The sequence below is a fragment of the Trachemys scripta genome, chromosome 11, assembly GCF_013100865.1.
Source record: "Trachemys scripta elegans isolate TJP31775 chromosome 11, CAS_Tse_1.0, whole genome shotgun sequence".
Classification (NCBI taxonomy): Eukaryota; Metazoa; Chordata; order Testudines; family Emydidae; genus Trachemys; species Trachemys scripta.
This window is the reverse complement of record NC_048308.1, coordinates 70,248,075-70,319,342: the sequence shown is the minus strand read 5'-3', so window position 1 is coordinate 70,319,342 and position 71,268 is coordinate 70,248,075. Positions and strand designations below refer to the sequence as shown.

Below are 71,268 nucleotides of genomic sequence, written 5' to 3'. Positions count from 1 at the left end.
GTGGTGTGGGATCTTACTGAATAGCCTCCTTTTTCTTTTAACATGTGTTTACGTGTTTCTCTTTGCTTTACTTTTAGCGACACTGCAGGGTGAACTCAGTAAGTTGTCTTTTATTCCTAATATAAACCTTGCTGCAAAATTGTCTCCTGTTCGGAGTGTCTGTGTGCAGGGGAGGTCTCATCTCTCTGTCTGTGTTTGGTTGCAGAGTGGAGTACCTACTAAACGCAGGTAAATAAATGCGCATTTCCCTAATTGACAGTTACCGTATAGATAATATATTTTTCTCTTATCATAAACGTTGTTAGAGATTGTTTTCTATTCAGCAAGTCTGTGTTCAGGGGAGTTCTCATTTCTCTTTATTGGCTTGATTTCAGGTTGGGAGAAAGCCCGACAATATGCAGGTAACTGTGCTGTGAAATGTGATCTGTCCCGGGAGCCCCCTGCTCCTTTTCTTTGGAGAAGTGCTGAATAACGAGAGATTATTTCCCCTGGGCTTCACCTTCCCAGGGTGGTACCTGGGTCGTGCCTCACAGACATTATCTCATCTAACCTTAATAGGCATTAAACTGCTCAGATCTCCCCTCCCAACAGCAGGGGTTGCATGTCATAAGGTCTGAAAGCTGCAATTGCCATCTGTAATAACAGGAAGGGCTAAGAGCTGTTCGGTGTCTCCATGGCTCTGGGGTGAGGCAGGCCCTGGCCCCACTGCAGGGGCAGGTGTTTTTAGAACCAGATTGTGACGCTCACGGACAAGTAAATCTGCCTCCGTGGCAGCATTTCTGCCTCTCAGCGGTGGCTGCACTCTGCTCGTCATTTGCACCCAGCCTTCTGCCTGGCCCTGTGTGCCCTGGTGCAGGCGGGGAGAAGGGGCAGCTCCATCGGGGGTCAGTGAGCCCAGGGGACCTGCACATACCTTGCGGCACCAGTAGCCCGGGGGTCAATGAGCGCTGTGGTATCCTACCGCACAGAGTGGGCAGGGAGGGGGCGCCCAGGCCCGTTACATGGGAACTGTTAGGGGGTCCTGTCCACAGAGCTCAGTAACAGTGGGGAGGCTGAGGGCCATGGTCACTGCGGGAGCAGGGGACCAGCTGGCTCAGGGGGGCAGTGAGGGGAGCTGGGGCCGTTCACTCCCCAGTCACTGATCCCAGCCCAGGCTCACAGGAGGTCACATCATCACTCACATTAACGGCAGCTTCCCTGGCCATCTCCGCAGGGAGGCCCAGGCCTGACCAGGCCGCAGGGACGGTTCCTCCCCAGGGAGAGGTTCCAGCAGGGGTCAGGGCTGAGCCATGTCGGCAGGACAGTGGGGGGCTCACACGGTCGCTGTGATGTCCTCGTACCCTCGCCCCCCTGTGCCCATCCCTCCTCTAGCCCCACTTTGCCCCCCGGCTCGCTTCTTATTTACAATGTCACCTGAAAGTGAGAACAAGTATTTTCATGGCACTGTTGTAGTCAGCATTGCAAGGTATTTACGTGCCTGATATGCTAAACATTCATATGTCCCTTCATCCTTCAACCTGTAGATTTTTTTTAGCTTTTTTACAGTGCAAATATTTATAATTAATATCAAGTGAGCATTGTACACTTTGTATTCTGTGTTGTAATTGAAAACAATATGTTTGAAAATGTAGAAAAACATCCAAAATATTGATAAGAAATATAAAAAATAATAAATTTAAATTGGTATTCTATTATTGGATTGTGATTAAAACTGCAATTAATCATACCTATTTTTTTAATCTCATGATTAATTGCAATTTTTTTAATCGTTTGACAGCCCTAGTAGCTAATGATCTGAACTAATTGTTCCTGATCATCATGTGGTTTGAGATTTTAGATCTAATAGATCTCATCCTCTCACAGCTAGTTTTTATTCATTCATAGGAAGAGGAAAACAAGCTTTCCTGCTTTTTCATCGCCCAGCTAGGTTTTTATTTGAATGACCAGTCATTGAACTGAACTAGCTGAATAAACCAAAATAAAGAAAATATTCTCTCTGTGCCTGTAGAAGAGAACTGCTGTCAAAAAACTGTTTTAGCACTTCAAAAACTCTGATCCAGGTGCTTAGCCAATGATTTCCACCAGTTCAGTGGTTTGTCTTTGAAATTTTGCAACAAAGTACCACATTACTGTGTAATTTTTTGTAATTAATTTAAATGATTTTAATGGAATTAGACTTTAACATAGGTTATCATAATTTCAGATATAAATATGATCTTTGACACTCCCCAGGGTCCTGACCCCAGGTGTAGGCAGTGCTGGCTCCAACAGGCTACGGGATCTGGGGCTGTGGGCTGGGTCGGGCCCTGTGGGGATGCAGTCAGAGCTGGGAATCAGATACACTTAAGGCAAGCTCCTCTTCTCCTGGCTAAGTGGTGCCCCCTGGGTCTGTAGAGGACTGTGCTCCACAGCCACTCCAGCCTGCTTGTGCCTGGCCTTGGGCTCTTCTTGTAATCCTGGAGCAGCTGGGAGAATGAGTCCTCGTGCAGAGCCCTGCCCTAGTGCCTGCTCCAGGCTCCCTTTGAAGGCAGAGGGAATTAGGGCTCTAGCTCCTCTCCCATGTGTCCCTACACAGGGCATGGGAGGAGAGAGACTCCTGGCCCAGAAGAGACTGGGAGCTGAAGGTAAAATGCACATGGATTCCCCTCTCCTATTCCTTCCACTAGAACTGGTCCGAGTTCCCCCGGATGTGGCACCTCGTGGCACAGCTGGGTCTCTACATCACGGACCCAGGAAAGGACATCAGCTGGCAGGCCAGGGAGGAGATCTACCAGCTGCTGCTGCACTGGAGCAGCAAGCAATCCCAGCTGTGCATTGGGACCCTATAGACACGAGCCCCCTCATCTGAGACTGACTCCAGCTAGATGATGAGTTCATCTCTTCCCTCTGCATTAGGGGCGAATGTGAGGAAAAGTGCTAATGAAACTGGTCTCTTACCCTAGAGCCCAGCTCTGTCCCCCCACCCTGGGGAAATGACCTCCCCCCATGGGTCTACCAGCTGGGCAGGGAGCAAGAGAGGAGCTGCTGGGAGACATGGAGGGAAAGGAGTCAAAGTAAAGGGAGGGGACAGTAGCATGGACCACAGGGTAGGGATGCCAGGCTGGGGGTGGTGCCAGTTGGGTACCGAGGGCCAGAGCCTGATCCCAGTGGGAGCAGGAGGGCTCAGCATTTGGCCCCATCATTATAGGGAGCCAATCCCAGAGCCTAAAGACTCTAGGGGCCACATGATTCCTGTGATGGACAGACTAGACCCCCTGGATACTCCATCCCTGGAAGGAGCCTTGTTCTTCCATTGGGCCATGGATGCAGCAAAGGACCCGATCACTGCGCAGCCACCAATGGGAATGGAAGGAAACAGGCACCAAAACTGGAACGACAAATCAGATCCATGTCTCTCTGTCCCCCAGGGCTGAGCATCCAAGAGGCCAGAGAGCTATGAAGTCAGGACGGGCCCCAGGAGAGCCAGCTCCTGGCCTACGTGAACACAGCCAGGGTGGGGCAGGTGAGGGCACTTAGTCAGGGAATTGCATGAGCTCAGCTCAGGAGCTCCCTGCAGCAGCTGCATCCTGGATCCAGGACAAGAGTCTGCTACTTATTCCCAGCTTGTGGAGTTCCTCCTTCAGCTCTGGAGGGAGGCTGGTACTGAGGGGCCGGGTTGGAGTCTTGCTAATGGCTGAGGTTTGTGTGGTACATGGGCTCACTGCTACAAGGCATAAAGAGAATCCCTGGGAGGGTGAGTTAATGCAGGATTGTATCTCTAGGGACTTGGGTCCCTGTGCAGTATCCGTGACAGACATGTGAATGTCTGAGAAGGATGCCATTACTGCCCCATAGCAGGGCCGGCCTTAGGGGTGGGCAACGTGGGCAACTGCCCAGGGAACCTGGTTCGGGGGGGCAGCGCCATGTGCAGCACAGAGGTGTGCACTGCTGGCAGGTGGGGAGAGGCTGGCACAGTGAGTGACAGCAGTGAGTACTGCATATAGGTAGAGTTGGGGGACATGGGGACATTCCCCCCTAAACTCGCAGGAAAAAGGTAACCCTTAAAATAAATCAGGTGTGGTAGAGGGAAAGAAAATGGATACCCCTTTTATTCAGAAGTGCAGATACGACCCACTCTGGTATCTGATCACCCAGTGGACCAATACCCCAGGTGTGGTGTGGTATAAAATGAAGAGGAAACAGGTAAGTAAGGTAAAAACAAAGAAATATCTATTAGGGATAAAAATACAATAGGGAAGGGGAAGAAAACCACAAATGCAAACAGCACTAGAACCAACGACAATAACAATAGTGACAGTGACTTCAGTGGGGCATGAAGCCCGGACCCAGATAAATCCCTCCCTTGGCCAAATACCCTATAACAAAATAGATGCCTTCCTACTCCGTCTAGGTGTTGGGCTGTGTGCGGTGGCGGTGCTCAGGACCTCTACTCTCAGGCTAGTGGGAAGCCGTCAAGGAGGAACTCTGAGGAGTCCAGTGGATGAATAGCGATCTCCGTGGAAGAGAAGCCCTCTGGAGATGGAACTGCAGGACAGGATACGTGTTAGGATCTTCTCCGATGCCTTCGGGACAGATGTTACTCTCGTCGATCTGGTCGGAACCACGATGAGACCCGCACCGCGCACAGGCCGCCGCTCAGATGGAGAAAAGCCTCATTCGCACAGGAGTCAGTCCTTTTCGATGTCAAGGCGGGGGAAAGTGAACTGTTCCAAATGGCCATGCCAAACAAGTCTGAGGTAATAGAACCTTCAGGGATTTGGGCGGGAAAACAGATGGAATGTCCGGAGCCCGAAGGTGGGAAAATCCAGTTCTAACCAGTTGGGGCGAGTTGAGGTAAACAAGGATTGAATCCTAAAGTCACATGTCACAAACTCCATTTTGTATTTCTTACTTTTAATTATCCCAACAACATGGGGGGACACCCAGTTTTCTCCCTGCTTCCTGCCCATGGAGGAATGTTTGAGGGGGAGGTGAGGGTTAAAAACACAAAGAACCAGGTGCTCTGGGTGTCCAGTCACTTTCCCCACCTGGGCTGTGCTGCCCTCCTGCTCTCCCCTTATGCAGCCCACCTGGAGAAACTGACCTGGATGTATGGGAGCGCCTGGCATTGCAGCTGGCTCCTCCCCTCCCAGCCCCCTCAAGGGGCACGAAGGAATGTTCGAGGGGAGCTGAGCAGCAACGCCAGGTCGGGTGCTCAGAGTGTCCAGTTCAGTTTCCCCACGTGGGCGCAGAATGGGGTGCAGAAGGGATTGGTGGAGAAGGGGCACCAGGAAGGGTTTGGGAGAAGGGACGCAGTGATTCAGAGCATTTTTCAGCTGCTCTCTGTGCTGAAATCGCTGTTTAGCACTAGGTGCTGTCCAGTATCAATGGTGCTGAGCTGTCACCATTAGCTGAAGCAGGGAGAGATGGAGATTTGGGCTTATGTAAATTAGTGAAATTGGAGTGGTGACAGTGAAACATCATGATAAGGTGCATATAAATATGTAATATGTTTGGTAATTATAAAGATTTTAATAGTTAATAAAGATAGCTTTACGTGGTCACAGTTAGGGAAAATAAAATGACGCTGCAAGGAATCAGAGCTGTGAAAACCAAAATGGAGGCCTTAGAATGGTTTGACCAATGGCAAACAGGTAGACTGGGGTGAAATAAAGGTCACTTCAACACCTGAAGGGAGGGGTCAGTCAGGTGGAACACAGGTCTTCAAATAGGTCTGGCTTTAAAGGCGCAGGTTTTCAGTCAGGTCCAGATTATAAAAGGCTTGAAGCTGATTGGTGGGTTAACTGTATATAAGGCAGAGCTGACAGGCTTCAGTCAGTCTGTGTCACACAAGTGGAAGGCTCTGGAGTGAGTGAGAAGAACAGTAGAGGAGTCGTTGGAGGAGAAGATTAAGAAGAATATCTAAAAGAACTAAAACACTTGAAGAAGCAAAGCTGATACCAGCTGCAGGAGACCGAACAGAAAGACCTAGACAGAGCAAAGGAAAAGAAGACATCAGAGAAAGTAAGCATGATGATTTTAGTAGAAGACTGTAATTGAAGCGTGTATTTGTATGAGAGTTCATAAAGCTGGATGTTTGTGTATGTGTGTGTTCATTGTTTATTATGTTTGAAAGCACTGCAGTCAGCATTCTGCATGTGACTGGCCATTGCATACAGAGTGTAATAACTTAAAACTGTGTTTAATTGTATAGTAGCATAATATTGGGTATTTGGATATGCATATAGGCTATTAGAATTTGTTTGTATTCTAATATATGCTTGTTATGTTAAAAGGTTTATGGTTTATTCTTTTAGTATTAGGGAATATTTATATATTTAATATATATTTTATATTTATTGTATTATGGAATATTTTGTGTTAAATAAGTTATTTTGTTTTCAAAGAAATTACTGTCTGTGTGTTAATTCTTTTGAATGGAAGGCTGTATCCGTGTTCTCCTAAGGGTTAACAAAGCTAGTCTGTTCTAGGGAGTCCTCTGCAGGTCAGAGACAAACTCCCTGGTATAAGTCAGGCAATTCCTCTAGGGCAGGCCACCTCCTGTTACATACCAAAATGAACAAAACTGTGTACAACTAGGTTATTAGGGTAGGAAGGCCATTGTGGGATGCCTTATGGCTGAATTTTGGGGTAACAGCAGGAGGGGTTGTGGAGAAGAGCTGCAGCAGGGGTTATTCATTATTCTTCTTGTATATTTTACAAATAATTTCACATACATCTCAGATTAGATGCCTGAAATCATGCTCAACAGTGCCTACCATCTCTCAGCTTCTCTACACTATCTTAATATGGGTCTCTCTCCCCCTCCATCTGCCTGGGTTCTCGCCTTCCTTTACTTTATTCTTGGGAGCATGCAGAAACCTATCAGCAGGAGCCAAAGGTTTGATCCTGAAAACTTTTCTCACCAAGGAGTACTTAATCAGACACTTAATCCTATTGAACTCATGAAGGTTGAAGGATCTGTCCCCAGGTCCTGCTGTAGCTTAGCAATTCAAAGTTTTGGAGCAGCACTATATTTGCGTTGATTTGTTTGCAAACATTTTAATGTTTTGCTGCTGTCATGAGGAATAAAGAATTATTCCATGTTCTACTGTACAGTCTTTGTATCCTGAAGTAAAATCACATATGGCAGACTCCTGTTGGCAATATATAGCACATGTTGTGAGAGAGAGCATATTTTCTTGCTGATTCTGAGACAGACATTGCAGAAGTGTAATGTTGTTAAAGCTAGAATGTATGGGGTTTGCACAGGAGGAATTTCCCTACAAATTAATTCCTAACAGAGATAATTTCTTCAGCATAAGTACTGGAATCAACTTTTGCAATATTGATTAGCCTAAACAAATTATTAGTTTTTGTAAAGACTGTTTAATAGCAGATAATGTTTGTGCAACTCCAAAATGTATACTGTGACCGTGCACCCCATAAGACTTTATGGAAATATGCTTATGAATGTATATATGACATAACTGGAATATGTTTTATGCTACATATGCCATATCTATGTAAAGGTTATGATCTACTGAATCCATTCCTCCTATTTGCATGCATACATCATTTTTGTGTTCAAAGTTATGAATATTGGCTGTTTACTTGCTTGATTTCTAAGTAGCCTTAGTAAAGCATTTGGTCAGCTTCTTGAGAAAGGAATGTGCAAGTTAAGTGCCAAATCAAGAAGCACTTAACGGATAATGGATCTTGGAAGGCTCCACTCCACATAAAAAGTCTACTTGAGGACGTTCAAGGCAGCATGTGAACCATGGCTGCTACCTGTAAGTTCTGAGTCATTCATGGACATGTGACTTGCCCATGTGACTCCAAAACTCCATCTTGGAACTGAACTTTGCAAAGGAGAGGGGAGGGAGTCTCCACCAACAAGAAAATCTATTTAACCCCCTGGAAGACCCCTCCATTTTATCTTCAGCTCGCTAAAGAGATCGCCTCTTCCTCCCCCTACCCCCCCCCCAAGGATACCTGAAAGAAACTGTAACAAAGGACAGTAAGTACAGGTGGTGTGAGTGATTGCTGGACCAAGACTAGAAGGAGACTAGTCTGTAAAAGGAAGCTTACTGGAATTCCTCTGACGGTGAGGTTTTCATCTGCATTCAGTTTTCTTACTGTATTCGACATAGACTTGCGTGCTCTATTTTATTTTGCTTGGCAATGTACTTTGTTCTGTCTGCTATTACTTGGAACCACTTAAATCCTACTTTCTGTATTTAATAAAATCACTTTTTACTTATTAATTAACCCAGAGTATGTATTAATACCTGGGGGGGGGGGGCAAACAGCTGTGATATGCTTTATACAGGGTAAAACGGATTTATTTGGGGTTTGGACCCCCCTGGGAATTGTGCATTTGAGTATTAAAGACAGGAACACTTCTTAAGCTGCTTTCAGTTTAAGCCCGCAGCTGTTAGGGGACGTGGTTCAGACCTGGGTCTGGGTTGCAGCAGGCTAGCGGGTCTGGCTGAAACCGGGCAGGGCACTGAAGTCCCAAGCTGCGAGGCCAAGAAAGCAGGGGCAGAAGTAGTCTTGGCACATCAGTTGGCAGCCCCCAGGAGGCTTCTGTGATCCAACCTGTCACATATAACCTTTATGCCACAGTTTTGCACTTGTTTATATATTATTGCTTTTTATTTTTAGTGAACATAGAAGTTGCTAACAGGGCCAGCCCTAGACCAAATGGCAAGCCACGTGAGGACTGTTTTCACCACCGCCCCCTCCATTTCTTAAAACTTTTGAATACCTTATTTTTATTACATTTGTAGCCCATTTCACAACTTTGATGAACAATTTAGATGCATGATTTATTCCTGTCATATAAGACAATAAATTTGCATGTTAGGATCCATTAATCTGTATTTATTCATGCCATATATAAGCAAATAAAAAAATCATTTCCTCTGAGCTTATAGAAACTTTTTAATTTTAAGAATAACTGAAATGTACTAACATGAAGAAATTGAACTGTGCACCAACATTGGGTGGACCAGTATTAAACAGTGTTACAGTAGGTGCAGCCTTAGAATGTTAATGCTCATCCTTTAGTTCAAAAGGTCGCTTTTCTTGCCTTTGCCCTCGCAAACTGAAGCACAGCATCAGAGAGATCCAAAGACTGGCCAATGGCATTTTCAAGCGATAAAACAGCAAGTGATGTCATCTCTCGCTGGCCATGTCGATCGAAGATATGTTTTGATGAGCCTGAGCTCCGAAAAGCTGCACTCGCCACTTGCGACTGTGACTGGCAATGTGAGCAGAACGGTCAAAGTTATCCACACATTGGAAAAGCGTCCTTCAGCTCTGCATCATGAATTAATTGGAGATCTTGGAGTGGAGAATGCTTCCTGTGTTGCAAAATGTGACGGATGTTGTCCAGTTTGACATTGAGGTCTTTATCATTGATGTCCGAACATTCCCCATGTGTCAGCGTCCCGTGAAGGTCCATACTATTGTTCAAGAGTGTTTTCCTGTCTGCTGGAAGCTTACTAAGGTAATACAAAAACAGTATTTCTTTCATATTGTTGCATAAATAGAGGTTCGATAGATATCTCTGGCGTCTCATTAAATATGTCCTTTATTAGTTGATACTTACAGTCTTCAAGTCTTAGAGCACAAGTACACTTTCAGAATTACACAATCAAACAAGGTTCACAATATCGCAGCTGGGCTCACTTCACTTCGTTCTTCTTTCTCACTGACTGGTGACATCTCACCCCTTATATACCTGCGATGGCATAGCTGACAACATTCTAGGAGGTTCAAGGAAAATGTAGTTCTCAGAAAGTCTGCAAGTTTTCATGAGATTCTACAAAGGTCCAGAAAATTCTAGGCTAATGAAAAATGAATCCATATATGGAATACCTGAAACATTTTACTTCAAACATTCTATTTTCCCTTTTGTGGCAACAAAAATAGCACCCCGAGCCTGGCATCCCAGTCGCCTGGCCCTAAATCCAACCCTGGTTGCTAAATTATGCAATTATAACAACAGAATCCTGGCGAAGCAAGTGCTGTGTGTTCTGTATTCTAGTTGACTGGCTATTGCAAATGTTTTTTAAGCCTTAATCTCTTGAGCCTCTATTTCCATAGCTATGCATTATGGAAATTCCTGTACTAGATGATGCAGTGTCCATCCTATTTTACTGTAATGTGTGAAAGAGATTACTTACCCCTTACTTTAAAAAAAAAATTACAAAAACAAAACCGGTACACTAAGTCTTTATCCGGTTTGTTTGAAAATATTAATTTGGCAATAACAAACTAGCACGAAGGAAAGCCGATCTATAAATGATCCTTTCCCATGGCATTGTATTAAACCAGCCAGACCGAGCAGATATGAGACAAGCTCTAGCTCTTTTATGATGTACAGACAGATCTGTTGTTCAGTATAGCAGTTGGGAGTGTATTTGGGGGGGGGGGGGGCTCACCTCGCATATTGTGACAAATTTCTTGTAACTTAATGGTTCTCTGTACTTTTATTTTATTTTTTATTTTGCCTTCAGGGCTGGGTGGCTGGAAGTCAGTGGCACAGTATATGGTGTATTGCCACTCTTCTGCTGCTAGGAGTGCTGCCTTCACAGTGGGGCACCCCCCAGCCAGCACTCAACTGGTGGTGGGGCTGAGCCCCAGCATCTCTTTCAATACACTGGGGGGAGGCAGGGTGGCCCTTGGAGGCCAGGAGAATGGGGGGAGAGGCATGGAGGCCGTTTCCCCAAGGCTGGCCCTGACTGCACTAGCCTGTGCAGTACCGAGCAGCCGCCTCGCCCCATGAGACCCCCCCCCCCCCCGAAGCCACAGCGCAGCTCCACCCCGGCACTGGCCACCTCAGCCAGGACAAGCACGGCCCACGGGCCAACGGCGAGCTTCCCTACTGGGAGGCCATACCCCAGGGAATGCACAGGCAGAACTGCGCATGCCCAGTTGAACAGGAAGCGAGGTGTGCATTTTCTCGTCCCCGCGCGGCTGTTTCCGGCGCTCGCCTTCCGCGCATGCTCAGTAGGAGACAGGCGCCGGCTGTGGGTAAGCGCGTTTCCGGTCAGTGCCGGGAATGTCCGACCAGGGCCTGGCCGGTGGCGGGGCGGACTCGGGGCTGGATGCGGCCCTGGGCAAAGTGGGGGCCTCGGTGCGGTCCCGGCGGAAGCTGCCGACGGCGGAGGAGGCGGAGCTGTTCGAGCTGGCGCAGGCGGCGGGGATCGGTCTCGACCCGGAAGTGTTCAGGTGAGGGGGGCGATGGCGGGCGAGGGGGGGCCGCGCGCGCGGCCCGAGCTGCTGACCCCGCGCCCTCTCCCCGCAGGCTGCTGCTGGACCTGCTGCGGATGAACGTGGCGCCCCTGGCTGTGTTCCAGATGCTGAAGTCCTTGTGCGCCGGGCAGAGACCGGCTCCCAGCGGCCCCGCCGAGACCGCCCCCGAGACGAGAGGTCAGGAGCTGCGGGTTATTAGGGGCCCCCCCTCCCGTCGGGCTGGTCCTGGGGGAGCCCGGGCCCGGCTCATGTCCCCCTCCCTGCAGGGAGGTGCCCGGGCTCGGGCCCGTGGCTGCTGCTGCTGTCTGCCGGGGGGTGATAAAGGGCGGTATGGAATTAAGCAGGCAAATCCCTCCCGCGTAACAGTCTCTGGGCTGCCACGGCTGGTTTTGCTGCAGGACGGAGGCGATCTCTGTTGCCTCAATTAAAGGGCTGGGAGCCTTCATTTATGCAAGATGCCAATTAGACATTCATGTATGTTAGCTAAAACTAAGGGGTTTTAAACAAAGTGTATAAAAATCTTGCCCTCTTCCTAGCTCATCTCGCACTCTCTTGTTGCTTCTTATGTCATCACTTAAGCCTGAATTTAAGCCTCTTTAGCCATATTGAAAATATCAAAAACAAATAACCTAAACCGTAGCATGGTCTCATCTACTCTCATAACTGTAGCTACGCTATGGCTTTAACTAGTATAGTTTTGTTGGCCAAACAAAAAATCACAAAACTGAGAACGCAATGCCAGTAAAACATTTAAGTGTAGACCAGGCCTTACTCCAACTCCCCAGTTCTCACCACCTCCATTCTAGACAGAGTCTAATTTCTAACACTGTAAGAAGTAGGAAGAGACCTTTTTTGATAAAAACATCAGGCTCTAGTTTTTCACAATAAAGAAGCAAAAGGCACAAGACCTATTTTTCTTTTAAAAATATGTACATTCTGTTGCTGCTCTTTCCCCCTTTCCATTCTTTTTTGGAAATATAGTATATTATTGTATCACAGTTTCCGCTGTCTCAGGTGGAGGCGACATTCTTTCCTGCTGAGGAGGGCTGGGTGCATCTTCCTCTGTATCTAGTGAATGTTCTTTCCATTAGTCCTACCAGGCTTTCAGCAGGCATTCATGTTAAGTGATAAGTGTGTTATAGTATCAGAGGGGTAGCCGTGTTAGTCTGAATCTGTAAAAAGCAACAGAGGGTCCTGTGGCACCTTTAAGACTAACAGAAGTATTGGGAGCATAAGCTTTCGTGGGTAAGAACCTCACTTCTTCAGATGCAAGAGAGTGTTATAGATACTGTGACAAGCAGAAGAAGCATGTTAGAGAGGAGTTCCCCACCAGAAGCCTGGGACTAAAAGTTCAAAGCTGTAGTTGGCCAGCAAGGGGTCTGTACCAAACCATTATGTACTGTCACAGCACTGGTTCATCTGGGCCCCTTAGCTTTAGTCTGTTCTCTGACATATTCTTGCCATGGTCCTGTCTAGACAAGAGGTTTTTGACATGTTGTAATTTGGGTTAATCAGTTTCCAGTTAATATTAGTTGATTAACTCCACTGTAAATGCAAGCAAATGTTCGTACCTGTTTATCTGGAACCAAAAACTGTACTCTAGGTGCAGGGCCTTATGGTGTGCAGTTTTCATCCTCTGCTTTTTAGTGTTTCTCCCCTTCTTTCCTTGGTTTTCCTTCTGTCCTATCCCTCTTGATCATACCCGCAGACTCACTAGCAAAGCAGTCTGTTGCTTCTATTGGCCTTGCTAGGGAAGACCAGCTGAGCCTCCCTTGCATTGCTTCTGAAGGATTATAAAAACTGAGCATGCCAAATTTAAACTGGTTTGGAAGTAGCTGTCTGGGAGCCTTCAATATTGGAAACAAATTATATTAAATCATAAGAAAACAAAATTGCAGTTGATGCTGAAAGTCAAAATGAGAGCTGTTTATCATGTGAATGATACAGACTTGTATGTTTCTGGCAATGCCTTTATTCTTAGTCTGAATTGTTAGTAGTTAAAAAGTGCTGTGTAAGTGGCATACTTAGCTTGGGATGGGTTGTGACACCTGATCAAAACTAAAAGATGCCAAAATACAATTCCAGTTGGCTACAGTGAGCGGCTGTGGGTGATTGTATAAAGGAGACACAATTGTGGTATGGCTCCGCAGGACTCCACATGGCTTGGCTTTGGCCAGAATGGAAATGAATATGAAGAGATCTCAGTACCAGAATAAAGGATCACATTTTAGGTATTTAAAACAATAGTAAAACAGTCTTTTAGGTATTTAGATGAAAAAAAGTTACTTTATGAGGGGATAGCCGTGTTAGTCTGTATCCACAAAACCAAGGAGTCCAGTGGCACCTTAAAGACTAAGGGATTTATTTGAGCATAAGCTTTCGTGGGTAAAAAACCCACTTCTTCAGATGCATGGAGTGAAAATTACAGATGCAGGTATTATATACTGACACATGAAGAGAAGGGAGTTACCTCACAAGTGGAGAACCAGTGCTGACAGGGCCAATTCAGTCAGGGTGGATGTAGTCCACTCCCAATAATAGATGAGGAGGTGTCAATTCCAGGTGTCATTCTTTTACGTAAACACTGTCCGGTTTGGCCAATGTACATGGCAGAGGGACGTTGCTGGCACATGATGGCATATATAACATTAGTAGGTGTGCAGGTGAATGAGCCCTTGATGATGTGGCTGATGTGGTTGGGTCCTCTGATGGTGTCGCTAGAGTGATTTCTTTATTTTCCTTGTTGGGCCTGTCCTGTAGTAGGTGATTTCTGGGTACCTGTCTCGCTCTGTCAATCTGTTTCCTATACTGACCGCTATACTTACCTACATGCCTCCAGCTTCCATCACATGATCCATTGTCTACAGCCAAGCCCTAAGATACAACCGAATTTGCTCCAATCCCCCTGACAATCACCTACAAGCTCTTTATCAAGCATTCTTAAAACTACAATACCCACCTGGGGAAGTGAGGAAACAGATTGACAGAGCGAAATGGGTACCCAGAAATCACCTACTACAGGATAGGCCCAACAAGGAAAATAACAGAACACCACTGGCCATCACATACAGCTCCCAGCTAAAACCTCTCCAGCACATCATCAGCGATCTACAACCTATCCTGGAAAATGATCCCTCACTCTCACAGACCTTGGGAGACAGACCAGTCCTTGCTTACAGACAACCCCCCAACCCGAAGCAAATACTTACCAGCAACTACACACCACACCACAGAAACACCAACCCAGGAACCAATCCCTATAGCAAACCTCATTGCCTACTCTGTCCCCATATCTACTCTAGCGACACCATCAGAGGACCCAACCCAATGCCCCTTTGCGGTGTACATTGACCAAACCGGACAGTCCCTACGTAAAAGAATAAATGGACACAAATCGGACATCAGGAATGGTAACATACAAAAGCCAGTAGGTGAACACTTCAATCTCCCTGGACATTCTAGAACAGATTTAAAAGTAACTATTCTTGAACAAAAAAACTTCAGAAACAGATGTCAAAGAAAAACAGCAGAACTAAAATTCATTTGCAAATTTAACACCATTAATTTGGGCTTGAATAGGGACTGGGAGTGGCTGGCTCATGACAGAAGCAGCTTTTCCTCTCCTGGAATTGACACCTCCTCATCTATTATTGGGAGTGGACTACATCCACCCTGATTGAATTGGCCCTGTCAACACTGGTTCTCCACTTGCAAATTAACTCCCTTCTCTTCATGTGTCATTATATAATACCTGCATCTGTAACTTTCACTCCATGCATCTGAAGAAGTGAGGTTTTTACCCATGAAAGCTTATGCCCAAATGAATCCTAGTCTTTAAGGTGCCACCAGACTCCTTGGTTTTTTTTTTTTTTTTCATCTTTGATGCGTACTTCCTTCAAAGAAAAGAAAAGCATCACAGTTAATTTTAGCAACTACCTAGGAAATGGTGTACACTTGTGCATTTACTTACAACATTTATTTAATGTTGGGGTTTATTAACTCAAAATATCAATTAAGTACTTCAGGAAAATGCACTGTGGGCTTAAAAGGCTTGTTTTACTGTATTAATGGCTGGCAAGCAATGTGGAAAGTGCAATTATGAAATTATATTTGAAACATTTGAGAAAAATATTGGTACATTTATTACTATGAAATGGTTTTTGTTTAACAGCATTTTAATGTAAGAACTATTCAAGTCTAAGTGTTCATCTGGGGACTTCAAAATTTTAGAGGGGCAACATAAAAGTAGACTGTTAAGATGACAAGATTATGAAATTGATGTATTTAACAAAGCACGTGAGCTATGTTACCATTGTCAAGAGACAACTTTTCTTTTTCTTTAAGGGTATTGAGAATTCATTTACATTCACGACTCTGTTCTTTTTTCAATAGACATATGGTGTTTTTAATGTGTTTCTGTGTCTCTCTTTGAATTAGAGGTCTCATTTCTCTCTGCCAAGAACAGTAAAATCCCTGCACCACTCTCCTTTTCCTCTGCCCTTCGATCTCCAAGACTAACAGCCCCTAAGATTGTGGTCTACAGTCCTGCTGATGCTTGCTCGCCTCTCTCTCAAGGTCCCCCTCGTTCCTTCCAGTTTTCTTGCTGCCTGTTCTCTCCTTTTACAGGTTGTGTTTATTAGTTTATCTACTGGGGTTGGTGCAGTCTGTTAGGACGTTAAGAGTCGCACTTGCATTGTGAGTCCTTTAAGTTTAGACTAAAAGAACTAAAAGGTGTATCCTCTAAACAATACATTCTAATGTTAATAAACTGTCAGGAATGGGTAATTTTAAAAATAATTAAAATGTACAGGTTAAAAATAAAATGTAAATCTTATTTTAAAAATGAAAACTGATTCACTTTGCTGTTGAATTAAGAGACTGAAATCTATTGTGAAAAATTCTTTCTCTGTCTTAGACTAGAAAGTGCCATACGCATAGACAAGCAAGAGAAGTAAGTTTAGGAATTACATATTGTGGCCCAGAATCTGCAGACAGTTGCGTTAGGGTGGGCTGCTTTGCCCATTCAGAGCTTCCCTGAAGGCTGTTCATTCTTAACGAATTGCAGGATTGGAATCTAAGAACTTCCTGTGCATGGTGGATATTTTTGTCAAGTTTTTTATCAGTGGCTTTTTATAAACGCAAACTGGTGCATGCACTCTACAGGAGAGCTTGTGTGGCGATGACTCGCTATAAAGACAAATAATGCTCGAATTTATATCGGTCATATGCATTGGCCATTAGGTTTAAGGCTTGCAAACCTGTTTCCATTTAAGGCCTGTGTTTTCTGATTTCATGTGTGTTTCAGAAAGTTATCTTTTTGGGTTGAAGTCTTCCATTCTTCTGTCTCTGGCGGATTGTCTTTGGAAGCTTGAGTAAAATCCCTTTAGCTCTTTTTGAGTGGGGATGGGGTGAGTTCTGTCACTCTGTCTTAAAAACTAAACTTTAAAGATTGTGGCTGAAGTAAGGAAACCAACACACACAAATATGGCATGTGCACACACCTCTATGGCCATCGTGTGATTTTGTATGTTTAAAATCCATTTCCAAACAAGTTGTAGTGTAGCCATTTCAGTATATGCTGCTGTGCATACATAGGTGAGAAATGCCTGCTTGCTTTTGAGCTGGGATATCTTGGAGGAAGAACATGACCACTCTAAACCTTTAGAGCTTAAAACTCTCACAGACCAATTTTGTTTTAAACATGCACATCTTGAGAATTGCTACAGAACAGTATAGGGTTGAGATTTGTCTTCCATAGTTCTTGAAAGTATGCAAGCAGAAAATTCCTGAATGAAGCACTAGTGCTACAGGTCCCAGAGATACTGTCCAATTCCACTTTTTAAAAGTACAATACAAGAGTGTTAACTTTTAAAAAATGCACTTAAGTCAGGACTGCCAGAGTGAAGATATCCCATTCAACCTTAATTCTGCCCATCTGTGTATGTGTTACAGTAGTCTCCAATTTCATGCTGTCATACCTTTTTCCCCACATGACCCCTGCCTCTATCAGTGCACAAGATGGATGGCATTATAGTGAATGGGGCAATTCAATACTCCTTTTATCCTCCTCATTCTGTGTCTGGCCCCAAAGTATTTGGGGTGACGGGGGAGATGGTTGATGGATTCTCATCTTGCCCATATCTCAGATGCATTTATAGCTCTGTGTGGACCCAACAGAATACTGCAGGAGGCTCACTGAGGCCCAGTGCAAGCAACTGAAAACCATGTTATAATGGAAAGTGATTGGCAACCTTAATGCAATGGACACTTCCAGCTATAATACACCAAATAACTGTGTACTATCTTAGATACACGGGTAATGTGTTGTTGTACTGTGGCAAAGTTATAAATAGTATACAACTTGAGTGATACAAGCAGTATTCAATCAATTTAAACAATAAAGCACAGAAGCAGTATAGTAAAATGGAGTAATAGTAGGAAGCAACGACAGGTTTCATATGCAATGTTTAGTTACACCAGTGGTTCTCAAACTTTTGTGCTGGTGACCCCTTTCAAATAGCAAGCCTCTGAGCTCTCCCCCCCTTATAAATTAAAAACACTTTTTAATATATTTAACATTATATTATAAATGCTGGATTCAAAGCAGGGTTTGGGGTAGAGGCTAACAGCTCGCAACCCCCCATGTAATAACTTTGTGACCCCCCCCGAGGGGTCCCGACCCCCAGTTTGAGAACCCCTGAGTTACACAGAACAAAACTGCATGACTATCAGATTTGTCTGAGTACATCTTACTGTTCCCCCTACTGGTGTGTCACGTATATACTACAGCTATTTGCCAAATGGGAGTGGGGGCAAGTCACTTGGAGTTAAACTTGTGCAGTTAAAAACATAAGGCATGATAAACCAGTTGCATCAAGTACTTCATGAAAATATTTGAACTCAAAATAGCTTGAGAATAGCTGAGTTGCAGATGAACAGTACAAATAAAATCTGAAACATTAGAGTGTCCAATCTATTATAGAAGTATTTCTGGGGAAAGTTTGTGAACTAAAACAGTAACATGAATACACATGCACCTTAAAGGTGCATTTTTCTTTTAAAAAACCCCCCAAAGACTTAGGAAACAAATGCAAGACATAGAGCACTGAAAAGTCATGTGGTTTTCGGCATTACGGTGGTAGAGATGGGAGTGTTGAAAAAGCCGCCAAACCGGGTAGCAAAGTCAGGCATCCTTGTCGGGAAGCAGGGGACACATGATGACCTGCATCTGAGATGGAGACCTGGGGCAGTGTTGCAGGGCTTTGAAGCTGAAACTTGATGGGATGGACAGGACAAGTGGGGGAGCCAGTTGAAGGATTCAAGGCAAAGAATGACATGGTCAGATTGGTTAAGGAAGGTGGTTTTAGACAAACTGGAAGATGAACAATGTGAGGGTCTGGAAGGTCAGAGGTGATGCTTGGGGCATGGATGTTTTTGTTAACTGATGAGACAAACTGGGTTGGATTTTTCAAGAAATTGTGGAGGATTAAACTGCAGGTTTTGATCAGCGTATGACTATTGTAGCATTTCAGAAAGCTTTGTAAATATGGAAAGGGGATAGTCACACCCTAGCTAAGATTGCAGCCAGGATTGCATTATAAAGACAAATTGAAATTTGTAATTTACCAAAAAAAAGTAACTCAGAGTGAAATAGAGAATTGCATGGAATTGAGCAGTGCTTCTCCATTTGAAAGATCACAAAAATTATTCTTGAAACTTTTGTGAGGTCTCTGTTTCTCTTTGAGTTTTTAAAAAATGAAATTATACTGCAGGAGTCAGTTAATAAATAGTATCAGAGGGGTAGCTGTGTTAATCTGGATCTGTAAAAAGCGACAGAGTCCTGTGACACCTTATAGACTAACAGACGTATTGGAGCATAAGCTTTCATGTGCGCAGCATCTCTGCTTGAGAGAAGCACATCTGCTGGATACATGCAATGTGTGTTGGGGCTTTCGCTCCTAGAGCCTGCAAGGATCAAGTGGCCTCTTGCTATGGTCGTTCCTGGAGGCAAGTTCAGCCAGACTACAGTTCTACTGGCGCAATCTCTCTCAGTTTAAGCTGATCCTGCCGTTCCTGGTTCTGCTGGTGCAGTCTCTCCATCTGAAGCCGCTCCTGACACTCCTTGACCTTCTCTCTTGTACTGATGCTGTTGGTCTGCTCTCTTTTGCTCCTGGTCTCCAAGGTGTTGGGTTTCCAGATTCACTCTGTGCCTTTCCTGTTTGGCTGTCTGCCACTCCTGTTTCAGTGGTGTGCTGGTCAGGACAGAACATAGTTGCTTCCTCTGTCAGTCTGTTTGTTCCCTGTTTCTCTCTGGTGGACCTTTTGCCAGCAAGCTGGAGGTTCTCTGCAAACCTGAACCATCATTCCTTGACTGGTCATTTAGAATATTGCAGATCTACTAGTGTCATTTTGTCTGTTCTTCAGTGTTAAGCTGCCTTTCTCTGCATACCTCAACCAGCTGATTTTTCTTCAGCTGTTCATAATTCCTTTTTCTCTGTCTCTCTCGTCACGCTGTAGCTCTTGTCATTCCTTTCCCAAAAAGACTATTGAGACTTTTTGCTCTGTGGTTTTCCCTTCCAGGTAACTTGCTTTCACTGCTGTTGACACTTATGCAGTTCACACTGCTGCAGATCCCACCAATGCCACCATAAATGTCACGGGTCAGGGCAACTGCCCCTGTATTTCCTCTCAGTGGTCTAGCAAAAACACCTATTCTCAGGCTTGCAGCTCCCTGGCCATCGCCTTTTGGGGTTGCAGACCTGCATTTCTCTGCTTTCTGACAGGTATTTCCAAGCTGCACAGTTCCCTGCCTTCCCTGTGTTATTCCCAGAAGAGACAGGCTGCCCAAGTGCACCTGCTTGCTTTCTCTTCAGCAACTGATGAGTGATTGTCAACAGAAGTAAACTACCAAACAGTTCTTTCTATGCAAGCCAATTTTATTCTTTAGGTTAAGACACTACAGAAAAAAAAAACACATTTAAAGCAATAAAAGAACCTATATGCATGCTAATAAGCTTACCAGGGTTCACCTCAACCCCAACATGGATTCTGCAGGAACAGTCCTTCAGATTCTCACCCATGAGGGTTCCTTGAGGTTACAAGTTAATAACAGCTTCAGTTCAGAAGAAAAATGTCTTGTGGGGCTTCAGCAGGTCCAGTCCTTCCAACGCTACTCTAAAGATTGGAGCCTTCTAAAGACCATGGCTCCTGTCTGTTTACTGAGGGGGGTTGCAAGCACTTTGGAGGACAAGATTAAAATTCAAAATGATTTTGACAAAGTCGATAAATGGTCTGAATTATTAAATGGTTCTTAACTTCAGTAAGAACAAATGCAAAGTACTGTGCTTCAGAAGGAATAATCAGTTGCACAGATACAAAATGGGAAATGACTGGAAGGAGTACTGCAGAAAAGGGTCTGGGGGTTATAGTGGATCACAAACTCAGTATGAGTCAACAATATAGTGCTGTTGCAAAAAAAGGAAACCTCATTCTGGGATGTATTAGTAGAGGTGTTGAAAGCAAGACAAGAATAATTCCACTCTACTCAGCACTGATAAGGCCTCTACCAGAGTTCTGTGTCCAGTTCTGGGCCCCCACTTTGTTACAGATGTGGACAAATTGGAGAAAATCCAGAGAAGAGCATTAAAAATGATTGAAGGTCTAGAAAACATGACCTATGATGAAAGACTGAAAAAATTGGGTTTGTTTAGTCTGGAGGAGAGAAGACTAGGGTCACATAACTGCCTTCAAGTATGTAAAAGGTACAAGAAGAGAACGGTGATAAATCGTTCTGCTTATCCACTGAGGGCAGGACAAGAAGTAATGGGCTTAAATTACACCATGGGCGATTTAGATTGGGACATGAGGAAAAAATTCCTAATGGTAATGGCAGTTAAGCACTGGACCAAATTACCTGGGGAGGTTGTGTAATTTCCATCACTGGAGATCAGTGATGTTCTGGGTAATATTTAGTTCTGCCATGAGTGGAGGGGACTGGACTAGATGACCCATTGAGGTCCCTTCCAGTCCTACGATTCTATGATTCTTTCCATGCTGCTGTTAAGCATTCCTGTCCGAACACCCTGTGTCAGCTGACAGGGTGGTTTGTTGGAGTGCTCTGACCTCTTATGAGTCATTGAGTTAAGGAAAGGAGGTAAGGGAGAGCTGGATCCTTCCCACTCCCTCCCTCTCCGCTACCTCTGTTACCCAGCCCCTTCCCTTTCAGGGCTTCTCTGCATAGGCACAAGCACTCTCCCAGGGATTGCACTGCACAAGGGTCAAGGTGTTCCCAGTTAAGGAGCCTAGGATGAGTTTTGTTACAGATGTGGGTGGAATGGGCTGTAAAGCATCTGCTGGAAGAGAAAGCCAGGGGAGCAGAGCAGCATAGCCTTAGTAGTCTGCTTGGGGGCCAGGGACAGGAGAGGAACTCAGCCCTAGGTGCTTTTCAGCCAGGCCACAGGAATTAAACTCTCTGCTTAGGACACATTTGATTTTTTTTTTTCAAAACCTGCGAATGATTCAAGTAAGGCTTGTGCTAATTTCCTTTCTATGCATGAATTATAAGAAGCCTCTAACTGGAGTACACCTTTTTACATTAACATGTAGATTGCATAAAAGGCACACCATCCCTTTGAAATCATCCCACTGCCTCTTATTGTTACCAGGAACAACTAATATAACTGAAAGAAAGGACTGAAAAAAATAGCTTCTGTGTCTCTTCTAGGCCTGTGTGTAGAGGCAGTGTTACTGTTCTCCCACTAAAGCCAGTTTGTCTTTTTCCCCGGTTATTTGTCTGGGTCTCACACAACAAGGGGGGGAGAATTTTTTTTTTTTTTTAAATAGAGGTGTGTGTGTAATTGTGAACCCCCCTGATCCTTGCAGGGGCTCAGGACTGGGCAGCAGCAGTGAGCTTTTAACTCTGGTTTTCAAATTGACTAGTGTCTCCCAGTCCTCATGTCCACTTCCTATCTGGATCCTGGTTGGAAGCACTGCCCTCACTGTGTCACAAACAGGAGTAGTAAGAAGTAGTAAGTAGTAAGAAGAAGCAGTTGGAGCCTTAATGGCAGAGTCTGAGCCTTGGGTCACTCCCTGTGGGAAGAAGATACTGCTCTAGTGGGGATAGGGAACCTCCACAGTCCTTTCTGCTACTGAGGAATGAAGGGGGCAGCAACATCAGTCTGGGCAGAGAGCAAAGAGAATGATGCTGTAGGTGGCTACTTCTAAAAACACCTGAGGACTACAGGAAGCTTTCCCTGGGGCCTGATTGACCTTTGTGACACTGCTTCTATGCCACTGCAGTGTCCTGTCTGCTGCCAGTGTGCACTCCATAGTGCCACCGTGCAGCCATGCCTGCCTCCTGAATACATCTATCTATTGAACCAACTAGGTTTTAAACCCATCTCAGTATTGTTTGGACGGAAGAATGAACCATCGCAAGCTGGTGTATGTATCCTTGCATGTAGTTGTATGCACCTGGTCTTATGAACCTACATCAGCCCATTTGTAGGACACACACTTGACTGCTCCTATTACAGTCATCTTCTCTGAGCTTTTGAAGTACTCAAATGAAGTCTTTCATGTGGAGTATCACTTGTATTTGTATCATGCTGCATATTTACAGAACACTGGGTCTCTGAAAAACAACCAAGTATGCACCTCAAAGTAGCAGGACATCATGTGTCAATTCAATTAAGTGGGGGAGCCTTTTGTTAGCATCAGTATTAGTTTCTTAACTGTAGGGGGAAGTCTCTTGAAATCCTTTCCGTTCATGGGTTGCACTAATGTGCGTTGATTTCCCTAATGTTCAATATTGTTTAATACAACTGTTGAGGCAGAAGTGCACACAGCACACCAACTCTGATTGTTGGGCCTTGTGGTGTGGCTTCCATGCACATGGTCTGACCCTCCCCTATTGAAATCAGTGGGAGCTTTGCCATTGATCAAAATGGGAAGACTGACGTCATACCTATATTTATATATACATAAAATGGTCATTCTTTTTTTCCGAGGAGTTTATATCATTTGAGGATAAAGGGCCAGATTTCCGGGAGCCAGATAGTTGGGCATTTGTGTGCCTATCCTGTGGGCCCATATCCCCTTTTTGTGAGAGAGATGTACGTTACTTTGTGCCCACACAAATGAAGGATTTGCACTGTAACTGGACATGTGCATTCAAGGGAGGAAGGTATTTACATGCACAAATGTGCACCTACTTGCTAAAAAAATCAGATAATCTTTGGGGATGATTTTGTTGCCGTCTTTGATGAAGTAAAGTGAAATTTCTCCTCTCTGCAATTTGTGCACTTTCGTTGACAGCACTTGCATTAATAAAGTTGCTTGAGTGCTTCTGAGCTTCAGCAAAGGAGAATTGCAAAACTGGCTGGCTGGCTTTGGGCTGACAGATGAGAAGTCTACAGTAGTAGATTTTTCTTAAAGAACAGTTGACATGTCTGAAGCAAATGAATGCATTTGCTGTTTATTGTGTTAGTTTGTCAAACTATTTACAGATGCAAATGGGCCACTTACATTTTTATTCCTTGGAAGCAATTTAAATGTTTCTCTAGTGCACTATGCTGTAAATCTGTGCTGTTGGCAGTAGTGGCTTTCAGGGGGCAGGAATGGTGCTCCATAGGAATGACTTTTTGGTAAGTAATGCAGTAATGGAATAAAGTTTCTACAGTTCACTCTTCTATTGGCCACGCAAATTGCAGAGATGATGGATTCTAAACAACATAAGTGGGTTGCTACTATATATTGTATAGCAGGGGTAGGCAACCTATGGCACACGTGCCAAAGGTGGCACGTGAGCTGATTTTCAGTGGCACTCACTGCCCGGGTCCTAGCCACCGATCTAGAGGGCTCTGCATTTTAATTTAATTTTAAATAAAGCCGCTTAAACATTTTAAAAACCTTATTTACTTTACATATAACAATAGTTTAGTTCTATATTATAGACTTATAGAAAGAGACTTTCTAAAAACGTTAAAATGTAGTATTGGCACACGAAACCTTAAATTAGACTGAATAAATGAAGACTCAGCCCACCACTTCTGAAAGGTTGCCAACCCCTGTTGTATAGCCATCAGTCAGTTGTCTTACAAAACATCTCAACATCCTAATCAGGTAATTAATGTAACTAATTTGTGCAGAGAAAATATTTAAATTAGCTTACCAAATGCCTGCCTTTTGCTCTGATCTCTTTACTGGTATGTGTTTTTTCTAAAACTCTTTAAAGCATTGGAGCCTGTTGTTTGTTTATTTGGCTAGCTCCGTCCTTCTCATCCCTTCCTAGGATAGATTGTTCTCCCACGTTTCTTTTTGACCTTTCACTTGTGTAATTTTCTCCTTACCCTTTTTCATTACCCTACATGATGTGCCTCCTCTAAGACGGCCCTCTCCCGATGCAGGGAGGTGCGTCAGGCCCTGTCTCCCCACACCTCACTTTGGTCTCTTTCTTCCCCTCACCTGTCCTGCTTGCAGCAAGTCTCAGTTTGTCCCCTTTCTCCTCCTGCTGACCGTGGAAGGGGTCCCCTCCAGGTCTCTTGCTAGCTGTGTGCACCACACTTCCTGCCCTCTCCCCTTCCAGCTTGCACAGTGCTACGCAGTGGTTTGCCCTGCGGCTGTGTTGCATCATAGACACAGCTAGTAGTGGTAGGATAAGAGCAAGATGGCTCAGGAGTATTCTATCTCCCTTCTGAACCCAACAAGACAATCTGTGAATGGCAGCTCCTGTGTGGAATCCAAATGCTGTCAGAGAACCCCAAAGCATGACCAGAATACCCAGGAGAGTTGAGGTCTGTTAGTCTGACAAAGTGACAAACAGGAGAGGCTCTGCAGGGTTGGACCCTGTCACTGTTGCTTGTGAGAGGAATCAACTCTTGAACATGGGTTCACTTGTCCTAGCCATGACATGTTAGATGCTCTTTAAATTCTTCCCTAGTTGCAATTTGCAGTGCTGGTGTTCCTATGCTAAATGAAAGTAATCACATAATGTGTTCACACATTTAAAAAACAAAGTGATTTATGCTATTTGATTTATCTGAGGAACAAATTGTGATGAATATGATTAGTCCTACTACTGCAGTTTGTTTAGGATTTATGCTACCTGACATCTGTTATATTACAGTTCATGAATTTTGTATCTATATTGGATGCTGGTAAAATTTCATCATCTAATAAAACCCTACCTATAACATGAATTCTCGAGGAACACTAGCAGCTTGGGTGCAGTTATGATAAATTAGAACTTTAGAGTTAACACATTTATTTGTCCATCCAGGGAGAAATAAAACCAATTCTTCAGTCAGCGGGACCCAAGGCCTTGCAGAACGTTGCAGCCGGGAAGGATCTGTCCAAAGAATGCCCCGGCAGCCAAGCACTAGCAGGCTCCAGAAGACTGGAACTTCTGGAAAGAGCAGTGGAGGCAGCAGTACATAGAGACTCAAAATAGAGCACTGAGGACCTTTGTAAATTCTCCATTAAAATAAGTGCAATGCAGCACAACATGTAAAAATGTTCAAGATTGTGAACCTGCTCCAGTATTTTGTATTTATGAATGCTATAGAATATCACAGGTGATGTATGCAAAGTGTCAGTTACTGTTTTCCTTTCCTAAATTTCTTTTGGATACATCTGTTAATAAAGAACATGAATTCTTCGGGAATTGCTTTTAATTAGAATTCTGTTTAAAGCATTGCACTAAATTAGTGAGATGTTATTCTTCATTCTTATTCATAGTGTCTGGCCTGCTCCATGCCTTATGAGTAGTCTAGCTCGTGCAAAAGTGTAATCTCTCATAACTCACCAGCTAGAGATGCCTCTATCAAGCTGTCCTGCAATGGCTCAAGAACATGAGTACCAACCTCGGGGCAGACTTTTATGAGCCAGGGCACAAACCATAAATTGGGAGTTTTATATATACATTGGTGATTGAAATTATCATGTGTAAACTCCTCAGGTCTATAACAGCCTTAACTTGGAGTCATTAGACCCTCCCCTTTGGTACAGCGATCTGTCTTGCCACCCAGGTGGGCTTACCTTTGTGATGGATGGTGCCTTACGCTAAGGATCATGGCAATATTCTGTTTACTCCCAGTCCCAAAGGATCAGTCACTTACCTCAGGTCAGTTGCACCTTAGTGGGAGTGTGTGCGAGTTATGGGCATTTTGAACATTACTCAGAGTGCAGAGCTACATTTGCATGGGTGTTTATCTGAACTCAGCAGTTCCTGGTTTTCTCAAGTTTGAGTTTTGCTGAACTCAAATGTTCTGGAAGGTCACAACTATCAGCAGACAACCTTAACTGTGCATTATGAAGCATTTTGCCTTTTAATTTCCTAGGGTTTTTTTAAAACAAAATAGAAACATTTGTTGGTAGTAGTTAATTAAGTCATTTAGGCAGTTGTAGATCTCACCTAGGTTTGCAATTGATGTGCTACTGTGGTTAGGTAATAATCCAAATACCTAGCTTTTATATAGTGCTTTTCATTAGTAGTGCTCAAAGAACATATTATCCCCATTTTACATATGGGAAACCAAGGCACAAAGATAAGTGAAGTGACTTGTCCAACATCACCCAGCAGGCCAGTGGCGGAGCTAGAAATAGTCCCTGTCCAGTGACCTTTCCATTAGGTCACCTGTCTGCTACATGATTCTTCAGAGCTCCTCTCCCCTCCTGTACATTTTGGTCTAGTGAATGGGGATAATGGTTGTGCTTTGAAATGTTTGCAATTGTAGTTGCTAACAGCCAGTGAGTGACATCTCATCAATGGTCCGTGTCCCAAAACCTTGACAGCATTACATGGTGGTTACGGTAACTTTAAGGATAAGAGAAGACTGGTGTTTCTCTCCTTCTCCGTCCCCTGCCCCACCATTTCCCAGAACATGTAGGCCCCCTCCCCCATCAGCATTTCCAGCTCCTCTCCCCTTCCTGTCCTATTAAGCTGTTGGTACCATAAAAGCCATTAACATGTAAGAAGTTGTTCCTTGATGTCTCCTTCACTATGTTGCAGTATACACAGATCACAGGCAGGAGTTAACTGGAAGGCTGCACATGGCTTTGTTTATGTAGCCCAAGCTGCATGCTGAGCTATGCCCCCTCCCACTACCCACTCCCAGCTGGGACTCCTGGTCCTGCTTCAGCCAGGCTTTCCCAGCCATGCCCCAGTCCAGTCAACCTCCACCTCCAAACAAGACTCTTCCCCCCCACACACACACATTCCAACCCCACACACAGGCGATGTGTATCGTAACTTCATTTTCTGGATTTCTGATGTTTACATTTGTTATCTTCATTTCCTCCAACCCAGATCCCAGCCAACATGGAGGGACAGGGCTAGTGGCTCAGTCACCCTGAGAGTAGCAGTGTCCCCAAGAACACACAGGGAAGGGGGCTCAGACCCCTTGTAATCTTTGATTTAGCTATTCCCATTAATATGTTTAAATGCAAAATTTAAAAATAAGCTTGAGGTTCGGTCCTTGGTTTGGTTCCAGATACTTTATTTAATTCAGTCTAAGAACCTTGAGTGATGCAATGAATGGTGAAATTCAAAATTTTACTATATAACACTAAAGCAAGCATGCATACAACAGTCAGAGTATAGCCACTTCACTCTACATTTATACTCACATTCCTAAGATGAAATAATATCAAGGGGTGGGTAGTCCCTTGATGACAGAATGGGTGGAGGGTCCTTCTTTTAAGCTGTGTGTGGTGGTATATAGAACTTTCCCTCAATTGGGAGTTACCCTATTTATAGTAAATTATAAGATAACTAACATTAAATCCGTCTTTTTACCCTATCTATTCTGCTACCATATTTAATCTGTACCCTCAAACCCAAATATCTTCTACTAATTGGCTATTAATAAAAAATATCATTCTAATTACCATTTGTGTTAGTGCAAATTCTGCAGTAACCAGTATTACAAAACATCTAAAAATTCCCCTACCACACTTGCTAAAACCAGTTAAAACAAAAATGTTTACCTAACAACCCAAGTTTATGCCTCGAGTCACTTCTATTAATAATGCTTATTCACTCATGCATAGGGGTAGGGCTCCCCCAGATCCTAGAGTGCACATGTGCATGCACACACACAAGTCCAGGGCTGACAGCACCAACCCAAACCCCCAGCTTACAGTACTTTCCCTCACATTCTCCAGTCCCTCCTGTCTTCTTCCCTCCCACTCCCCCTAAATCCCACCCCTCCAATTCAACTGAGATCCCCAACCCTCCGCCCCCCTGCTACCCATTCCCCATAATACTCCCATCCCAGGCTGCAGATTCAAACCCCTCCTCCTACTCTTGCATGCCAATCACTTCTCCTTCCAGTGAGCATTTGCATGTGTAATTTGTTTACTTTTTAAAAATAGTTTCAGTGCCTTATCAGATTACATTTCTTTAAAAGAAAAGTTGCCCAAATTAAGATTTTCCCCAAAGGTTTAAATTTCATTCTCAAATTTCTGTCCAGGTTGGGTTTCGAACTTCAAGATTGCTAGAATCTAAATTTAAGGAAATGCTGTTTTTTCTGTGAGTTGTATCTTGGGAGCATGACCACAGAGTTGGATTACTAAGGGTATGTCTACATGTAAACCACTACAGCGGCATCGCTGTAGCGCTTCAGTGTAGACACCACCTATGCCGACGGAGGATTCCCCATCAGCATAGTTAATCCAGCCTAATTTTCTAGACTAGCTTTACCCTATCCTATACTCTCTGGAGCATAGCAAATTTTAAGACAATCCATGTAAGCACATAAATTTTAGATCACTAAGAAGAGTCATCCTTTCAACAGGAAGGACTTCCAAACCTTAGAGCAGAACTGGCACTTATAATATTGTATGAAATTAGAGGGAGAGTGGAGCAGAGGAAAAGTTTACACTTTCATCATCAGCAGAGAGGTGTAAAGTGGCCCATTCATCTCAATGACGTGTTCTCAGCTGAAAGAGCATATCCAAGGGAGATGTATACAGCCCAAACCAATAGCTTTGAGATGAGTGAACAGTTCCATTCATATCAATGGGTGTTCTCTTCTGAAGAGTTTCTGATGTGTCAAACATACCGGTTTTCAGCTCTTCACAGTGTGTATTCTTAGTACATGCTTTAAGCATGTCTGTTCTAAGCTCTCCACCCAGAGGGTCAGGGCTTCCCCAGACCCTGGTAAACAAACGGGCTAGGGAGTGGGGCTCATGCTCTCAGCAAGGCAAGGTCTTTTCCAGAACCTGGCTCACACAAGGAGGGGCATGGAAAAGAGGTCACACCACTCTAGATGGGCTGGGCCCCCCTAAATTGTGGCACACACCAGAGAGGAAATGTGGGGCTGACAGTCTGACCCAGGCAAAAATTCCTTCCTGACTTCAAATATGAAGATCAGTTAGGCCTTGAGCATGTCCCAGCCAGACACTTGGGAAAGAATTCTCTGTAGTAACTCAGAGCCCTCCCCATCTAATGTCCCAGTGAGATAATTGCTGGTACCAGTCACAGGTTGGCTACATGACATTGTAGGTTTTTTGCCCCCACTGCTCCATTGCGTTTGCCCAATGGCAAATGCAGCTCCATCCAAAGAAGTGAAGGGTGTAAGTGAAAGAGGAAAGCTGGATATTTAGACAGCCTGGCTAACTCAGTTGGTAGAGTATGAGACTCTTAATCTCAGGGTCATGGGTTTGAGCCCCACGGGGGGTGCTTTATCTTTTTGGGGGGAGGGATAGCTCAGGGGTTTGAGCATTGGCCTGCTAAACCCAGGGTTGAGAGTTCAATCCTTGAGGGGGCCATTTAGGGATCTGGGGCAAAAATCTGTCTGGGGATTGGTCCTGCTTTGAGCAGGGGGTTGGACTAGATGACCTCCTGCGGTCCATTCCAACCCTGATATTCTATGATTCTGTGGGGAGCTGCTGCAGTTGAGGGATCAAAGCCAGAAGAGAGAAGATGGGAAACTCTCAGGTGGCTGGGATCAGTGCTGAGAAAAAGAAATTTGGCAGCTAGATCATTAGAAATAAATCTGAAATTAATCAGGAGGCTTTCTCCAGTGTGGTGATGTTTATAAAACATGTTCCTTGATTGTCAAACTAAACTTGAAAATATCCTACTCTAGTTTCAGGATGGGTCTGGAATAGGAATTTAAGTGTCAGAATCAATCCCCAAGCACATGGTTCTACATCTGAGCTCAACCAGCCAGTTTCTTTCCATGGCAGCAGTAGTAGGCATCACAATTCAGGGCAATGGCATCTGCTCTGTTTCTGACTCCCTAGTCATTGCCTTTCTTGGGTTGAGACCTGCATCTCTCTCTCTCTCTCTTCATCCCCCCCCCCATCCCCCCCACCCAGGTTTTTTTCAGGCTGAACAGTTCCCTGCCTTCACTGTGTTATTCCCAGCAAAACACACCCTGCCTAATAAGGCCTGCTTGCTTTCTCTTCAGAGACAGTGTAACTGCCCACAGTTGTAAGTTACCACGCAGCTCTTCCTGAGCAAGCCTAGTTTATTCTGAACGTGAAAGCATTAGAGAGAACATATTAAAAATAATAAAAGAATTTACATGCCTGATGATAAGCTTCCCTCACCACAAGAGCTCTGGGCAGTGTCATTCCTTCCCTACAGATTTGGGCCCTGCGTGGACTGGAGGTGCTCTCTGTTTACTGGATCAGAACAATGACCCAATGTCAATTTAAACTCAGGCTATTGATTCCAAAGTCTTTCTTTGTCTGTTGGTCCCTGGTGGTTCCAGTTTGGATCTTTGAACCATCCTCTTGTAATAGAGGATCAGCAGCCAAGGCTAAGCTTGTAAGGCTGAGTGCGTAGGTGCATGGGTGGCAATCCTGTCCTCCCCAGTACTTCCACTTCCCACATACTGTCCCAAAAGATTAGGCGTGTCTACCACATTGTTCCACAGAGTCTTCAAATTCACAGTGTTTCCCAGATAGTGCAATAATCCTGGCTTCCTCCTACACAGGTTGAATACAGTCCCACTGTAGTACCTAAACATTTACATTTTTAATACAACGGGCTCCTAAAATACTGAAACAATGCCATTAGGTTTAAATTAATTCAATGAGATTTGTCCAGAATATTGCAGGAAATTGCCCTCTCCCCCTGTGAGAGGGTATATAAACCACTCGCTGGATAGGAGCGGGTTAAGGAAGCTCTGCTCATGCTGAGCATGCTCAGGTTGGAGATGGGATTTAAAAGGCAGACAGACCCCTCACTCAGGGATGGGCAGGCCAGGGAGAAGGATGTGCTCTGGGAGCTCCAGGGGCGGACATGTGCAGAGTCCACAGCAAGCCCAAGAACAGGGAGAGCTGCAATACCTGTAAATTGGGACCAGGGCTGGAAGCCCAGAAGACAGCACTCCCCAGGGATAGCTGGCAGCCAGCTAGGATGCAGAGGGAGGTAGGAAGTGACCCAGGGAATCTGACTTGCAGCTGATGTAAGGCACCGCTGGGTGAGCAAAACCAGCTCCCAGGGACCCGAGTCAGAACCTGGTGGAGTGGGAGGGCCTGGATTCCTGCACCCTGCCTGGGAGACATACCCATCACGTGGGGCTGCTGCTCAATAGCTGTGCCCACTAGGTGAGGCTGTCACCAGAGACGAACCACTGGGTGTGATTGCTGTCTTGGGCCCTAACTACTAGGTGGGAGATCCCACCTCCCCATCCACACATCCCTAAAATATTGGGTACATCTCAGATGCTGACTGTCACTGTAGGGAAACACTTTATCTTATTGCCTGGACAGGTTTATTCTGTAAATGGTGGTTCTTATATTACCTTTTTTATTGTCACATTTCACCTGTTCAGATAACAACCATTCTGCTAGCAGCCAGCGTATGTACTTCAAAAATCCATGCACAGGTGATTATCAACCTTCCTGTATAATTTCTCTTTAGATCCTCTGCATGTGAGCTCTCACATGCCTCTTCTTACCCCAAAACCTGCAAATTGAGACCTGGTCCTGTATGTCACAGTTCGGGGCAACTGCACCTGGATTTCCTTTCAGTGGTCCAGCAAGGGCATCTGCTCTCCGCCTCCCAGCTCCCCACTGTTACCTCCCACCCACCTCTGGGTTCAGCCCAGTGTTCCTTCCAAGGAGGTCCCTCTTCTCCCATTGAGGGGGGTAGGGATCCTGATTTGTGGTCAGCTTTGTACCATCTCCCTTGTCCCAGGCTGACTATCTGCATATTGATTGGCCCATTTCCCAACTGGTGACATCACATGGGCTTTTGTATAGATACCATGATTTCAGGTGGGGGAGCAGAGTTTATAGACTTGCTCTATGCCTATTAACTTGCAAGTCTCATCTACCATGGGAGCCACCCAACCAATTCTCCACTTCCTTACATAACCCCTAAATGGCCACATTGTTCCACAAAGTCTTTAAGGTCACAATACTTCCCATATACTGCATCCTGTCTTCTTCCTAACGCTGCATACGATCCCACAATAGGATCTAAACATCTGCATTTTAATGCAGGTGGCTCCTCAAATATTTAAATTGAATGCAGTAAGCTTTCTCCAAGATATTGCAGGAAATTGCCCTCTGCCACCATAGGCTCTTACCCTCTCAGTGTACTGGTTTCCAGGGAGGAATACAATCCTTGAGGCCAAGGATTTAGAGGCCTGAGAGTCACCTGGCAGAGTTGTTTTTTAATGCTGCCTCTGATAGGGAAGCACCTCCAGAGTTCTGTTAACTAGGCAGGAGCCACATGCTTCCAAACCTGGATATCATGAGGCTCCAGAGAATTCTGTTCCCAGTGTCTGTCAGGTTTTAGAGCCCCACCTTACATCTATGTTGGGAATGGATGCAACCAAAGTGCCTGGGATGTAATGCTACCTTATTTGTTTGCTTATAAGGAGTTATCCTGAGAGGCCACAGGGTTTGCCCCAATTGATCTCCTGTATGGCAGAAAGGTTGATGAGATCCAGGGGACCTTGGACCTAAGTGTCACACTCCCCAAAGTCCCTAAAGGGAAACCAATGGCTGAAGATGTACTAAATTTTTGGAAAGATTTAGTCTGATGGAAATGGTTCAGTTGAACCTCCTGAAAACTCAAGCTGCCCAGGAAGCTTAGTATAACCATAATGCTTGTGACTAGTCATTTGCTGAAGTCACTCCCTGGGAAAGACACAAGATGCAGAACTCATGGGAGGGGCCGTAGGAGACAGTGGAAAGAGTTACTTTAAATAATATCATTATGCAGAAGCCCTGCGGCAAGGTTACTCCACAGACTTTGCATGTGAACAAGCTGAAAGCCATCACAGCAGAGAAGCTATGACGAGAGAATTTTGCCTCAGTTGCCCGGAATGTCTTATCAAGCTTTGCGACCAGGGGCTGCTAACAGGGAATTTTGCAAGGGAGTTTTCCAGGTGAAGGAGGAGCAAATACAGCACCCTTGGAGTAAGTAGTGACTTACCCCAAGTCTGTAGTGTATGTTTGTTTGTGTTTGGGGATTACTCACTGTGTGCTGAGCTTTTGTTTGTCCGTCTGTTTGGTTGTTTGGTTGTTTGAAGGACCGTGTGCTGTGGCTGGCAGTTGGAAGCTGTGAGCTTCAAAGGAAGGTTTGAAAGCTAGAAGCCTCTGTTAATTGGCTGAGCCTTAGTCAGTGGGCGGGGCTACCAAGCAGGCCCGGGCTTTATAAAGCAGTGCGCAAGCAAGCAGGGTTGCTAACAGGGAGTTTTGCAAGGGAGTTTGGAAGGGGAGAGTGGGAAGGGGGCAAGGGCCCCTTGCTGTTTTTTAAAACTATAAACTAAACTACATTCAAAACTTCTTGCTTTAAACAACCCCTTCATTAACTAGGAGACAATGCAGGCAGAAGCCCAGCTGCAGAGTGGGGGGTATCCAGTTTATTACACTGAGTGCGGCATGTATGATTACCTGCCCTGTGGGCGGGTGGTGTATGTGTGCAAGCGGTGCAAGGAGCTCCTGGCCCTCAGAGACCGCGTACGGGCTTTGGAGGCCAGGGTGGCGGAACTGGAGGAGCTAAGGGAGGCAGAGAGGTATGTTGATAAGGCTTTCCGGGACACTGTAGAATTGTCCCACATCCGGTCAGACAGCCCCTGTGCTGTTGAGGAGGATGAAAGGCCCAGGGAAGCACAGCAGTCAATGGGAGCAGAGGGAAACCTTTCCATAGTGGGGACCCTCCTTCCAGATGATGTCGGGGTATCCTCTCGCACTGAGGTTACCTCTCTGTTGGAGGGAACTCCAGTCACTAGGAAAAGGCAGGTGTTAGTAATGGGAGATTCGATCATTAGAAACATAGATAACTGGGTTTGTGATGACTGGGAGAACCGTATGGTGCCTTGCCTGCCTGGTGCGAAGGTTGCGGATCTCTCGAGGCATCTGGATAGACTTACATGTAGTGCTGGGGAGGAGCCGGTGGTCATGGTACATGTAGGTACCAGTGACATAGGGAAGGGTAGGAGAGACGTCCTGGAGGCCAAATTTAGGCTGCTAGGGAAGAGACTGAAATCTAGGACCTCTATGGTGGCAGTCTCAGAAATGCTTCCAGTTCCACGCGCAGGGCCAGGTAGGCAGGCAGAGCTTCAGAGTCTCAATGCATGGATAAGACTATGGTGTATAGAGGAGGGGTTTAGATTCATTAGGAATTGGGGAAACTTTTGGGAGAGGGGGAGCCTATACAGGAAGGATGGGCTCCACTTAAACCAAAGTGGAACCAGACTGCTGGCACTTAACATTAAAAAGGTTGCAGAGCAGTTTTTAAACTAGGAGATGGGGAAAGGGAGGGATAGCTCAGTGGTTTGAGTATTGGCCTGCTAAACCCAGGGTTGTGAGTTCAATCCTTGAGGGGGCCACTTGGGAATCTGGGGCAAAATCAGTACTTGGTCCTGCTAGTGAAGGCAGGGGGCTGGACTCGATGACCTTTCAAGGTCCCTTCCAGTTCTAGGAGATGGGATATCTCCATTATTTTATTTTTTTTTTATTTTATTTTAAAGCCGACTGCTGCAGAGGAGCATGTGGATCGGACAGAGACTTCTCTTAGAGGAGAGTCTATTGATAGAGATTCTCTAGGTTATAGTCAGGAGCAGAGGATGGAAGAGGATAATGTAAGGGCCAGATCAGACGAGAAACATTCACATAAAGAATTGGACACATCAGAAAAGGGCAGACAAATAAACAGTGACAAGTTTTTAAAGTGCTTGTACACAAATGCTAGAAGTCTAAATAATAAGATGGATGAACTAGAGTGTCTCGTCATAAAGGAGGATATTGATATAATAGGCATCACAGAAACCTGGTGGACTGAGGACAGTCAATGGGACACAATCATTCCGGGGTACAAAATATATCGGAAGGACAGAACAGGTCGTGCGGCGGGGTGGGGAGTGGCACTATATGTGAAAGAAAATGTAGGATCAAATGAAGTAAAAATCCTAAGTGAATCCACATGTTCCATAGAATCTCTATGGATAGTAATTTCATGCTCTAATAAGAATATAACATTAGGGATCTATTATCGACCACCTGACCAGGACAGTGATAGTGATGATGAAATGCTAAGGGAAATTAGAGAGGCTATCAAAATTAAGAACTCAATAATAGTGGGGGATTTCAATTATCCCCATATTGACTTGGAACATGTCATCTCAGGATGAAATGCAGAGACAATTTCTCGATACTTTAAATGACTGCTTCTTGGAGCAGCTGATACGGGAACCCACAAGGGGAGAGGCAACTCTAGATTTAGTCCTGAGTGGAGAGCAGGAGCTGGTCCAAGGAGTAACTATAACAGGACCACTTGGAAATAGTGACCATAATATAATAACATTTAACATCCTTGTGGTGGGAAGAACATCTCAACAGCCCAACACTGTGGCATTTAATTTCAAAAAGGGGAACTATGCAAAAATGAGGGGGTTAGTTAAACAGAAATTAAAAGGTACAGTGACTAAAGTGAAATCCCTGCAAGCTGCATGGGCGTTTTTTAAAGACACCGTAATAGAGGCCCAACTTCAATGTATACCCCAAATTAAGAAACACAGTAAAAGAACTAAAAAAAAGAGCCACCATGGCTTAACCTTGTAAAAGAAGCAGTGAGGGATAAAAAGACTTCCATTAAAAAGTGGAAGTCAAATCCTAGTGAGGTAAATAGAAAGGAGCATAAACACTGTCAAATTAAGTGTAAAAATGTAATAAGAAAAGCCAAAGAGGAGTTTGAAGAATGGCTAGCCAAAAACTCAAAAGGTAATAACAAAATGTTTTTTAAGTATATCAGAAGCAGGAAGCCTGCTAAACAACCAGTGGGGCCCCTTGATGATCCAGATACAAAAGGAACGCTTAAAGACGATAAAGTCATTGTGGAGAAACTAAATGGATTCTTTGCTTCAGTCTTCACGGCTGAGGATGTTAGGGAGATTCCCAAACCTGAGCCAGCTTTTGTAGGTGACAAATCTGAGGAACTGTCACAGATTGAAGTGTCACTAAAGGAGGTTTTGGAATTAATTGATAAACTTAACATTAACAAGTCACCGGGACCAGATGGCATTCACCCAAGAGTTCTGAAAGAATTCAAATGTGAAGTTGTGGAACCATTAACTAGGGTTTGTAACCTGTCCTTTAAATCAGCCTCTGTACCCAACGTCTGGAAGATAGCTAATGTAACGCCAATATTTTGAAAAGGCTCTAGAGGTGATCCCGGCAATTACAGACTGGAAGTCTAACATCGGTACCGGGCAAATTAGTCGAAACAATAGTAAAGAATAAAATTGTCAGACACATAGAAGAACATAAATTGTTGGGCAAAAGTCAACATGGTTTCTGTAAAGGGAAATCGTGTCTTACTAATCTGAGTTCTTTGAAGGGATCAACAAACATGTGGACAAGGGGGATCCAGTGGACATAGTGTACTTAGATTTCCAGAAAGCCTTTGACAAGGTCCCTCACCAAAGGCTCTTACATAAATTAAGTTGTCATGGGATAAGAGGGAAGGTCCTTTCATGGATTGAGAACTGGTTAAAAGACAGGGAACAAAGGGTAGGAATTAATGGTAAATTCTCAGAATGGAGAGGGGTAACTAGTGTTGTTCCCCAAGAGTCAAGTCCTAGGACCAATCCTATTCAACTTATTCATAAATGATATGCAGAAAGGGGTAAAAAGTGAGGTGGCAAAGTTTTCAGATGATACTAAACTGCTCAAGATAGTTAAGACCAAAGCAGACTGTGAAGAACTTCAAAAAGATCTCACAAAACGAAGTGATTGGGCAACAAAATGGCAAATGAAATTTAATGTGGATAAATGTAAAGTAATGCACATTGGAAAAAATAACCCCAACTATACATACAATATGATGGGGGCTAATTTAGTTACAACAAATCAGGAAAAAGATCTTGGAGTCATCGTGGATAGTTCTCTGAAGATGCCCACGCAGTGTGCAGAGGCAGTCAAAAAGCAAACAGTATGTTAGGAATCATTAAAATGGGGATAGAGAATAAGAAGGAGACTATATTATTGCCCTTATATAAATCGATGGTACGCCCACATCTTGAATACTGTGTACAGATGTGGTCTCCTCATCTCAAAAAAGATATACTGGCACTAGAAAAGGTTCAGAGAAGGGCAACTAAAATGATTAGGGGTTTGGAACAGGTCCCATATGAGAAGAGCTTAAAATCATATAAAATCATGAGTGATGTGGAGAAAGTAGATAAGGAAAAGTTATTTACTTATTCCCATAATACAAGAACTAGGGGTCACCAAATGAAATTAATAGGCAGCAGGTTTAAAACAAATAAAAGGAAGTTCTTCTTCACACAGTGCACAGTCAACTTGTGGAACTCCTTACCTGAGGAGGTTGCGAAGGCTAGGACTATAACAGCATTTAAAAGAGAACTGGATAAATTCATGGAGATTAAGTGCATTAATGGCTATTAGCCATGATGGGTAAGGAATGGTGTCCCTAGACTCTGTTTGTCAGAGGATGGAGATGGACGGCAAGAGAGAGATCACTTGATCATTACCTGTTAGGTTCACTCCCTCTGGGGCACCTGGCATTAGCCACTGTCAGTAGACAGGATACTGGGCTAGATGGACCTTTGGTCTGACCCAGTCCGGCCGTTCTTATGTTCTTATGTTCTAATGGGAAAATCTGCAGAAAAATCTTGGGAGGAGTTTAAAATTGCCAAAGTTGTAATTCTCTTAATTGAACATAAAATGAGTGGTGGTAGTGTCAGAACCCTTTAACGTGCTTAGAACAGTAATTAATTTTAATAACAAGGCTTTAATTAAATACAAATTAAGAATAGTTTAAATTAGAAAATCCTGTAATGGCAGTTGTAGAGTGATGTATAGAATGGGAGATTCCATCTCTAGGGCTTGTAGTGGTCAATTGCAAATTATGTAATAAGTTTACTTTTTATGATGCAATGGTAAATTCCACTAGGGTTCATCTAAACGTCAGCTGAGCAAAAACCCATAGGCTAAAGATAGCATCTAAAAATAGGAGCCCTGCTGTGCTAAAAATACCTTTTAAAGATAGCATCATGAGGGTGGAGCTAGCCGGCTAAAAATACTTTCTAAAGATAGCATCTAGGGGAGGGGCTGAAAGCTGATTGGCTGAATTGGAGTGGCCAAACAGTAGATAAGACCGGCAGCCAGCAGGCTAAATCTCTGTAGGGATAGGGACCAGCAAGAGAGCTGAATGCTGCCAGACACCTACCAGAAGACACCTGTGCAAGAGAAACCACCTGAGAAGCTGCACTGAAGAGCTGCTTAAATGCCAGAACAACAGCAGCCCACCCCAAGGCTCCAGGGTTGCCTTGGGCAGTGGCTGTTCCTGGCACCCGGCCAGCAGGAGCCCTTTGCAGCAGCACCGCAGCAGCAACCAATGGGCTTCTGTCTATCTTACCTGAGAAGCCAGCAGCGGGCAACCCAACAGCCAACCTCTGAACAACGCTCCCCAGCCAACGTTCTCAGAAAGACTTGACAGAGCAGAAGGAGCATTTGTGACAATTCAGAGGGAATTTAAAGAAGCCTCTGTAAATGAAAATCTCTTTGTCCTGAACATCCTGAGGCATATGGGTTTCAAAGGTAAATAAAGCTGGATGCCTGTGGTTTGAGTGAGATTCTCCCTACCCGCTAAGTAACCGAAAGGCCAGCACTTACTGGACAAAGGTCACAAATTTTGAGAGAGCAGAAGGACCAAAGATGGTCTCAGAGGGGTTTTTAGAAAGTCTTTGTAAGTTTAATCTTCGTTGATTTACCATCCAAGAGCATTTGGGTTTTGATTGGAAATAAAGCTGGGTGTCTGTGGTCTGAGTGAGATCTTCCCCTACCCATCTAGTAACCGCTGTGACAAAGTTCCTCCTCTATCTTGGTGGGTCCTGCGCTTATTGGCGGATTTTCTTGCCTCAGAGATTCACCATGTGGGTTGGGGAACAGCCCAGAGACCTTCCCCTCTGGAAGAACCCACAGTCCAGGTCAATTGGGAGGTTTGGGGGGAACCCAGCCCCGTCCTCTACTCCGGGTTCCAGCCCAGGGCCCTGTGGACTGCAGCTGTCTATAGTGCTTCCTGTAACAACTGCATGACAGCTACAACTCCCTGGGCTACTTCCCCATGGCCTCCTCCAAACACCTCCTTATTCTCACCACAGGACCTTCCTCCTGGTGTCTGATAACGCTTGTGCTCCTCAGGCCTCCAGCAGCTCTCCCTCTCAGCTCCTTGCGCCTCTTGCTCCCAGCTCCTCACACTACAAACTGAAGTGAGCTCCTTTTAAAACCCAGGTGCCCTGATTAGCCTGCCTTAATTGATTCTAGCAGCTTCTTAATTGGCTCCAGGTGTCCTAATTAGCCTGCCTGCCTTAACTGGTTCTAGCAGGTTCCTGATTACTCTAGTGCAGCCCCTGCTCTGGTCACTCAGGGAACAGAAAACTACTCATCCAGTGACCAGTATATTTGCCCTCTACCAGACTCCTCCACCGCACTGGTCTGGGTCTGTCACACCGCCCAGTGCTTACTGGATGTTTAGCTTTAAGTATTTAGTATTGAATGTTTAATTGTTATATCTTATAGAATATTAAGTGAATGTTTCTACTGTTATATGGTATAGTGTCTGCATCTTCTATTTGTTGTGCCACTTCAATCCTGTAACTGTAACTTTAATTGTATTTGTTTCTACTTCTATCCATCTTTATTCTTTTATTGTGTAACCCTTCTGCCAGGCCGAGTTGATAGCAGTAAGAGCCGGGTTCAGTACATAGGGGTCCCCTCCCAACAGTGTAACACAAAACCAGCTTGAGCCCCCACCCAGTGACCTGGGAAAATCTTACACACACCCCTGGGCACCTCGAAGAGGCAATACTTCCCCTCTCGCAAGCACAGAGTCTTGGTGTAGCAGAAAATGTTTAATAACATGAGGTGAACGACATAGCATTAAATTGGGAAAAGACCACAACTAGAGTTCATAGACCAAACCATGAGCGAAGACCCACCCCAGCAAATTGGGCCGTGTCTTTTCCCCTTGGTTCTTGAAATCAGCAACCCAAAAATCACCCAAAGTCCCAAAAGTCCAACAACCCCCAAAGTCTCTGTCCCTGGTCAGTGCAGCCCCAGAGTTCAAAGGGTGTGTGCGCGCAGGGTGTTAAGAGGCACCTTACGTGATCCGAGGCTGACCGGCTGCCTCTCTGTGGGGTTCCGCCGCAGCCTTCACCATGAGCCGCTCCACTCCACCAGCCGTCCCGTGAGCCGCTCCTGCCATCCCACGAGCTGCTCTGCTCTACCAGCTGCTCCGCTCCGCTCACCGACCTGTGAGCCGCTCCAGCCGTCCCCACAAATGGATCCACTCCACTCGCTGTTCTTTGGGCCACTCCAACTGTCCCCGCAAGGCTCCGCTCTGCTAGCTGCTCCTCCAGCCATCCCCACAAACTGCTCCGCCAGCCGCTTAACACAGCGTAGTTAACACAGCACTCAGTGATCTCAGCTCTTAGTAACTTTAGCTCTTTTGTAATTTCAGCTCTTAGTAATTTCAGCTAGTAGTAGGGGAGCCCCAGTGCTGGTGCACTATTGGCCTAAAGTGAATTCAGCTCAGCAGCCTGTAACTAGACTCCTAATGGAATCAAAGTTAGCTCTGACATTCAACAGTGGAGAGAGGAGAAGATGCAATTGGTGTTTCAGACTCATAAAAGGGGCCCACACCACTAGGTACAAATTCTCTCAATTCACTAGGTTTTGTAACCCATGCCCGGTGTGAAGCGAGTGTTACTTAATTAATGGTGAGTCCTTCTGTCATACAACAGTTCCACTGGCCTTGATTCACAGAATCAAAGTAACAAAACTTTATTCTTCCTGCCCCAATAACAGAGAAATTGGGGATCCCACACCAGCCAAAGTAACCACTTTCAGTTGCTGTTGTCTCATGCCAGTGGGTGGGTGTGCCTATGCAAACAAGATCAGCCCCTGGAGTTCTTTTCCACACTCGCCATAATTCACCACCAGATGTCAGGGTAGAGCTCATCCTGACTCTGCTTACAATTGTAACTCCTCACTTCTAAATAAATATTATTTTTGTTTTTGAAGATGTACTGCTTGCTTGTCTAGTCTTGATCGGAGAACTGTATCCGTGTCTTTTCAAGACCAGCTTGCTTCCCTGGCAATTCCTTTAGGGGGGGCCACAACCTTGGTTACTGGGTTAGATTATTATAAAGTAGAAGGTTTTAAATTAAAGCAGTGTTCTTAGGCAACATCATTAGTATAGTATAATTGGACACCAATCTTCCAGTAACACTAGAGAGCACTGAGACAAGTAAAGAGTTAACCTCAGCTGAAAAGGCAGATTTACAAGTGTGTTGCAGTCTCACCAGCAGGCATTTTTCAGCAAGTCAGTCTGACTCATAAGACTGTCCAGTAAGTTTGACAAAATAGGGCCCCAGCCCTCCCCTAGCAGAGCCTCTCAGACCTCTGGGGAAAATGCAAGAGCAAATTTATAAGGCAATACAAAGTATGCTGGAAATGGGGATAATTAAGGACTCAGTTCCTGGGCCTCACCAGTTGTTATGGTTCCTAAGAAGGACGGGTCTATGATGACTTGTCCACCCCAAACAAGGCCCAGGCAGTTAAATTATGCTAATTAACCTGATCAGCTGCACCTGTTCCTTTTTGAACCCTGTTATAGTCTTGGCCTTCACAGCATCTTCTGGCAAAGAGTTCCACAGGTTGACTGTCTTGTGTGAAAAAAATAATTCCTTTTGTTTGTTTTAAACCTGCTGCCTATTAATTGCATTTGGTGACATGCATCACCAAACTGATCAAACAGACCTGTTCTGAGCAAAGGAGNGAGTGTGTTTTCCTTAATTTGCATTTAAGCAGTAAACAGTCATCAAGTTGGGAAGGGGGTGGGGGTGGGGGAAGGAAGCTTGAACAGGTTGAAAAGAAACAGTTTGCCTCGGGGGAGTTCCCACAGAGTTTTTTGCCTTTCAGGCTTCTGTGAGCAGTAAATACAACATTTGAAGAGGCTCTTAGAAGTAAGACAATATTGATAGTGAGCAATCAGCTGTTGTGACCTGCACAGGATGTGCCATGTTTGTCTTTCTCCCAGAAGATAGAAGTGACTTCATCTGTACGAAGTGCAAGCTGGTCTCCATGTTGGAAGAGAAGGTTAAAGGACTAGAAACCCAAGTATCAAACCTGCTTTCAGAGAAAATGAAGACTTTCTGGATAGAATTCAGCATTTTGTACTGCAGTCACGGCATGCTGGAAGATTCTCTGCACCTTGAGGTCTTTAAACCACGATTTGAGGACTTCAATAATTCAGGCATAGGTTAGGGATTTGTTACAGGAGTGGGTGGGTGAGATTCTGTGGCCTGCGTTGTGCAGGAGGTCAGACTAGATGATCATAATGGTCCCTTCTGACCTTGAAGTCTATGAGTCTATGAGTAGGGAACATCCTTCCACACAGACTTTGTCTCCTACTTCCCAGCTGGAAATCTTTTTCACAAGGGGGACTAAAACTATAAAAAGAAGCTCACCTAAGACAAAGAAATAGCTGTTGGACTTTGGGAAGGGGGTCCTGACATTAAGAGTTTGGTCAGAAAGCCTTTGACAAGGTCCCTCCCCAAAGGCTCTTAAGCAAAGTAAGCAGTCATGGGATAAGAGGGAAGGTTCTCTCATGGATTGGTAACTAGTTAAAAGATAGGAAACAGTAGCGGGGTGGTTACCTGCTCCTGCCCAGAGGGGTTTAAAGACAGCCCTGGGAGAGGGCTGGGGCAGGGGAAAAGCTACTAGGCTCATTGGGGAAACAGCCACAGCTGGGCCATGCCCCAATCAGGCCGCAGCTGGCCTGTATAAGAAGACTGGGAGCCAGGAGCTCAGGCAGTCTCTCTCTGCATTCAGAGAGAGAAGGGCCTGGCTGCAGGGAGCTAGAGACAAGGTACCTGAGTGGAGCAGGGCTGGGGAAAGGCAGAGGAGCCGGAGAGCTCCAGCCTAGAAAGCCCCAGGCTGCGGCCTAGCATAAGGCCAACAGGTAATGGGGGGTTGCAGAGGGCAGCCCAGGGGTAGGCAAAGGCAGCAGGTCCAAACCCAACCTGGCAGTGATGAGTAGGCTGATATTGCAGTTTGCCCCAGGGCATGGGGCTAGACAATGACTGGCAGTAGCCTTATACTGAGGCGAGGTGGGGACAGTGGGTGGGGGTTCCCCAGGAAGGGGAGACCCTGAAAGAAAGGGGTTACTGCCAGGGGGCAGCACCCCAGCTAACAGGGCACTGGAGTCCAGGGAGGGACATGGGCCAAGCAGTAGTGGGACACCGGCCTGCAGAGGGCGCTCCGGGCTGGAAATCAAGCTAATTCCCTGAGAGACCAGCAGGAGGTTCCGCAGGGGTGAGTCCGCCCTGTTACAGTAACAAAGGGTAGGAATAAATGGTCAGTTCTCAGAATGGAGAGGGATAAATAGTGGGGTCCTCCAGGGGTCTGTACTGGGCCCAGTTCTATTCAACATATTCATAAATGATCTGGAAAAAGGAGTAAACAGTGAGGTGGCAAAATTTGCAGATGATACAAAACTACTCAAGATAGTTAAATCCCAGGCAGACTGTGAAGACCTACAAGAGGAACAGGAGTACTTGTGGCACCTTAGAGACTAACAAATTTATTAGAACATAAGCTTTCGTGGGCTACAGCCCACTTCTTCAGATGCAGAAGAATTCTGAAGAAGTGGACTGTATCCCACGAAAGCTTATGCTCTAATAAATTTGTTAGTCTCTAAGGTGCCACAAGTACTCCTGTTCTTTTTGCGGATACAGACTAACACGGCTGCTACTCTGAAACCTACAAGAGGCTCTCTCAAAACTGGGTGACTGGGCAACAAAATGGCAGATAAAATTCAATGTTGATCAATGCAAAGTAATGCACATTGGAAAACATAATCCCAACTCTACATATAAAATGATGGGGTCTAAATTAGCTGTTACCACTCAAGAGAGAGATCTTGGAGTCAGTGTGGATAGTTCTCTGAAAACATTCACTCAATGTGCAGCAGCAATCAAAAAAGCGAACATAATGTTGGGAATCGTTAAGAAAGGGATATATAAGACGAAAAAATATTATATTGCCTCTATATAAATCCATGGCATGCCCACATCTTGAATACTGCATGCAGATGTGGTCACCCTATCTCAAAAACGATATATTGAACTTGGGAAAGGTTCAGAGAAGGACAACAAAAATTATTAGGGGTATGGAATGACTGTCTATGAGGAGAGATTAATAAGACTGGGACTATTCAGCTTGGAAAAGAGATGACTAAGGGAGGATATGATAGAGGTCTATAAAATCATGAGTGGTATAGAGAAAGTAAATAAGGAAGTGTTTATTCCTTCTCATAACACAAGAACTAGGGGCCACCGAATGAAATAAATAGGCTTCAGGTTTAAAACAAACAAAAAAATATTTTTTCACACAACTCAGTCAACCTATGGAACTCTTTGCCAGAGGATGGTGTGAAGGCCAAGACTGTAGCAGGGTTTAAAAAAGAACTAGATAAATTCATGGAGGATAGGTCCATCAACAGCTATTAGCGAGGATGGGCAGGGATGGTGTCCCTAGCTTCTGTTTGCCAGAAGTTGGGAGTGGGTGACAGGGGATGGATCACTTGATGATTACCCGTTCTGTTCATTCTGGGGCACCTGGCATTGGCCACTGTCGGAAGACATGTTGATGGGCTAGATGGACCTTTGGTCTGACCCAGTATGGCCGTTCTTATGTGTTTTGAACATCATACAGGGAAATCTTATAACTTCACATACAATGTTGCCACACACATATTTTACCAGGACAATACTGACCAGCAAATTATGTGTTTTCAAATATCTTACAAGGCATGCCTTATATAAAGATCATTACAATTATGTGTAGGGTGTGAGTACAAGGGTGTTCACAGTAGGTTTGGAGCAGGAATACTGAAGTGGAAAAAAAGAGACTTAACAAAGCGTTACGAGAGACCTCTGAGTGGGAAAATGCATGGGGTTTCAAGTCCTCCATTGCTAAAACCAAAGGATAGATCTTTACAATAAGGAAAGTTCCAAAGGAGTGTAAACTGTATCTGGAAGGAGAAGAAACAGATCTAAAGTTCAAATCCTTAGAGGTAATATCTGAGACTAAACTACTTTGGAAAGATCATATATGTAACCCCTTTGGGGTTTAGAGAGCATGGCCCCTTTAAATCATTTTCCTAGGGGGGAGGGGGAGAGTAAGAAAAAAGGAGGGAAACTCCAGGGGGTGGCACTGGAGCAGAGAGGGAGAGGGAGAGCGGCCTGCAGGCCCTCACAAAGGGAGCAGCAGAGAACCTGTCTGGAGCCTGGGAAGGCCAGGGTGACCGATCGGGGACAGCCCAGGACAGGAGCCAGGAGCAGCACGGTGCCAGGGAGGAATCGCCCGAGAAGGACAGGCCGGATCTGGACCCAGTATCACGGCTGCCCAGAGCTGCATGGGGCTGTGAGTACTGGGGCTTGGGACTCTGCATTGGGAACAAGGAGGGAGGCTGTAGCTAGTTAAGTGGGGAGATGGTCACTCTGTGTGGCTTTGCAGAGAGCGGCAGAAGAGGGCACTGGAGGGGTTTGTTGGGGGAAAGTTCACTGGCACCGAAGACGACCAGGAGCACCCAAGACTCACCACTGGACTGGAACTTTGCTCAGGACTTCTGAACTCTGTGTGCAGACACATTGCTCGATGTCTGCCCTTCCAGACTGTGCTACCACTGGGCCTGTGGGGCCTTGGTTTGGATGCAACCCTGTTTTACCCTTGTTGTTTTTCTCCTCTCATCCCTCTGTAAATAAATATTTCCCTTTGTTATATCCATTGTACTTTTCCTGTGGGTGTGGGTGTTCACTCTGAGGGGGTTGGAACAGGTGCCCCAGGGTGGAAGGGATTTCTCCTGCTGCATTCCTGTGCATGCCATCTCTTAGCCAAAACTGCCTGCAGAGCAGACTCCATCTTGGCCACAAGGGCGCTAAAGTTACATATAAACTATATTAAAGATAAATATACAGGAAGAGTTAACCTGCTTAAAAGTCTTGAGGGGATTAATTAGGGGGCAGGTACGAAAACACTGCTGATGGTATACAGAATCCCTACTGATTTCCTGCTGGGCACTTTCCAAAGCCAATAAGAACACAACTTTAGGTGTGGAATGAAGAGCAGTTTTCCCTCTGTAAATCTCACAGCCTTATATAATAGCAGGTAAGTATCAGATACCCATTTTACAGCTGGAGGGAGACAGGTTCATTGGTGAGAGGCTATGTTGCCCTAGACTCATGGCTGCTCCGTTCTCAGTTCCAGGATGGATGTGCTGAGAAGGTATCTCAGGAGGAAGGCTCTGCAGGTAGCCCTGGAGGCAGTTGCCGCATCCCCAGGCACAATGCGGTCCCTCTGTCCATGATCTCAGGTAGCCTAGGAGGTGACGTGCCTGACCTTCCTCATCAGGAGGAGAGCAGCTCCCAGAGCAGGTGTCAAGGGGAGAGATGATACCCAGGTCGAGATGGAGGTGGCCCAAATTCTGGCTGGGCAAGTGGAACCCAGCTTAGGGTGGGAGCTGGACAACATGTCTCTGGGGCTACTTCTGCTGGAAGGACAGCCCCCAGGAGCCAGCCCTGTGGCCTAGCAGGAGGCATCACTCTGCCCACTCCCTGGAAACCTCCCCATCTCCCCAGGGCATGAGATGGGAGATTCCTGCTCAGCCAATGTCAGAGGGGACTGTTACTACTCCTGGAGTCTTCTTAGGGCAGGAAGGCTGAGTGCTTCTTCTCTGCATGTGAGGAGACCCCCTGGGCATGCAGAGGAGTAAGGGGCCATCAACATCAACTGCTCCCTCACTCTGTCAGTGTTACTGAGAGGATCCTAGGCAAGGGGTCTGGCCTGAACAACACAAGCCAAATGACACCAGCTGGAGTTGCACAGCCATCCCCTGCAGCAGGGTATGGGGGGAGCTCCTTGCAAATGGATAGGCACCTCCCTGGGAGGACAGGAGAGTGAAGGGCCCTCTCTGCCATGGGGACCTGGGGCTAAGGTATGTCGGTGAAGGTTAGTGTAGGGATCTCTGTTCCATGGGGCACTGAAGATGAGGGGTCTATGGAAAGGGCTAATATGGGGCTCTCTCTGCCATGGGGCCCTGAGGCTGAGTGGGTCTGTGGGAGGAGCAGTGTGGGGTGCCAGGGGAGGGGGAACCATTAAATCTTCTGTTCATGCAACACCTGTCCCTCCTTTTCTCCCCCCGGCAGCAGCAGGAGTCACCCTCTATCCGTGTGTCCCTGATGCAGTGCCCCCCACTAACCAGTCGAAGGAGGACTTTGCCACAGTGGAGGAAGAGGAGGAGGAAGACCTGGCCACAGAGAACAAGGAGGAGCAGGAAGAGGAAGTCCTGGAAATGGAAAAGAAGGAAGACCTGGCCATGGAGGAGGACGAGGAAGACCTGGCCCTGGAGGAGGAGGAGGACCTGTCTGCCGAGGAGGAGGTGGATGTGTTTGTGGAAGAGGAGGGCGCCAAACCACGGTGGGGGAGGGGGCAAGGGTAAGAACATAGAGGAGGAGGAGGACCTGGCCATGGAGTAAGAGGTTGACCTTGAAATGGAGACGGGAGACCTCACCATGGAGGAGGAGGAAGACCATAAGGACTTGGCCATAAAGGAGTAGGAGGACCTGACCATGTGGGAGGAGGAGAAGGACCTGTCAAAGGAGGTAGAGGACCTGGCTGAGGAGGAGGATGTGGAGCACTTGGACAGAGAGGATGTGGAGGACCTGGCCACAGGAGGGGTGGAGGATGAATCCCTGCCCACAGAGGAGGCAAAGGAGGACCTGACCATGGAACCAGAGGAAGACCTGACTGTGGAGGAGGAGGAGAAAGACCTGGCCAAGGAGGTAGAAGACCTGGCTGAGGAGAAGGATGTGGAGGACCTGGCCACAGAAGAGGAGGAGGATGAAGCCCTGGCCCCAGAGGAGGCCATGGAACAAGAGGAGGACCTGACAATGGAGGAAGACAAAGAGGAGTAGGAGTAGCAGTGGCAGCAGCAGGAGGAGGAGGAGAAGGACCTGGCCATGGAAGAAGAAGAAGAAGAGGTCATCATGGAGCATTTTCAGGGTGGAGACAAGGTACAAATATTGCCCAGAAGAGCGAGAAAAGCGTCCATCCTGCTCCTTGTCTCACCCCAGCTCCCTGTGGGGCAGCTTGTCTGGGATGATCTACAGCCCCTAATGGGGACACTTATCCTCTTGGATTTTGGACCACATAGAAAGGGGCATTTTGTCCCACTCAGACTGGGGTCCCCTCCCACCACAGGCCCTGTCCCAGCTCCTGACCCTGCCTGTGCTGGAGGAGTCTCTGGTTTCAGGAAAGGGGGGAAGCTTTTCCCAGCCTCTCCCATGGTTGGCTGAGTGATAACTGAGCCTGTCCTGCCCCTTATCCTATCCCAGCTCCCTGTGGCGGAATGAAGGGAGCTTGTCTCAGATGATCAAAAGCCCCTAATGGAGATGCTTCTCCCCTAGGATGTGGGATCTCCAGAAGGGGGTGTTTATCCTACACAATCCGGGGTCTCCTCTCACCACGGGCCCTTTCCAGTTCCTGACCCTACCTGTGCTGGCGGAGGTGCTGTTTACACTAAAGGGGGGGGGCATTTTCTGGTCTACCACATGGGTGTAAGCCCCGGAGGATGACATGGGGTATCGCTGGCTGACAGGCTCTCTCTGTGCCCCTCCCAGTTTGCTGGGTTCAAGACATGGCTGAGCAGATCCAGTTCCTCTGTGCCATCCCCACCTTTTGCTTCACCATACAGAAGAGTAGGCAGGACACCCTCTCCATAGCAGCTTTGGCAGAGAAGACCGTGGTAAGTGAGATATGGTTCTGGGCACCGGGGGGAGGGTGAGAGACCTTGGACAAGGAGCATCCTCCCCTGGCATGGGAGTTGGATTGGTGAGGCTGGAGGGGGAAGCAGAAGATAGGATTTATGAGACTTAGGACTGAGTAGCAGAAAAAGGGAAATTCTGGGCCTAAACGATAGGGGGAAAGTGGAGGATTTGAGGCTGGGGGTACAGAGGTAGGGGGCAGCTGAGAGAGGTTGGAGGATGGGCCAAGTTTGAGGGGAAGGATGGGGTCCAGCTGTGCTGCCTGAGGATCCTGCTGTTTGTCGGGGTGCTGGCAGCCTCTATGAGAAGTGCCCGGGGGGGACAGTGGGGCCTGAATCTCACATGCTCCTTTCCCTCCTTTAGATATCACCAGAGCTGATTGAGAAGCTGCCCCTGGTCTCTGCACACAGCTCTGTCCTCTACTGCTCTGGGCTCACAATGTGCAACCTCTGGTACCAGAGTCTCCCATCCAGCTCCTCCAGACCAGTGCTACTCAGGCCCAGAGCCGCTATCTCCTCTGTGGTCAGGTTTTCCTCCATCTCCTAAACAGCCTGCAGTGATGGGTAAGGAAACCCATGGCCACACAGAGACACCATGGGCACAGGTGGGGAGTGAATCTGGGCCTTTCACCACCAACAGCACAAGCCCTGTCAGGCTCCCATTCAGGAAGCCATGGAAGGCTCTGTCTGCAGACACCCCCTCTCCAATCCCACTGCCAGACTGTTGCCTGCAGTGACAATGAAGGAGCAGGAGAACTCCTGCAAGAGAACCCCAGGGCTGCACAGTCGGGTGTCACTGGGATGTCTCTGGGAGCCATTTACAGAGTGTTGGGTTAGAGAAGGAAAATGGCCTCAACACAGTGTTTCTCTGCTCCCAGATTCTCAGCCAGGGAGGCCACCCTGCAGAATATGGCCCAGCAGTTTGTTGATGGGATGCAGGAGTCACCGCATAGGTGTACGGCAGCTGTTGCACCTACATTGACCCTGGGCCAAAACCTGCAGCTCTGACAGCCCAGGATACCCCCCACTGGTGGCAATGGGAGTGTAGCCTGGGTAACTAGCTGCTGGAGCCAGGGCATATAGAGAGAGGACTCAGATGCAGCAAACCAATGGCTAGCGTAGCTCCATCCAAAGAAGTGAAGGATGTAGGAAAAGAGGAAAGCTAGGGGGAGCTGCTGCAGTCAAGGGATCCCAGCCGGAAGACAGAAGATGCGAAACTCTCTCCAGTGGCTGGGAGCAGTGCTGAGAAAAAGCAGTTTGGCAGCTAGATCATTAGAAATAAATATGAAATTAATCAGGAGCTTTCTCCGGTGTGATGATGTCTATAAAATGTCTCTTGACTGTCAAACTAAACTTGAAAATATTCTGCTCCAATTTCAGGATGGATCTAGAAACATAATCACTCACTGTAGGAACTTAAGTCTCAGAATCGATCCTAAGCACTTGGTTCTACATTTGAGCTCAACCAAATAGTTTCCTTCTGTGGCAGCAGTAGTAGGTGTCACAGTTCAGAGCAGCTGTCCCTGGATTTCCCCTTGGAGGTCCAGCCGGGGCATCTGCTTTCAGTTTCCTGCTTCCTAGTCATTGGAGATCCTCGTCTTTCTCCCTCCTGACTGGGGTATTGCTAGGCTAAACAGGTCCGTGCCTCACTGTGGTGTTCCCAGCCGAATCAGGTCCGCTTGTTTTTTCTGCAGAGACTAGGAACAGTGTAACTGCCCACGGTTCTAAGTTACCATGCAGCTCTTTCTAAGCAAGCCTAGTTCATGCTGACCGTGAAAGCATTAGAGAGAACATATTACAAATAATAAAAGAACCTACATGTCTGGTAATAAGCTTTCCAGATATGTTTGCTGCATACCTGAGCCCTCACTCCACCCCCCCATCTCTACAAGGGGTCTGGTTGGTGCAACCCTTCCCTAAGGACTGGGGCCCTGTGTGAACCTGAGGCTGTCTGCTTACTGGATCATCAGCTTAAACTCAGTCTATTGATTCCAAAGTCCTTTCTTTGTCTGTTGGTCCCTGGTGACTCCAGTTTCGGTCTTTGAACAGTCTTCTTCTAACAGGAGATCAACAGACAAAATGTTCCCCCTCAGGTCGAAGTTTGAAAGGCTTAGTCCCTGGGTGGGGTCTTAAACTGCCTGGCCAGCAGGGCGGGGTGCAGACACTGAGTAAATGACAATGTCTGTGAAAACAAGAGCAGGCCTTCCTGCCAAGGAATGGGTCAACTCAGGCCAGCAGACAAAATGTTCCCCCTTCAAGGCAAAGTTTGAAGTTTGAATCCCTATACTTCCTAGGAATTCTGTTTCACACATACTGTCCCAAAAGATCATCCTTGTCTGCCACCTTGTTCCACAGAGTCTTTTCAAGTTCACAGTGCTGCCCAGATCAGGGCCGGCTCTACCATTTTTGCCGCCCTAAGCAAAAAAAAAAAAAAAGCTGCCCGGACTCTGCCGCCCCAAGAATGGACAGAATGCCGCCCCTTAGCATGTGCCACCCCAGGCACGTGCTTGCTCTGCTGGTGCCTGGAGCCGGCCCTGGCCCAGATATTGCACTAATCCTGGCTTTCTCTTACAGACATTGGCTACAATCCCCCAATGATACTAAACATTTGCATTTTTAATACAATGGGCTCCTAAAATACTGAAATGTAATGAAATAACGTTTGTCCTCAATACTTCAGGAAATTGGCACGTGTCACAGTAGGCTCTGACCCTCTCTGTGTACTAGTTGTCAGAGTGGGATACAAGGAACCAGTCGTATCACCTTGCAGAGTTGCCTTTTTAATGCTGTCCCCTTATGGGGAAGCACAGCAGGTTCTGTGGACTGGGCAGGACCACATACTGTAATGAGAGATTTTGCTTTGAATGTTCAGAGATACCTTGCAGCATCTTAACAGAAGCTTGCAGAAAAACCCCAGAGGGGTTTAAAAACACTGTATAATTTCACTTCTCCCAACTGATATAATTAAGGTGGTGACAGTATCAGGACACGTTGACTAGCATAAAACAGTAATTAGTTCTAAGTTTAAGGTTTTAAATAAGTAGAAATTAATGATAGTTTAACATTAGAAAATCTAACATGGCGGACCAAAATGGCTGATCATTCTGTGTAATGGGGCAAGAAGCTGCGCATCACTTGGCAGCTCTGTTTGGAGCAACATTAATTCCCATGGGGATTTCTCTCAGGAAATCCTCAGGAGCTGAGGGGAGGATTCGGTGGCCTACAGGTGTTCTCCCGCTCCAATCCAGATTCTGCCCTTCGAATGCTGCAGAACTGAGATGGGAGGCTTGATGGTTCTGGGAGAGTAGGCTGCAAAGCCATTGCACACTGCTGCAGCTTCAGAGACATGGCCTTTCTCCCCCTGCACTTTCTAATGGGGGCAAGAATCTGCATCTTGGATTGGAGTTTCTCCCTGAGTAACACATAACCCATCTACATGTAACCCCTCTGGAGCTGGTGGTTCCTGACATATTGCACTAAGCCTGGAGGGGACTTGCCCATGGGCTACAGCAGTGATGGCTGCAGAGCTAAGGATCCCACTTCCCAGAAGGCCTGGAATGCAGGATGGGGAGATAGAACACGCTGGAAGCTACCAACAGAGCCAATCAGAAGCCAGGACTCAGAGACAAAGGGGTTGTTTTACATTTGGTTGTTGGCTGTTGATGGAGTGGAGCAGAGAGCGAAGCATCACAGCCTGGGAGGTGCCCATTGACTTTCCCACTCTTATCACACAAGGAGACTTTGAACCCTAGTAGTGACTACTGGGCCACATGTGTCAGCCCAGGAAAGACCAGCAACCCGGGGTCTGAGGAGCAATTCGTGGTCAGGCTGCCGAGAGCCACCCGAATTGTCCACTGGACTGTAGAGCAGGGAGCCTCAAGACCATCCCTCCCAGGGTGAAGGACTTGTAAGAATCCCCATGTTTTTTGTTTTTTGCTTGTGAGTTTTAAGCCAGCCAACGAGTACAGTGCAGTACCACCCCACAGAGATCTGATACCCAACTCCCATTCTGCCTAGGCAGGGGCTGGGGAGAACTGAGGAGGTTGGGCCCATGGAGGAGTCTGTTCCCCAGGCTGGGAGTTTCTGGGGGGCCAGACCCTGGGAGGGATGATAACCCGCAACCCCCATTGAAATCAATGGGAACCCAGGCACTCCACTCCCCAAGGTGTAGCGAGTGCCCTCCGTACCCTCCGACCAGAGGACGCCCTGCAAGGAAGGGGGCCCCTAAAAGTGGCAAAAAAAATGTAAGGTATAACTAGGTAAGTGACATTTATTGACACTATTGCACAATCCATGTCGGTTTTACTGACAAAACCGTGAAGTCATTATGATACATCATAATGCTATTGGCTACATCAGTTGTCTGTCGGTCAGTTTCGAATTTTAGTTGGACCCATTCAAAGAATGTGTATTTGCGTTCATAATGGCGGTCGGCGGATAAATGTTATTAATTTAGTTGTTTAATTTTTTATCGTTTGAAACGATTCGTTTCCAACGCAGAAGTGTGCTTTGTGATGTCTAAGAGAACGTATAAGAGTGGAGCTAGTAAACGAAAGGCAGCAAAAGATGCCGAGAAGGAACTTGAGAAAATTCCAAAGTTGTCAACGTATTTTGCGCTGCAATACAACGTACAGGTACAGGCACATGAAACAGACAGCGCTAGCAGTGACGAATCGTATCCAGAAGTATCCAGAAGTGCTTCAAGTGAGGTCGAAGGTGAAGCCAGTTGTTCTACCAAACAAACTGTGACAGATATTCCACCTGCTGCCGGGAAAGAAGTATCTGAATCTGAACCACTGACTGATGATCCAGGAGATTGGCCGTCTATAATATCGGACAGGCAAGTGTGTGACATTGTTGCACGTGGCCCACTGCAGCAGAATGAAAGTTACGAATTTCCATTTAACGAGGAAAGATGGAGGTTCACAAGTACTCATTTCTATCGAACCATGGCAAATGGCGAGAAAATAAGACGTTCATGGTTAATGTACTCAGTTCAGAAAGATGCCATTTTTTGTTTTTGTTGTAAATTATTTGGCACTGGTGACATACCACTACGACGTGGAACATCTGCTTGGAAAGCACTGTCAAAAAGACTTCAGCAGCATGAAACAGGCAAAGGTCATCAAGACTGTATGGTGAAATGGTTTGACCTTCGGTCAGGCATAGTAAACCGTACATCTATTGACCAACTCGAATTGCAGGCTTTTCTGAAAGAAAGAGATTTCTGGAGAAATGTTGTCAAATGCATGGTTGATGTCGTTATTTTCTTGTCCGAAAGAAACTTGGCATTTCGAGGAAGTAATGAAAAGCTCGGCGATCCTTCGAATGGCAACTTTTTGGGACTGTTTGAATTGCTTGCAAAGTATGATACTGTCCTCAGCGAACTTTTACAGAGGATTAAGAAGGCAGAGACACATGTTCAGTACCTCAGTCCACAGATCCAAAACGAGCTGATTCAACTTGTTGCCAGTAACATTCAAGAGGCCAACATAGCGCAGCTTAAAAAAGCAAAATATTATTCAGTTATTTTGGACTGTACTCCCGATGTGTCACATGAAGAACAGATGTCTGTGGTGTTACGCTTTGTTGAATGCAACGGTGAAGATGGTGTCAATATTCGTGAAGCATTTGTTGGTTTTCTTAATGTTCATGATACAACTGGCGAGGGCTTATTGGAAGCGTTTCTTGAAAATGCAAACAACTTAGGAATAGACATTGCTGACATGAGAGGCCAAGCTTATGATAACGGCGCAAATATGAGAGGAAAGAATAAAGGAGTTCAAGCCCTCATGCTAGAAATAAATGACTGTGCCTTGTATGTACCATGTGGAGCTCACACTTGGAATCTTGTGATCTCAGACGCGGCAAAGTCATCGAAATATGCCGTTGACTTTTTCGGTCTGATTAACAGAATATACGTTATCTTTTCTTCTTCACCTTCACGTTGGGATATACTTCAAGAACATATGCCAGTATCTGTTAAAGGGTTATCGGACACTCATTGGGAATCGAGAATTGATGCTGTGAAGCCATTGTGTTATCACCTTGAAGAATTGTGCAATGCTTTGTCATCTTTGTGAGAATATGCGCTCGAAAAGAAAGATGGCAATACAGCAACAGAAGCCGGTGCGCTTTTAGACCATGTTACTACGTGGCCTTTTGTTCTGACTGTGTACACGTGGTACAATATACTATTTCACGTCAATAAAACCAGCAAATTAATTCAGTCACCAATTGACGTACTGCAGGCAGAAGTCGGTGCTACAAAGAAGTTTTTGGAAGACTATCGAAATACAGGATATATCTCTGTGGTCACAAATGCACGTGAAATAGCAGAGCATATGGGTATTGAGCAGGTGTTTCCAGAAACCAGGGTGCGACGTAAGAAGAGAATGTTTGATTACGAATGTGCTGATGATTCGAGTCGTCTTTCTGCCGAAGAAAAATTCAAATCGCAGTTCTTTCTTGTTCTCACTGATCAGGCCATATCTTCTGTTTCGTTGCGATTTGACCAACTCGTGGAGTGGTATAAGTTGTTTGGATTTCTGTACAACACTAACAGCCTGAAGCAGTGTCACAGAGAAAATGAACTGGAGAATCACAGCAAAAATTTTGAAAGAAAAATGGGAGACATTGATGCCAACGAACTCATAATGGAATTGAATCGTTTTATTTATGTCATCGAGAAAGAGAGAGGACTTGTCTCAGCAAACAATTTTTTAACGTACATATACAAGAACAGCCTTCAGGAGATATATCCGAATCTTTGCATTTGCATCAGAACTCTTCTGACCACACCAGTTACTGTCGCTGGTGCTGAAAGGAGCTTCAGTAGAATGAAACTGATTAAGAATATCCTGCGCTCAACCATGACAGATGACAGGCTTTCTGCGCTTGCAGTTATCTCAATCGAAAACAAAATTGCCAGATCTCTGGACTGTGATGCATTGATTAACCAATTTGCGGAGAACAAGGCTCGAAAGAAGCGCTTTGCGTAAATACGGAATACATGTACACTGTAGGCCTATGTATACATAATATGAACCCTGTATAGTGTATAAAATAAATACCGCATTCCAGTTTCTGCATTGTAAGGGGCCCCGCCCGGACATATGTTCGGAGGGGGCCACGTTCTTTGTTGCTATGGCCCTGCCACTCCCCATGACTGGGACCTTCTGAACCTGAGCCAGGGAAGTTTCCCAGGGGAAGTCTGGACTCCTGGGTTCTCTTCCTTCTCAGGCAGGGGAGGGAGCATGGCCTAGGGCTGCAGGAGGGAGCTGTTTGTTCAAGCTAACTGCAGGTCTCAGTCCCTGACCCCACTGCTCTGAATGGGTGAGACTCCCCTGGTGTCCCAGTGCCAGGGATGGCAGTGGAGCTTTGGGAGCAGCCTGTCCTATGAGCTCCTGCCAGTCTGTGCAGCTCCCAGTCCAGGGGCCACTTGGTGGGCGAGGGGAGAAGGGAAGTTGCCCAGTTGGGGGGCAGAGAAGTTCATTGGTGAAGGGATGCATTGCAACTCATGGTTCTAGGATGGACATACTAAGAAGGATTCTAAGGAGAAAGTTCCGCAGGTGGCCCTGGAGCCAGAGTGAGGCAGCTGTCAGTGGCCACAGTCAGACAGTGGCCCTTAAGTCCCTGCTGGGAGGAAGCAGCTCCCAGCCAGTCCAGGAGGTGGACATTCCCGACCTTCGTCACCAGAAGGAGACCAGCTCCCAGAGCAAGTGCTGAGGTGGGAGAGGCGGCATCCAGGCTGAGATGGAGGTGGTCCAAGACAAGTTGCAGTTGGCCAAGCAGGAACCAGTGCATGATGGGAGCTGGGTAATGCATCTCTGAGGCTTCTCTTGCTGGAAGGACAGCCCCAGGAACCCCGCCCTGTGGGCCAGCATTACTCTGCCCACTACCTGGAGACCTCTCCAGGTAGGAGATGGGGAAATCCCGGCCCCAGCAGTGGCACCAGCAGCTCAGCTTGCTCCCAAGGGGATAGCAGCAGCTCCCTGGAGCTTGGAGGCTGAGTGCTCCTCTGCTGCAGGTGAGGAGATCCCTGAGCATGGGGAGGAGTAAAGGGCTGTTCACATGTGCCCCATGGCACTGTTCAAATTCCTGGGGGGATCCCAGCCCAGAGGTCTCACGTGAGCCATGTGAGCCCAATGATGCCAGCAGGAATTGCACAGCTGCCCCATACAGCAGGTATGGGGGGGAGCTGCTGGGAAGTGGGTCCCTGATGCTCTGGGGGTGGGCACCTACCAGGGAGGCTGGGACAGTGCTGGGCCTTCTCTTCCATGGAAGCCTGGGGCTCTGTTGGAGGGGCACTGTGGGGCTTTTTCTGCCATGGGCCTTTATGTGGGAGGGGGGAACATTTTAACCCTTCTCTCTCTGCTATGCCTCTGTCCTTCCCTTTTGTCCCCTAGCAGCAGCAGGCATCACCCTCTCCCCTTCTCTCTCGGATGCAGTGACCCCCAGTGACCAGTTGCAGCAGGAGGAGGAGACAGATCTGACCACGGAGGAAGCTGCCTGGAAGGTTGTCATGGAGCATTTCCAGGGTGGAGGCAAGGTACAAACATTGCTCAGCTAAGTGGGAACTGAGTCCGTCCTGCTCCTCATTTCATCCTAGATCCCTGCAGGGCAGTTTGTCTGGGACGATCCATAGTCCCTAATAGGGACACTTACCAACTAGGATGTGGGATCCCCAAAAGGGGGCAGCTGGCTGACCCAATCTAGGTTCCCTTCCCTCCACAGGCCCTATCCCAGTTCTTGACCAGAGGAGGCACTAGTTACAGCAAAGGGGAGATGAGGATCTTCCCAGCCTTCTCCATGGAGGGAGTAAATCCCTAGAGCCAGTTTAGATGGCATGGGGGGGAGGGGTGTCGTCTCTGGCTAACAGGCTCTCTGTCCCCCTCCCATCCAGGGCTCAGGGTGTGGCTGAGCAGATCCAGTTCCTGCGTGCCATCCCCCAACTCAATGTATTTCACTGCACAGAAGAGTGGGCAGGACTCTCTGGAGCCACCTTGCTCCAAAGCAGCCCTGGCGGAGAGGATCGCAGTGAGTGAAACATGGCTCTGAGCATGTGGAGGGAGAACAGGAGACATGGGATGAGGAGGGGGCTCCGTAGGCTGGGGGGCTGGAGGGAACAGCAGAAAGCAGGGATTCTTGGGGTTGAGGACGGGACAGCAGAGAAGGGGAAATTCTGGCATAATCAATAGGGGGCAGGTGGGGAATAATGAGGCTGGAGGGCAGCTGAAGCTGGGGGTAGGGAGGTATGGGGTGGCTCGGAAGGATGCGTGGCAAATTTGAGGAGAAGAAGGAAATTGGGAAGACAGGGCCCAGCAGGACTGGATCCTGTTGTCTATGGCTGGACGCTGGGCAGCCTCCCTTCTGGGAAGTGCCCTGGGGTCAGTGGGACCTGAATCTCACATGCTGCTTTGTCTCCTTTGAGTCTCCCAGGAGCTGACTTAAGAGCTGCCCTTGGACTCTGCGCTCAGCTCCATCCTCTTCAGCTCCATGGTCGCCGTGTGCAACCTCAGGTACCTGGGCCTCCCTCTTAGATCCCCCAGCTCTGGTGCTGCTCAGGCCCAGAGCCGGGAGTCACTGCGCACCTCCACCCCTGAGGTCACCTCTCAGCTATGGCCATTCTCTCCTTTGGCAGAGTGGGGGATGGTCCCTCTCTCCTGGCTGGGTTGGGGATTTCACTGCAGTGATGCTGTGATAGCCTTGGGGAGAGGATCACTATAGGGGTCACACAGGAGAGGTAGGAGGGCCCAGTGTTGGGGGTGTAGCAGGGTGGACACCTGCTCCGGCCTGGAAGGGCCTGAGATAGCCCAGGGAGCAGGTAGCATGAAGGCTGAGCTGATTGAGGGAAGTGGCTGCAGTTGGGGCAACGCCCCAATCAGGCTTCAGCTGACCTATATAAGAGGCTAGGAGCCTAGAGCTCAAGAGTCTCTCTCTGCCTTGAGAGAGAGAAGGGCCTGGTTGCAGGGAGTTAGACAGGGTACTTGAGTGGAGCAGGGCTGGGGAAAGGCTGAGGAGCTGGGGAGCTCCAGCCTGGATAGCCCCAGGCTGTGGCCTGGTAATAGGCCAAGGGGTACTGGGGGTTGCAGAGGGCAGCCCAGGGCTAGGCCAAGGCAGCAGGTCCGAACCCAATCTTGCCGATGATGAGTGGCCTATACTGCAGTCTGCCCCAAAGAGTGGCGCCTAGCTGGTGACTGGCAGTGGCCTTATTCTGAGGCGAGGAGGGGTTAGTGGGTGGGGGTTCCCCTGGGAGGGGAGACCTAGCGTGTGTGGGTACTGCCAGAGGGCAGCACCCAGAGCAAGGGGCACCGGGGTCCTGGGAGGGACACAGGAGCCTGAGGAAGAGGACAGGTGGATCACTGGCCTGCAGAGGGTGCTCCAGAGGCTGGAAAGCTAATTCCCTGGACGACCAGCAGGAGGCGCTGCAGGGGTGAGTCAGGACTCCTCTACAGGGGGACAATGGGGAACAGGTTCTAATCCAGCCCTCCCACTGGCCACCTCACTCCCCTCAGTTTCCAGTCTGGCCACTCAGTGCCTACTTCCTCACAGTTTCATGCCCCTTTTAGTGCCATTCTGAGCCCTGCACTGGAAACCCAAATACTGGCTCCTGTCTGCTGAAAGCAAAAATACATCCAAAGCTCGAATCATGCCTCCTGCAGGCCACCACACATGGCATATTCACCAGGGGCATGGACAAGGACCCTCACATCCCGGTAGATCCTCATCCTACTCCTCCATGCCAGGAGCAGAGTGTCCTCTGGGCCCTGCTCTCTCAGCTTGCTGGAGCTGCTGAGATAAGGGTGTGGTGGACAGAGATGTGAAGAGGCTGGGAGGTTAACAGAGGGGCCGGGAGAGGGCCTTCCTCCATGGGAGATCGTTACACCTCCATGGGGGAATCCCTTCCTTCCATACTCTGTGCTTTGGAGCCTGGATTCTGTCGATAAGCCCAGCTCCCATCGACAGCAGCTTGGCTCCGCCATATCCTGCTACGTGCCAGGCTCTCAGCAAAGAATCACTAGGAGCAAGGATTGAGGGGCCAGCTGTCATCCTGCCATGAACTCTTGCTAATTGCAGAGTGAGGGATCGGAATGGGACAGCCAGGCTGAGTGTGGGGTCTCACCAGGGCTCCCCATACAACCCCCCCACCCATGCTGTGACAGGTGTACCCCAGGTTCCATGACGCTGACCCATGACTCTCCCTCTCCTTTGCAGGCTCTGCACAAGACCTTGGCAGAGAACCTGGATATAATGCTGAGAAGCCTGCTGGCAGTGTCCCACAATACTGACAAGCTCCAGCACATCTTAGAGGGGGACGGGCCTGGGCATGAAGGGAATTCTGCCTGAACCCATTGAGGCTACAAAGGAGAGACTGGAAGTTCCACGTTTTCATGGTATCCCCTTAGCTGGGACCCCACGGAGCTACCTTGGCCAGGGCAGTCAGTGACATGCAGTGTTATCGTCCTCCTGTGGGGAACGGAGAGAAGGAGCTGGGCTGTCAAGGTTGGGTCTATGTGAAGGGGAGCGCCTCCTTTTGGCTGGATGTAGTATAGCCATTCACAGCGTATCAGACTGAGTTGGGGCATGAGAGCCTCAAATCCCTGTGAGATCCAGGGAGTGGTCCTGAGAGGAGAGTCATTGGCTCCTCATGGGGTCCTTGGGGAATCAGCCCTTCTCTCCCATGGACACTGAGACTCTGGAAGGATTGTCCACACTGTTACTACCTCCATCCCTCCAAGCACCCGCCAAGCACTTCAGAGCTGGGAGGGGGCCAGGGGTCTTTCTCTTTCCTGACAAGCTGTCCTTGAGTCAGGGGACCAGAGAGAGTGGCACCAGCCCCGAGAGTGAACATTGTCTGAGTCTACAGACAATGATGAGCTGTGACCAGCAGGACACAGGCAGTGTCCTGGGTGCTGCAAACCCCTTGTAAAGCTCTAAGATCAGTGAGTCCCCCCTGAACACAGTCTCAGCCCCATGAGGACTCATTTGTACAGAATGTGCGCCTACCCTTTGACCATGACCTGCCTCCTTCCTCCACAGCACATTGGCTTCTGGGTATGGTCCAGAGATACCCAGGAGAGTCAGGGCCATGAGGACCAGCACCACCTTCCTGCGATACACCAACCTACTCCCAGGATTTGACATAAGTGACCTTTGACCCCCAGGCTCTTGACCCCAGGTGTAGGCAGTGTTGGCTCCAACAGGCTATGGGATCTGCAGGGGCTGTGGGCTGGGCCGGGCCCTGCGGGGATGCAGTCAGAGCTGGGAATCAGATACACTTGAGACAAGCTCCTCTTCTCCTGGCTAAGTGGTGCCCCCTGGGTCTGTAGAGGACTGTGCTCCACCGAAGAGTACCCAGTAGTCACCTACTACAGGACAGGCCCAACAACGAAAGTAACAGAACTCCACTAGCCGTCACCTTCAGCCCCCAACTAAAACCTCTCCAGCACATCATCAACGATCTACAACCGATCCTGAAAGATGATCCCTCACTCTCACAGATCTTTGGAGACAGACCAGTCCTCACTTACAGACAGCTCCCCCACCCCCAAGCTGAAGCAAATACTCACCAGCAACCATACAACAAAAACACTAACCCAGGAACCTATCCTTGCAACAAAGCCTGTTGCCAACTCTGTCCACATAGCTATTCAAGTGACACCATCATAGGATCTAATCACATCAGCCACACAATCAGGGGGTGGTTCACCTGCACATCTACCAATGTGATATATGCCATCATGTGCCAGCAATGCCCCTCTGCTATGTACATTGGCCAAACCGGACAGTCTCTACACACAAGAATAAATGGACACAAATCTGACATCAGGAATCATAATACTCAAAAACCAGTGGGAGAACACTTCAACCTCTCTAATCACTCAGTGACAGACTTGAAGGTGGCAATTTTGCAACAAAAAAGCTTCAAAAACAGATTTCAAAGAGAGACAGCTGAACTTGAATTAATATGCAAATTAGATACCATTAACTTAGGTTTGGATGGAGACTGGGAATGGTTGGGTCATTACATTAATTGAATCTATTTCCCCATGTTAAGTATCCTCACACCTTCTATGGGCCATTTTGATTATCACTTCAAAAGTTTTTTTTCTCCTGCTGATGATAGCTCATCTCAATTGATTGGTCTCTTACAGTTGGTATGGCTACTTCCACCTTTTCATGTTCTCTGTATGTATAAATATCTTCTTGCTGTATGTTCCATTCTATGCATCCGATGAAGTGGGCTGTAGCCCACGAAAGCTTATGCTCAAATAAATTTGTTATTCTCTAAGATGCCACAAGTACTCCTGTTCTTTTTGCGGATACAGACTAACACGGCTGCTACTCTGAAACTTGTCATTAACTTCTTTAGTGCCTATACAATGCCTAAGCATTCATTTTCTACAATGGCATATGCCTCCTCTCACAGTTGAAACTTTCTGCTCAAGTAAACCACTGGTTGCTCCCTCTCCCTAGAATTTACTTGATTGAGAACTGCCCTCAACCCAAACTTAGATGCATTTAAGTGTACACAAATTGTTGACTATAGTCCAGAGTGTATAGTGCTGGAGCATGGCAGATATTCAAAAAGATATTCAAAAGTCCTGTCACAATTCCCTGTCTGTACAACTGTATCAGGCATGCTCTTTTTAGTAAGGTCTCAGGGGTGCTGGCAGTTACCTCTGGCACCAGACTACTGTGACAAATACGAGTTCCTTGTATTGCCTTTTGGCCTAAAAATGGACCCAAGATATTTCAGAGAATGGTAAATCGAATTCTGGAAGGGACGTCAGGATTCACAGCAGCCTGTATGGATGCATTGCCATATTTAGTGATACGTAGGGTGAACACCTGAACCACATCAAACAAGTGTTACAGAGGTTAGGGGTGACGGGACTCTCAATCAAAGCAAGCAAGTGCCAACTTGGAAGGTCTGAGGTGTCTTATTTGGGATTTAGAGTGAGCAGCAGAAAGCTAAGCCTGGAACCTGCAAAGGTGCAGGTGATCCAGGAGTGAGCTGGGCCCAGAACAAAGCGGTAGGTAAGGGCATTTCTAGGGACTGCAAGATCCTGGGAGGGGTGTCCAGGGTGTTCTCATCTAGGCCTAGGAGAACTTCAGCGATCCAGCATGAGATAAGAAGAGTCTCATGTGCCTAGACATCCACTGATCTTGGTTGCCTAGGAAATCTTGACTCACTCACTCCCCTGCTTTTTGAATTTTCACACATCCCAATTGTCCATATCGCTGGTCAATCAAGTAAACCGTCCTTTCAACTGTTATATTCACATTCCCAACGGTCACTGGCCAAGTCCGTTAACCAGACCTTCCAACTGTCATCTTGAAAGTCCCTGACCTCTTCAGGCCTGAGAGCTGCCTCAGGAAATTCGCTTGACCCATCCACCAAGTTTCTCTGTTAGCATTACCTCAGACTGGGTGTTTGCTAACTTTTCCAGCCAGAACCTTTTGCTTTCACTTTCTCCTATCTGTCAGAACTTCCCCTCCTGATATAATCCTGTTCCTGACAGTGATAGTCCACCAGCTTTCTGTGGTGAAATTGTTTCCTGACAGGAAATCTCCCCTGACAAGGTCAAACCACTGCCCTAAAAAATTAAAACACAAAATCACACAAGCATATGTCCAGTATATGACCCCTCTGGTGAACAGCTGACACATATATATTTGGTGATTCTATCTGGTACCATTTCTGCCTTGTCTCTTTTAGACTTGGAATTAAAAGGTTTTAGGCTTTTGTCCCCAGGAACTGGAAAACCCAGAGATACACTCTTGCATGTGGTAATTATTATGTAGTGTCACTTTGGGAAGCTGCAGTCAGAGGTCTAAATAACTTAGCAGCACAGACCAGGATTAGTTTTAGTGAAAATAATAGATCATGTTTATTATGCTAGGACTAAATATAATCTACCATGGAACTGGAAGCATGAAAGAAATACTTGTATTCACAGAATCCGCTCATATTACTCTGCCTGTTTTAAAACTAGCTTGAGCTTCTTCATTATTTACAAATATTCATGTCTGATGTCACCTCTCAGCACCAACCCTTGCTACTGGGGTACTGGGATGGCCTTGGAAGTCCCTCACTTTCTCCGAGGAATCTCTCTCTTCCAAGCCCACCACAATTGACCTCTGTGGGGAGTATCTGGGGCTCAGGACACCAAGCTGAGCTCTCCTCAGAGCTCTACTATCTCTTCTTAAGTTAGCTCCCCTTTTCAGGCAAGTCTAGCTAGACCTTTTGTCTGACCCTCTGGCTCCCTGTGCCCTTTGAGGCCCTGTCATGTTCCCAGATCTCCCCCGCTTGAGAGAGGTGCATTCCCCTCACTGATGAGCTTTAAATCAGCACTGGTGTTTCAGTAGGTCAGCCCTGTTTGGGGGAAGCTCTATGGCCTGTGCTATACAGGAGCTCAGGGTCACAATGGCCGCTACTGGCCTTGGGAATTATGAATCTATGAGGGCTGCTCTCCAACTGTCATTTTCACCCAACTCCCCGGAGACTCCACCCCTCTGGTGATGTCACTGCTGGTGATGTCATCAGCCTCCGCAGTTCCTGTCTATTGGTTTGATGTTTTAAAATCTTGTTGAGCCATTGCTGGTATTGCAGCCTGCATCCCACTGCTCAGCTGGCAGCCTCCACGCAGGCATGGTCTGGTTGCTCTGGCCACACTGAAGAATATGATGTGCTTTTTGTATATCCCTTTGCTGCAGGAGTGAGATAAAAGCACATTTCCCCTCCCCATTAGAGAGAGGGTGCGAGTTTCTTCTGCAAAGAGCTCTCATAGCAATCACTCCCATGCTTGTCAGTGCCTGCTCTCATGACAATTTATTAAGCTTCTGCTATGAAATTTAATTGGCATGATTTACATCAGGGTTGCTTTAGGTATGACTATATTGCAGCCTATAAAAATCCTCAGCCCTTTTTGTCTCAAGCCCCTGAGAGTCAGTGACAGTACAGCTCTGAATAGCGCACGCTGTAGAGCTAGCGGCCATCTTGCTCCGGGTTGCTATGGCAACACAAAGACTCAGAACTGGCATAAGCAGATTTTGTAGCACACAGAAGATCATATGCACTGGATCAGGAGTGTGTGGAATATGTAATCTGTACATGTAAAATTCTCCCCACACATAGAAGAGAAAAAATGAAGCAAGCTAGAAAGGCATAGAATCATAGGTTCTAAGGCCAGAAGGGACTACTGTGATCATCTAGTCTACCCTCCTGCATAGCACAAGCCATAGACCTTCCCTAAAACAATTCCCAGAGCAGATCTTTTAGAAAAAAACATCCAATCTTGATTTAAAAATGGTCAGTGAGGGCGAATCCACGAACCTTGGTAAATTGTTCTAATGCTTAATTCCTCGCACCATTAAAAATGGACACCCTATTTCCAGTCTGAATTTGTCTAGCTTCAGCTTCCAGCCATTGGATTGTATTATCCCTTTCTCTGCAAGATAGAAGAGCCCATTATTAAATATGTGTGCCCCATGTAGATACACCAGCCCCTCGCTAGAAAATGGGATTTGGGATCCATGTGCGGTACTGCGTTAACGTGGGGATCGCGTTATAGTGGGGACCGCGTTAAAATGAATTGCAATTAAAGTAATTACATTTGGGATCCATGGCCGGGACCGCGTTATATGCGAATTCGCGCTATATAGACATGTGCTCTAGGGAGGGTCCGGTGTACTTATATGGTTCACTGTTGGGGCATCTATTTTTCAGATCCATAGTCCAAAGGCTCGGCTGAGGATATATCTGTATTACGCACCACATAGTCTACATCTCTCCCACTTCAATGTTGAGTGTACCTCCCTACCTTTCAAGCTGCTGCTGTGTGACACCAGCAATCAGAATGTGCAACACCTATACTTTGTTGTGTTACACCATCACAGACCGATTATAATTTAAAAAAATATATAAACCTTGTTTTAAAGGATGTTTTTAAAAAAAGAAACACGGGTTTATTGAATTCACACGGTGAGAACTGAAAAAAATAATTTGCTCACATGCAACTATAACAACACACAAAGGTCAGCAGCAGGAGTTGAAGTCTGGCACTTCAAGTCCTCAGAGATTTGGGAGGATGCAGGGCAGATTTTGGATCTATGCATAAGCACATTTATAAACTATTTGTAGACAATCTTTTGCTCAGAGCTGTGCTGTACAAGTTCAGGACCTCTGTGAGAATACAGACAAAAAAGAGCTATATTTGTGAGTACTATGTATTTTGTTTAGGTGTCTGGAGCATTTTTGTCAGCCAGATCTATTATGATGTATACCGGGCCAGTCTGCTCTCCTTCATTTGCGAAATAAATCTTTTAAAAAAGGCAAAATGTATTACTTCTACCCTTTGAATGAAGAGGTGAGAGTTCACAAGAAAAGCTGCACTGTGATAGCCAATAGGTCACCCAGACTTGACATTCCTGCCATTTCTAAGGTAAAACACAAGGAGAAATTCCCCAGCAAGTTTTCCCTTTAAAAAAAAATCATTTATCCATCACAAAGGAGCAAAAAAGGGCGTACTCCCCTCCCCCCATTTAAAAAAAAACCCACAAAACTCTTTGCAGGTTACTTTTAAATATACCTGTCCGTGTGAAGATCAATACAGGTCTGTCGCATCTTACGCTGGGGTTACGTTCCGCAGTCAGCGTGTAAAGCAAAAATCACGTATAGTCAAAATTCCATTGAGTGTAATGGCGGGCGGAATCGCCTGCACTATAGGTACAGTATTAAATTGTTGTTTTTCTCTTTTTTTATTTTTTGTTTTTGCCAGCTGCGCAAAGCTGAATTCGCGCATTTAAATGGGCGTAAGATGAGACAGACCTGCATCCCCCCAATTGAGAGGTGGGGGTGGGGAATCATTGAGTCTTGTGATATTGCCAAAAGATTGGCACTTAGGACAAAAACAAGCTACAGAGGAGAAATGGCTGTTTCTAAAGACAGCGCCCAGTTTTTGGTTTCCAGACACTGTTGTTATGGTACATTCAGTGTGTGTGGGCTTGTTTGATAACCAGCATTTTCATATCAAGCATGTACATAAATATATACTGAATCAGTTGACACTCAACCTAGCACACAGATGGCTAGGGAGATAACAGGGTGATCATCCAGGGTGATTCTAGACATAGGCATGCCCTGAACTGAAACTCTCAGATTTATGAGTGCTGCAAACGCTGGAGATATTCAGATCTTAATTCAAACCATGGCTTTTATGGTCCCAATCCTGTAACTAGATTTGTGTGTGAGGCCTGACTGTATCTCTCCTCTCATCCTCTTACAGAATCTTTAATGGGAAAACACTTTTCCCTGTAGCCTGCTAACTGCCAAAGATTTCTGTAGAAACCACTTCAAATTGCAGAGAAACAGCAGAGAGCAAACTGAACAACAGGATTGAGGAGACTGACTAGTTTGTATTACTGAATAGCTGCTGGCAAGAGGTGGGTGAGTACTGAACTACAGATCTCCCTCGGGTATTAGTCGTCATCTCCTATTTCCAATGTCAAGGTTGGGTAAGACTGACTTTTGTTGCTTTCTTGGCTTTGGTGCTTAGACTGCCAGCCACCTCAAGACTAGGCCCATTTTACAGCTGGGGAACTGAGGCACAGAGAGGCTAAGTGACTTGCCCAAGGTCATGCAGGATGCCTGTGGCAGGGCACAAACTGAAACCCAGGTACGCTGTGCCCTAACCACCAGATCATTCTTCTTCTCTTTAGGGTATTAGTGGTATCACAAAAGCAGCCCCACCCCTCTCTGTTGGACTGCAGTAGCAGTGTAAAGCACCCAAACCAACACAAAGTGTGCACTCATCAGCACCCTGGCCCAGTGCTGCTATAGCCCCAAGTGATAAAAAAGATGCTCAAGAAACATCAACAGGAAAATCTTCCAGCCCCTCTAAACTTCAGGTAAATTCAGACTCAAATATGATCTGAATTTCATTGCTTAGTCCTCTCTCTATTCCTAACCTAGAGAAGTCAGTTAAGTTCAGGTTCTTCCAAGATATGCACATTTTGCCCATTACCAACCCCCAGAGCCAACTATGGTTCCTTGTGGCTAAGTCTGACATAGTGTGACAAAGTGGGATTTTTTTCAGAATGGTTTGTATGGATACTATGTGTACCTCTGTCACAGAAGACAATGGCCACTCCAATTACCTGGACATTTGGTACCTAGCAACTAACCAGCATGGATGGCTGACACCTCTGCAGGAAGCCAGCCTGTTGTGACCAGCTGAAGAACAAAAGATTGAGGAGAGGCTGTTAAGTGTGGGCTGCTGGAAACAGGACATGATTCTGGACTGGGATTAGAGAAGGCTCTGGTCTGACCCAGATGGACTTTGCTGTAACTTTCCATTCTCTCTGTTACCTAAGGACTTTCTATGCTGTGTTCCCTTCCAGACATCTAATAAACCCTTCTGTTTTTACAATGCTGGCTGAGAGTCACCAGAGTAAGGAAGTTGGGATGCATTGCTCCCTTTGGGTGTGTAAGTCTCCCTCAGGTGTCCAACTCAGGTGGACTTGCTGCAGGGAGCTCATGGCATGAAGCAGGGGTGCTGAAGGTTTGATCCCAGGAGGCGGTGAAGCCAAGGGGCTTACCCCAGCGAGAGTATGACCCTAAGGGAGCTGATACACTCAGGGGGATCTTCCCAAGGACTGTTCCAGAGCTGTGTGAAAGCACCGGACCTGTGGAGCCATGACACGTGGTCTAATGGCTAAGCAGAGATCGGGAAAAGAAACTTTTGGTTCTAATTCCAGCTCTGAATCTCATTTGATACATGGCCTTGAGCAAGTCATGTCACTGCCCTGTTTCAGCTTCCTTATCTTTAAATTAGGAATAAGTAACAGTCCTGCACCTAAGATACTGGATGAGGCCCCTGAAGGTCTGTGTTCAATTCCTGGCTCTACTACAAACTCCCTGTATGACCTAAATCAGAGCTGCCAGGGACTGGACTGGGGCCATAAAGAGAAGATGACATGGGTTACAAGGGACACTTTGAATGCATGTCAGCATGACCTGGGATGGGGATTGTGTTGTCACTTGTGATTAGGGTCCATCTGTGCATTATCCTACTGCTTGGTGGTCTCTGACTGCACTGTGCTTTGTATATGCTGGGCACTCGATAAGCATGAAATACTGTTGTTATTCACTATGGTACTACAATGGGGGTACTTTTCTGATGCCTATGGCAACTGTGAGGTCACTGGACTGGGGTTTTGCTCCCTTTCACCCACCGTACCTGCAGGTTTCAGGTAGTACTTCATTTGAGATCTGCAGCACTGGCGTAAAATGGAAAATTCCATTAGTGCAAGCCCCATTTTGCACTAGACCAGTGGGGCTACATTAGAGCAATGTGCACTAATACTACTGCATTGATGTAGTCACACTAGTGCAAATACCTCTAGTTTAGACAAACCCTCTTTGCTGACAGATCACTTGGTACTGTAAAAAGGCTTTCCGATACCAGAATGCAACCTCAGCACTCCTCCAGGCTAAGCCATGACTCATTTGCTTTGAACATCAAGGGGATTGTCAAATGGGAAAAAATGTCAATATTAAACAGGGCAGCACCTGCTGCTCAGAGCAGACACATCACATTGCACGTTACAGAACAATTCCCTGGCAGGCTGGGGAACAATTACTATACAATTAGAACTGGGGATGACATCACCATCCAATTTAAATTACTTAAAATTAAATTGAGAGCGAATCAGCGAAAAGGGTGGGTGGGATTCAAACAGAACGTGAATCCTTTTACTGCTAGCCCTCCATTATCCTGGCTATGCTCTCATCATCCATAGATTTTGGAATGTTAAAATGTATTTAAGCATATCTGAAAGTGTCAGCTCCTGCCTAGAGATTAATCATTGCTAGACTTTGATGCACTTATGCTGGTTCTCTCCTGGTTTTGCGGAGGGAGTTGAAGGTGGAGACTGACCATCTTTGCTTAGGAAGGCACTAATACAACTCGGTGATAAGCCAAAGGCCTTGCTGCAGAACCACATGGCAGGACTGAGCACCCTGTCTCTGCTGGGATCCTAGCCACTGCCTGGCAGACAGCAATGAACTATAGGTGCCCCTCATACACTGCTTATTCCTCAGCCATAAATTCCAGGGCACTGGGCATCAACCGCCATTCTAAAATGGCCTCTTCTGGGTTTGAGTCCCACTGGTGGCAGGGGTTCTGCCACAGCCTCACCCGGGCCCCAGTCCTTTCTGGCTGCAGGAACTTTGTCCCTGCTTCTCCCGGGCGTGATCACCCCAGGAAGCAGAGATTCTGACATGGCCTCTGTGACCCAGGAACCTCTTTGTCCCAACTGGCAGAGGGCACAGGAAGGCACAAAGCTTTACAGGTCTTCCCTGGGTCAAATGGTGGCATGTAAGGACTACCAAGAGACAGTAGCCCACTGGTCATCATCATCGTGAAGCATCTATACTGGAATTTGTGTTCTTAAAGACTTCAAGTAAAAGACCACCAGCAGATGACAGGCCTTAGATAGATTCTGTTCAGCTGGTGGGCGGGAGGGAGGGGTAGGAGACATTTATCTCTATCTGCTCAGTGTGTATTGTGTGTCGCATAATGTCAGTCTATTTGCATATGGAGAAACCAGCTAATCAAGACTTCATAATCAACAAGAGATGATAAAATCTACAGGAAGGCGCACACACAGCAGGAGCGTGTCTGGTTTATGAATAA

The 71,268-nt window shown here is 46.5% G+C and overlaps 1 protein-coding gene and 2 long non-coding RNA genes across 5 annotated transcripts; all 3 read left to right on the top strand.

Annotated features, from left to right (window-relative positions):
- Window positions 1–10,937: 10,937 nt before the first annotated feature.
- Window positions 10,938–25,906, top strand: LOC117884819 (mitotic-spindle organizing protein 2B-like). 3 transcript variants are annotated; one of them, XM_034785643.1, is made up of 4 exons: window positions 10,938–11,220; window positions 11,297–11,421; window positions 15,682–15,870; window positions 25,523–25,906. In XM_034785643.1, the coding sequence occupies exons 1-4, from the start codon at window positions 11,051–11,053 to the stop codon at window positions 25,678–25,680; spliced, it is 642 nt and encodes a 213-aa protein (XP_034641534.1). In that variant the 5' UTR covers window positions 10,938–11,050; the 3' UTR covers window positions 25,681–25,906. The 3 variants fall into 3 exon arrangements, with proteins under 3 accessions (XP_034641534.1, XP_034641536.1, XP_034641537.1); XM_034785645.1 differs by having other exon boundaries at window positions 10,939–11,220; window positions 15,682–15,819; XM_034785646.1 differs by lacking the exon at window positions 15,682–15,870 and having other exon boundaries at window positions 10,955–11,220.
- A 22,050-nt stretch (window positions 25,907–47,956) lies between these two features.
- On the top strand, window positions 47,957–51,989 carry LOC117885072. The gene is made up of 3 exons (XR_004647705.1): window positions 47,957–48,815; window positions 49,422–49,546; window positions 49,929–51,989. It is a non-coding gene; the product is annotated as an uncharacterized LOC117885072 (long non-coding RNA).
- Window positions 51,990–56,892: 4,903 nt separating this feature from the next.
- LOC117884958 lies at window positions 56,893–62,003 on the top strand. Its single transcript, XR_004647687.1, has 4 exons — window positions 56,893–58,115; window positions 58,470–58,603; window positions 59,006–59,085; window positions 60,782–62,003. It is a non-coding gene; the product is annotated as an uncharacterized LOC117884958 (long non-coding RNA).
- The last annotated feature ends 9,265 nt before the right edge of the window (window positions 62,004–71,268 follow it).

Coding starts and splice junctions, on each gene's coding strand:
- LOC117884819 (XM_034785643.1), top strand. CDS start 11,051: ATGTCCGACCAGGGCCTGGCCGGTGGCGGGGCGGACTCGGGGCTGGAT. Junction 11,221..11,296: donor CTCGACCCGGAAGTGTTCAG/GTGAGGGGGGCG, acceptor CTCTCCCCGCAG/GCTGCTGCTGGACCTGCTGC. Junction 11,422..15,681: donor GACCGCCCCCGAGACGAGAG/GTCAGGAGCTGC, acceptor TCTTTGAATTAG/AGGTCTCATTTCTCTCTGCC.